Source organism: Amblyomma mixtum, chromosome 8, assembly GCF_055824585.1.
Source record: "Amblyomma mixtum isolate Tamu chromosome 8, ASM5582458v1, whole genome shotgun sequence".
In the NCBI taxonomy this organism is placed as follows: Eukaryota; Metazoa; Arthropoda; class Arachnida; order Ixodida; family Ixodidae; genus Amblyomma; species Amblyomma mixtum.
Window position 1 is genome coordinate 55,595,268 of NC_143019.1, and position 66,956 is coordinate 55,662,223.

At 46.1% G+C, this 66,956-nt stretch overlaps 3 protein-coding genes across 3 annotated transcripts; 1 reads left to right on the forward strand and 2 right to left on the reverse strand.

The window, feature by feature from the left end:
• Nucleotides 1–15,974: 15,974 nt before the first annotated feature.
• LOC149332501 (uncharacterized) lies at nt 15,975–18,897 on the forward strand. The gene has a single exon (XM_089555787.1). It carries the CDS (start codon nt 15,976–15,978, stop codon nt 16,612–16,614), a length of 639 nt encoding a protein of 212 aa, XP_089411913.1. The 5' UTR covers nt 15,975; the 3' UTR covers nt 16,615–18,897.
• Nucleotides 18,898–22,009: 3,112 nt separating this feature from the next.
• Nucleotides 22,010–43,352, reverse strand: LOC149332502 (DNA mismatch repair protein Msh3-like). Its single transcript, XM_089558098.1, has 18 exons — nt 42,814–43,352; nt 42,598–42,706; nt 41,803–42,037; nt 40,396–40,496; nt 39,524–39,690; nt 37,336–37,548; nt 36,442–36,636; nt 35,068–35,200; nt 33,763–33,950; nt 32,968–33,136; nt 30,645–30,709; nt 30,409–30,525; nt 29,020–29,127; nt 28,522–28,636; nt 27,623–27,777; nt 25,787–25,973; nt 23,697–23,808; nt 22,010–22,655 (listed from the first exon to the last, which is right to left on the reverse strand). Exons 1-18 carry the CDS (start codon nt 43,122–43,124, stop codon nt 22,456–22,458), a joined length of 2,880 nt encoding a protein of 959 aa, XP_089414224.1. The 5' UTR covers nt 43,125–43,352; the 3' UTR covers nt 22,010–22,455.
• Nucleotides 43,353–44,824: 1,472 nt separating this feature from the next.
• On the reverse strand, nt 44,825–60,740 carry LOC149332503 (uncharacterized). The gene is made up of 4 exons (XM_089555788.1): nt 60,590–60,740; nt 51,645–51,827; nt 47,518–47,689; nt 44,825–44,958 (listed from the first exon to the last, which is right to left on the reverse strand). Exons 1-4 carry the CDS (start codon nt 60,738–60,740, stop codon nt 44,919–44,921), a joined length of 546 nt encoding a protein of 181 aa, XP_089411914.1. The 3' UTR covers nt 44,825–44,918.
• Between the last annotated feature and the right edge of the window lie 6,216 nt (nt 60,741–66,956).

The window sequence follows — 66,956 nt, forward strand, 5'->3', positions numbered from 1 at the left end:
ATCGCTCCGCTTTTGAGAACGCAGACGACGACGACGCGCGGAGCTTCTCCGCTGCACGGCGCTGCTGCACCGTCACGATGGCGGAGGCAGCGTCCGAGCCGAAACAAGACGAGTCGCATTAGCGAGACAGATTGCGCGCCGGTAGGCGGGGGAGCTCGCTCGCAGTAGTGGCCGGCAAAATGAACGATACCACGCAACGTATACGCAGCGCAGTCGAGTAGGGGTTGGGCACCGGCGCCGGACCGGCGCCGGCTCGGCCGGAGGTCGACCCCAGCGCCGCCTCTCTCTCTCCTAGGCGCGCGCTCTCACCGGTGCCGAGTACTACTTGTCATGCTTTTCTTTATTTCTTTTTTTATTGCACAGCTGCTCACGGGTTCGCCTGAGAACGCGTACAGGGCGAGCGAGTCGGCGTCTCCTTTGTAGCTGCCATGCAACGCGAACTGCTGGCGTAAACATGTTTCGCTACGGATGCAACATGAGTATCATATCGTCTGCTCCAAACCATTCGTCTTCTTTTCTGAAGTCAAGCCAAGCCAGAGAGAGGGGAGGTCTGGGGAGGTGGGGGTGAGCTTTTGAGAAGCGATGTGCAGAGATGCATCATTATATAGCTTGATGAAGCGGCATTGTTGCTCCTATTATACGCGGTTGTGGAGCGGTGGGATGGGGCGAGGGGAGAGCCGGTGTGCTGAGATTTATGGCTCGAATCTACGTCGGCAAGCGCATTTTGCTGCTTGGGGAGCCCAGAAGTAAAAGCCTTCTCACATCTGTGTTTTTGAAGACCGCACGTGGAGACGGGCGAACGGCTGTGATCTCCCACAGAAGCGTACAGGAAATACCTGTGGCTCAATTTATTCGAAATTTCGTTAATGTTCCGGTAATCCTTCAGTGTTACAGTGTTTTCGACTCTGAATACGCGACGCACCTCCCTACATGTTGGATTCAAATCAAATGCATGCCAAACGAACCGGCTGAAGACGATGTCTTACCAGTAGCGCCACCTAAGCATAGTTTCGTAATCTACACGAAGAGAAATAAAACGATCTGTGGTATTTGAGTCAATAATTTCGAACTCTCTGCCGCCTGTAGAGCTAATAGAGTCGGATTTCTCGGTCGCCTGATGCTCTGTGTCCGGTAAACGTTAGACAGCGGCTGTAGATACACATAGTGCACGCATACTGTAATTTATCAACGACACTTGCATATGAACTCTCGTGCTCGCATAGCGGCGAGACTTTCTCGAGACCGACCTCCTCACCCTCTTTCAGGGTGCGACCGTGCGCAATGGAATGAGGAGGAGGAGGGCAGTGAATGCGTGTAGCCGGCTGAGTATATATATATACAAAAAAGAGAGAAACTAAAATAGGGGTACAGGCGAGACGAGATAATGCTTACGCGGCGCCGGCTCGCCGCAGCCCGCCGGTCATTACACGACGCTGATGCGATCTTGCTCCCGTGAGACGACGCCAGACTGGCGCCGAACGTCGCGTCGGGGGTATGCACTATGTGCAGCACTGTACACCGGTGGTGTAATGACACAACCGTAATCAAATTACCGAAACTTTATATATACCGTCTCATCTTTTCATTCTTGCTCAAGCCCCCCCCCCCCCCCTCTATTCCTGACATAACTTTTTTATTTTGAAGGCTGAAATGCTTAAGGACGGTGTGAACCAGATCTCAGTCGAGCTCTGGAGGATTTTTCGAGACCGCTGCGATCTGCCAGTTTATATAGCCCGGCGCCTGTCTCTTTTTCTTTATTTTTTTTTCATCACTTTCGCAGATGTAAACTTCAGGCAAGCGAGCAAAAATATTCACAGGGACACTTAATTACCGTATGTGTTACTAATGCGCTAGTAGTAGAAGCCATTGATGTCTTTACAGGAACTGACGTCACTTCCTCTCTGCTGACGTCACTCCGTGTTGGTGGCATCACTTCGCTCCAACCAGTCGGAATAAACCAGTCTGGTGATGTCATGTCCCTCCAGTCACTGCGAATTTCTCAGGATATCTGAATTGAAACTCGCTGATTCCCATCATAAAAGAAATGTCTTATATGGTGAATCCCTATCGCAGATTCAGAGCACTACCGGATGAACTTTTTCTGTTCTTTTCGGATAAATTCTATTCCAATGGCAAAGCGGGGTCGGGGATCGCTTGTTCCAATGGCAAATTAGGAGCAGTCGCTAGGCCAATATTCCATGCAGCGCAGTCCGAACTACTCCGCCGAAATCAGCGGTTTCGACCTGTCGTTTCATAGCAGACGACGCGCGCGGTAGAGAACAAGGAACTCTGGGTACTTCTGAGCGCCCCCTGCTTGCTCCTGCCGGAGCACAAGTGTTCCGAACTCAAAATTTGGGGTGGTTGCTCCATGCCGGATTCAGGTGCTCTGGAGCGAACGGAGCGCTCCGGATTTGCACTACGAATTCACCGATTCTGCCAATGCTCACCTGTGGCGCCGGAACATGGAGGCTAACGAAAAGGGTTGCAGTGAGCAGCACAGAGGAAGAAGACAGATAAGGCTGAGAATACAGCAAGAGAGGAGAGTGGATTACTGAAGAAAGTCGCGCTTTAATATAGTAGAGGGAATAACGAGGAGGAAATAGACTTGGGCGGGACGTTAGATGGTGCTAGATAACGAAGAAGATTCAGAGTGCAGAGAAACCTGGCCAATCCCCTGCTCTGGGTATGCGCCATTAAGCCTGAGGGCATCATCATCATCAAACGCGGCCGAGTTCGGCATAAAGTAAGGTGAGCAGATGAGTTGCGTAAAGGTGGTACGTGTGGCAGTGGCGGTCCCAGCGATTGGTTCTGGGGGGGGTCAACAGGTGTCATACCCTTGCCCAAAAACACAAACATTTGCGCAGTGTTTCCTCATCCGAACAGCAAAATATTTGAACGCCCTTCCCAATGCCTCTGTAATAATAGAAGGCACGCTTGCATTCAAAGAAAAGCTTACATCTTAAGACATATTTTAGGTTTTCATGTACCTTTCTAACGTTCACCTATTGCGCTTTGTTTTACTATGCGGTTTTACTGTTCTCTGATCCGTTATTTAATTCTTACTCACCGTTCAGCGCCTCTTCCTGTCTTTTATTCTTGTCTTGTTTTTTTCTTTTGTATTCAAAAGCATTTGAGCGTTTTGCATTTTGATTTTCTGAGCTGTTTGCCTGTCTAAATTGTATTCTGAGCTTTGATGTTGGCATTGTACAGATTATGTTCGTTTTTTGTTGATATTTCTGTAAAACCCACCCCTCATGTAATGCCCCTTTTTGGGGTCTTTGAGGTACTAAAATAAATAAATAAATAAACCTGTAGAACGTAGAATTGAATGAAATTAGGCAGCGGCTAACACGGTGAACGTACAAAGTAGGGGACAACTTGAGGCATCACAGACGAAAATGCTTTCCATTTCTACGTCAAAAATCACGTCTCGCCCTTTGTGAGCCCGAAAACGGACGTTCGGGAAAATGTGCAAAGCCTTTTGGGGGTGACGACGATTGAAATGAAAGCATTACTGGCTGCAGGCATAAGACAGTAGTAGATTTATTTTGGCTAAAGCTACTGCCGTGGTCATCGGTATTTTGCTTAACAAGTGACGTTAGCGTGTCCGCTGGCAGAACTCCGAGATAAGCGCCGACTCCTGCCGTTGCGTGCTCTGAATCCATTACGGCCGGCTGCGGAGTCTGAGCACTGATTGATAACACGGAATTTATTGAGTTGACTTTATGGCCAGTGAATGGGACGGGATGTGGACTGGATAGACATCGTCATTCTCAAGTCAGCGACATTAGATTTTTTTTTTTTCGAATGCCCGCTTCTTATGCGTAAGCCCGTGGTTCCAGCAGGCTTTCTTTAGACAGCCAACCTTTGAGAGCGCGAGATCCTTCGGGGTAAAACTTCCTATTTAGATGTGGATGAGACAGTTACGTCTACAATGACTCACAAGGTCGAACCGAACTTAACTGCATGGTGATATGGCCAAAGCTATGGTAGTATGACCACGTGATCATATGACTATGACCATTGGGTTCCTGACCTTGACCTTTCACATTTGATTTGAGATAGCGGGCACCGCATCGACAATGACCTTTAATGCCTCACAAGGTCAAACCGAACTGAAGAGCGTGGTGGTATGGCCCAAGCTATGGTAGTATGACCACGTGATTATATGACTATGACCATTGGGTACCTGACCTTGACCCTTGACATTTGATTTGAGACAAAGGACACCGCATCGACAATGACCTTCAATGCCTCACAAGGTCAAACCGAACCTAACTGCTTGGTGGTATGACCCAAGTTATGGTAGTATGACCACGGGATGATATGACTATGACCATTCGGCAACTGGCCTTGACCTCTGACCTTGTGTCGTGACCTTGACATTTTATTTGCGACAGTGGAGACCGTGCTTAACAGAGCTCTCGCTCGTGTAACTAGGTTCAAGCCATGTTGAACCCACGCCATCGCGTAGATCCAATCCTGGAGACATCGTATGTCTGGTGGTACGTGTTGAACAGTCCAAGGCGCATGTCACACGTGGTAGGGCACACCCACAGGAACATACAGGGCAGAAACAGGAACGTAGTTCGAACATATGGCGTCTCCCGCCATGAAAGCAGCGTTTTTTCCTCACCACTCGCCTGTCGAACAGAAAAGCCAGACGTCGGTAGTTCCTTACGAAGTATGGTGGCTCTGTAATGAGTAGTGTTTGGAATACTTTCAATGCGGAAGCATTAGCACTCCGATTACGAGAAAAGTCGGCGGTGTGTATTAGTGCGTGTACTCTGAGATGGTACAGAAAATACCAGCGATGGAAATAAAAATAGGGTGACGTCATCAAGCGGCCGTATGACACTCACAGCAAGCCGAGCCCAGCCATTTCAGACAATCATATACATATCGTTCCTTTATAAATACTTGTCACTCGCCAACCTTCATGTGGCGCCAGTTTTCGCGACTACATTCGCACCAAAATTGTGAGCAACTGTTTGTCGTACAGAGTTCCAGGTGGCGTAATACGATTTCCCGGGACATAACGCTTACAAGTGCAAGTCAAGTTTCCGCGAATTTTTCAGGGCCTCTAGTCAAAGCGGCGTCGTTCCAACGACTCTACGGCCTCTTCTTTCCAGAAGGCGCGTAGATCGTGTTCAAACGCCCGGGGAAAAATCCCCTTTTTGCCTTCTTCTAAATGTCGATTCAGGGTACTAATAAAGTTGGCTCTAACAGCTGTGCAAGCCTTTTAACTTAGCAGTGCTGCGAAGAAAGTGGGGCGATAGAGTTACTGGAAAGTTTCCAGAAATCCCGAAAGTACACCTTCTGCTGCAAACATTAAGCCACGCTGCGGTAGCCATTAGAAGGCCTCCGAGATTGGCGACGCGTGGCAAATCGTCGCGGTATGCCCTGGCTGGCGCCTGCCGATTGCCCGCTCCTTGCTATTGGAGACGGAGGGGAAAATTACACGCGCTTTTAGCGGCTCCAAGCGTGAAGTTAAAATTTCCACTTGACGCTCGGCGCCTTTGCTGAGATGGGGAGACGTCTGACTATGCGCTCCACCGTCCTGACCAGACGACAGTACTCATTCATTTGTAACGAGGAAAATGAATTTGGCGGGAGACAGCGCTGTAAAAAAAAAAGAAAAGACTGTAGAGCTAAGCTTAACGGCTTAGCACGTTAATCAGCTAAAGCTGTTGTATGTTCGCTTTCCTTGAAGTCGGCCGTGGAATGTTTGCATCGTCGGGCGTAAGTGAAAGCGTATCAGTACTCATGCGAATCGGCGAAATCTGATTGGCCACCCGTCGCATCTGACCCTCTCTCACCTCTCCCCTAAACCCCCTCAACTCTCTCTACCACCTGTGGCGGTCATTGAACTCAGTTTATTCGAATTAAACTCAAACAACTTAAATTAAATTTGTTATGTTAACCTAAACGTACGACTGGCGCAATAGATTCCATGGCAGAATGCAGGGCTGTATGAATAAACCAAAGGTTTTTTTTTTTTAAAAAAAACAAGCCCTTTTTCAAATGTTCACAGATCACTGGGGCAACATTTATTCTCACTGTGACTGTTCTTTCCCTCTCTCCAACGTGTCCTTCACAGTAAGCACCTAGAGGACGCTTATGTTTCGAACCAACCAGGCGCCACCCTCGACCACAAAATGCGATCATTAAGATTACGACGATGATGATGATAATGATACGCTCCGTCTGCCGCCAGTATGCGAGGGGCACCTCCCGAGGCTTGCTCTCAGCCCAATGCGAGCGCAGATTTACTGCGCATAGTAATAACGACAACAAAACCGCCACGCGGATTCCGTGTCTGGCAACCAACGTCGTCTGTACCCGCTCGCTTCTTGTGGTCTGCTCGGGGGGCAGACAATGAACGCAACAGAATAGCGAGCCGGGATCATGCGACACGGGGGCGCCGTCGATCTCAGCGGAATGAAAGAATGCCGCAGCACTTAAGAATAAGGATAGAAAGAAGAAGCGAAATAGAAGGAAAAAAAGGGGACGGCGGCGGCGCAGTTCAGTTCACAGCGGCAAAAGAAGGCAGCGACGCGGCGTCTCGTTCGCTTAACAAGAGCCATTGTAGTCGCCGCCACGGGTACTTCAAAAAAGGTTACGGAGGTAGAAGCCGGGGGAGGGGGGTCGAGACCTTTGGTGGGGTCATCATGGCGACAACCCCAACCACTCGCCCCCTTCCTCCCTTGCCTCGTTTCTTTTTTTGTTTACTTTTTCCACCCCCGCCCGCCCTCGTCACTTCAGGCCTCGTATGCCCCCACTTTTGTGTTGTGTGACGCAGTAGCCTTGAGACGGGTACCATGTCACCGACCGACCGAGGGTCACCGCCAGCACCACGAGCCAAGGATCGAGCCGCGTTCGAAGATTGCGGAAGGCCTCCATTTTATGCCCTGCTTTGTAGTTCTGATTTTTGTTGAAACTGTTTATTATTTACCATTTTTGTTTCATTTATTTCTTCTTTCTTGCTTTTGAAACCGGCGGCATTATTATCGGCGTATTATAATACGTTCTCTGGTGGAATCGACGTCTGTATCTATATACAGCCGGAACGGTGTATATCACCTCGAGGTCAAGTATAGAGAGCGGTGAACAGAAATGAAAGACAGACCGCCAGTCAAAAGCTTCCTGCTTATTATTTTTTTGGGGACGTAGATGTTTAACAAGGCTGTGATCCCATCGCCTTATTCTATGCGCATACTGTTCTGATTCACAGAACACGTCTCGCTTTTATATAGTATAGGAGCCAGTCGAATAAAGTGAAAAACTGGAAGGAAACGATATTGTACGTTCTGGAAACAGCCCGTCACAAAAGAAAGAAAGAAAGAAAGAGAGAAAGAAAGAAAGAAAGAAGGAAGGAAAGAAAGAAAGAAAGAAAGAAAGAAAGAAATAGCTCATTTTTAGGCTTACTAGGCCCGCAGGCCTCTTTTAAGGCAAAAAATAAAAAAAAATAAGCGGAAATGATGTTCTTGTTTGACCCTGAAGGCATTCTACACGCACCCCAAATCACGGAAAAAGGTCATGGAGAAAGGTAACAAAGAAATAACTGTTGGACATACTGCTGCGAATTCATCGGAACACAGAGTCTTTAAGAAATATATTTTCGGTTTTAATCCGTGGCGTACAGTGCAACGAATTAAGACCTACGTCTCATATTTCGGCGTTCAGATTAAATCTAGTAGTGTAGAAAGGACGATTCCGAAAGTAAAGCGATATAAAATTAACACTGCAAATAAATAATATAAAGTAAGAAGACAGAAATTCCGTGTGGAAATGCCTGTATCGCCCTTGGAGATCGCTATACGATCAGGCGTGAATTGAAGACAGAAAAAATTATGCAGCGAAAAAGGCCAAGAACCGTATACGAAAAGAAAAGTGGCAAGAACGGCAAGCTTTTTTTTTTCTGGGCTCTTATAGGAGGACTTCTGTCCCGCTGGTCCGGATTTTATGGGGTCACGAGTCGATTAACGACTCAAACAAGAGCGTCAGCATCGTATCAAGCTAGGGTTTTTCTCGATGGATACCACCTCAACTGTACTAAAATAAACTAAAAAAACAAGCTAAGCCACTTTAACAGTTGTCTATCAGATGCGAACTCGTAGCAGACGACGTGGCAGCGAGCAGACGACACAACCCCGCAACGATCGGCAGGTATGCATACGACAACACGCGGGTGGCGCTCTTAGCAGACGGTAAAGATTAAGCGCTCGCCGCGATGACACTTCGTCTTGTTTTTTTTTCGACGGTGAAGACAGGCTTATAATTCCACTGCGGTGGTCGTTCTTACTATTCCTGTCTTTCTCTCCACACTCTCTGTCGTTTAATCCATCTCCACTCGCTCCGTAATCTCATATCGTTTAGATAATGGCAGTCATGACGGAGCCATGCTAAGAAAAGCGGGACGCGCGTGCCAGGTTGTTCGTCTGCTCCCGGCCGCTGCTTGTCGTCTGCTTCGAGACGCGACGTGAGAGAGGAGTACAGAGAGAGGTAGAGGGCCGTAGTCGTGCACAAAAGAGGATCCCGTAATTACCGCTAATAACCCGCCTGGTCTCGTGCGCTCCCTTTCTTGGAGGGTTCGGACGAGGCGCCGCGGCCGCTGTGAGATCCAACGGTGTGTGCGTACGGTGGCTTCACCCGCATACGGCGTAAAAAAAAAAAGATAAAAAGATAAGAGAATAAATAACTGCGTGCGGCCAGTCGGCACGCGACAATACCCTCCCGAGTCTTGAGGCTCTTTGGCGCCCATTTTTTTCACACATGGGCGGCCGTTGAACTCACCTCTACATCCACACGGTTTTGTTGGTCGGGTTCGGGGGGGGGGGGGGGGGGGGGGGGGGGGTCGGGACTTATGTGGGCCACGCCGCGTCTCCGCGGCTGGGTAAAACAATAACAACACAAACAACAACAACGACAGTAACAGCGAGATAAAACAGCAGAGAGCCAAAAACAAGACACACAAAAGTAGCGGGATCGGTTACTTGAGGTGACGACCGCATTTTGATGGAGCCGAAGCACGAAAAGATGCGCTTGCATGCTGGCCAATCCAGTACGGTGCCGCTTTCCCTGTTTTGCACTTCCATTTAACAAACTTCAAACTGTACTTTTCATCGACAGGCTGGAAAGGTCTATAGCTTTATATTTTACTCCTTGTAACACTCCATGAGCCGTTGGTACTCTGCTCCTGCCATGTTTTTATTTTTATTATTACTTGCTCAAGAACTGTTCTTTCAGATGCAGTCCTTACGAAAATTTCTTTAGACAGTCTCTAGACTGTCGATAGACTCCTGTGAATAACATTTGTAGACTCTGTATAGACAAATTATAAAGAACAGGCCATAGTCAATAGATGGCCATACCATTTTAGTAGACTTTTTTTTCTAGCTATTGACTATGAATAGACAAATAGAAGTATATATAGGAAGGCAATAGAGTCTATAAGAAGTCTACAGACTGTCTATAGACCATTTTTATAAGTGTAGAGGGGCTTTTGGTAATTGCATATTGCTCACTACAGTTCTCGGATTACTGTCGGTACAGGTACTTGATAATGTTGTTTCAAGAAGTGTGTTTTCATTTTATATGATTTACTTTAAGTAAATAAATAAAAAGGGACACCGTGAAATCCGCGGCACACTAGAGAGATTTAGCTAAGCTCGATACGCGATCACCTACCGTGATCGTAGAAAACGTTGTCCGCTCTGTTATACGGGATGTTTCTTTTTATAGTAGACACTTTTGTGAAAGTGCCGCAAAAACTAAATCAAACTGCGATATAAGTTGGCTTATATATGGCCAAGGGAATATCTTCAAGCAAAAACGTAAATATTACTTGCCTAATTTGTTACTATAAGAAGTATCATAGGATCCGCTTTACGGGGCGTTTCTCTGCTATATTATACGCACTATTGTGGAAGTGTGTCAAGACCTAGAGATCACTTCACTACTATTAGAAGTTTTGTCATTTGGCAAGGGGCTGCTTCTTGAAGCGAGCATGTGAATATTAAATGCCTAATTTGTTTTCACGAACCTGTTATAGGCCAAATCTGTATCAAATAAAATTAACAACCCTGTATATTTTTGTACACTGGATGCAATAGTTCATCATAGCCTCACACAGGGATGAATAGACTATGTTCAGTGCAGCGGATTCTGCAATGAATGAATGCTACTTATTTTGCAAAGAGCGAAGCCCAATATAATAGACAGAATAATGTCTGGGTCAGTGGGCCATCCATTTTTTTTTGTTCAGATATATGACGTTTATTGATGGTACTCCAGCGATTAACTACGCTACAACTTTATTACTCCTATCCTTTAACCCCACTAGTAGTTCGCACTGAGCGTCTCGAGAAAGCGGCCCTCGCAGACAGGATTCGATCCCGCGACCTTCGGCGCAGAAGTCGAACGCCATAGAGACTGAGCCACTGCGGCGGGTAGAATAAGTAATTAATAGCTTTCTTGCTACGTGAGGTTGAAAGCGACTTCACTAGGAGTGACCAGGGCCTCCTCCCTTACTCCGACCGCGTTTATGTTGAGCCAGAAATGGTTCCAACGCAGTCTTTTGGTTAGAGTAGTTAGCATACAGGCTTGCCTTGGAACTGGCATAAATAGCGCTCACACAGACGTGGAGGATAGAACATCGAAAAGGCCGATCCACAACGCTTGCTAACAGGTGATTCTCCATTGCAATGCGGGCCTGTGTAAGTGCAGAAAGAAAGGGGGCGAGTATAATGAAAATAAATAAAGAACAAAGAGAAAGAATCAGAAATGTGATTACGAGACTCACGCCTTATGTTGGGCGAAAAAGGCATATCCCACTTTTAGACGCTGCCAAAGAAGGTCACGAAAGATATGACTTGTCTGGTGCGGCCATACATCCTTGTGAAAACAAGGATTGTCAGTGACTGTGTCGTGCTGTATTTTAGTCGTTTTGGAAACTCTGGTGAGCACTACAACCTTGGAAAAAATTGAGGCCGGCGAGCATGGAAGTATAAGATTGACACGCTGCCAAAGAAGGTCACGAAAGATTACGTTGACGCCTGTCTAGTAGGACCATGTCCTTGTGAAAACAAAGACTGACAGCGACTGTGTCGAACTCTTATACACTGGTTTTTCCAAACTCTGGTGAGCACCACAACCTTCGGCAGAATAGAGGCCGGCGAAGGAAGGAAGGATAAGATTCAGAGGCCGCCAAACAAGGCCTCGAAAGATGGAGATGACGTTTACGCTTGTCTGGTACGATCATCTCCTTTCAAAATCAAAGACTGACAGCGACGGCTAGTGAATGTTAATCCAGTGCCCGAGTAGAAGGTCCTGACAAAGAATCTCTGACCGACAGCGACGCTCGAACGCAAGAAAACGTCTTTCAAAAACCTGAGCAGTGCTTGGCGCCCAAATGACCAGAAACTGGATTCACGCGGCATTTTCTCATTATGAAGTGAAGTCGCGCTTTCACTGCTTAAGGCATGTCTCGGGAGAGGGAAATGCCTTTTTACAGACCTTCAAAAAGGTCCAGGTCTCGTATATACAGAGATCCCCTTGTCCGATCAGGGCAAAAAGTCTTCAGGGAAATCAGGAACACCAAGTACAGTTTTCCATCCAACTGTGGTATATTGTAAGATACTGTTATGAACATATTAATCGGAATGGTCTAACCTTTCGATGCGTTCTTGCGTTCAAAGTTTGTCCTGAGCTCGCACTGAGTAGTTAAGACTGTCATTCATAACCGACGCGGTGCATAAAATTCGCCTACTGGCTGGGGGTAAGTGACGTCACCAGATCGAAACATTCTCATTGGCTGGAGAGAACTGACGTCACCAGACCGGAAATGACGTCACATTCAATACGTTGCCAAAACATGATGAAATTATGTGTCCCTGTGATTTTTTTGTTGTTGTTAGCCATCGTAATGCAGCGATTTTTATGTTTCAGTTACTTCTATTTATGAATGCAGCGGAAAGACAATACGCTACCCCTTGACAGAAAACCAATTCATGGCAGGCAATGCGCTCGTCAACTCCTGTCAGTGACCTAAAAAGCACGATAGAGAATGTTTCGATGTTGAAATGCTATACGTTTTTCTTTGCGGCTGTCCAACGCTGTTCTTTGAAAAACCAGTTTGTTAAAATATTACGGTCCGCACACGAGGTTCCTTGCGAATTGAGGTGTTAGTTGTGCCTTACTTATTACTATGTGCTAAATGAAGGTGCTGTATGTATAGCGTCGTTGTAATTTTAACGCACGTAATTTAATTTTATAAGTTTTACAACGTATTTTAGCTGTTAATGAGTTTCTGCATGGACACATAAACAGTACAAGAAAGTAAAAATATTCTAGCAGAACTCGGGGTATAGTTTCAGTTTCATTCTCAGTTTTCTCGTACGAGCGAACGAAACTAAAGGAAGCCGAATAAAAGATGCTTTCTTGCGCCTGACTGAGTTCAGGACACCCCACAATCTGTACACGGAGGAAACTACGCCATACAGATCAAACATCGGCAATTCGTTTTCTCTGCCCAGAGGAATACACAGTAAAAGTAAAACACAACAGCAAACACTCAAAACAGAACCCTTAACCTTATCTTGCAAGAGAAAAGCAGAAAAAAGTTAACTTACTACATGGACTAAAACAAATTGCATGTCACACTCATTCACTCAAGACAAAAGCTTTCTCCCTAAAATTTTAAAAAAGAAACTGCGTTTCAGTGAGAGCATGCTCGAATGCACCAGGTGATGAGTATCTTTACACAGGATTTGCCGTTTCTATTTTATTTATTTTCTTTTCTCAATCACCCGCTTTCCCTGCCGTCTTCGTTCATTCCGTCAACTCCCGGGGCGCGGAAATATCACCTGCCGAGCTGCTCAATCATTCCACACTTTCTATACCTTTACTAGTTCAACTGGAACGTGCTTCGTGTACAGGTAATCAGCATGTAACGGCATCACTCAGCATCTGTTCTTTTTCCTCGCTTCTCAAGGAAAAATAAAAGCAGGGCAGACTACATGTAACAGTTCTCCACTCTCCTCACCGGTCGCCTAATCCACCACAACCGAACCGGCAGTAATTCTGCTCTACAAGCGCCCGTCCTGGAAGAAGCAGCTCGCCAAATGAAGCGAGAGCCAGTTGGCGCTAAAGAAAAGGAAATAGTGAAAAGGAATAGGCGGCACGAAATAGCCGCGTCACAACAAAAAGTGCCACAGAGCTACGCACAACAGAACAGCGCGTAGAGGGCAGGAAAGCAGACAGGCAGAAAATCAGCGATGGACGTTGAGGAGAGAGGTAAGAAGAAGGAGGGGTGCGAGATCTCCCGCTGTGAGGGGAGGGGGGGGCAAAACGTTTTTGATTTGCAACGGGGTTTTGAACGGCGGCGGCAACGGCCAGGGAGCGAGGAGACGCCGCCGGCCGCATCTACAGCGCAGAGTAGCTAGACGACGCCATTTCAGCGACTGGCGCCAAGAGAAGTTGAACGGCGGCGACGGTGGCGGCGACTTTGCCACGCCTTCCTGGAGAGGGCGCCACGCACCCTCCCTTCTCGGTGCTCCGAGAAGAAACACCTTCTCTCTTTCTCTTCGCTCTCTCCACTGGCCTCGGGTCATTCGTAGCTCCATGGCTGCGGAACAGACGGCGCGTCGTCTGCTGCTCGAGAGGACGTCGTCGTCTGCTTCTTTCTGTTTGTGAACCTCGACGGGCACCTTACTTTGAAAGTTGTGAACAAGAACGTGTTTTCACCGTGCTTGGATCCTCCGACTGTCGCTTTTCATCGGTGGTTTTCAAACCGTGGCATTCAGGCGAATAGCGAGGACTTGCTTGAGGAGCTTTCGGTTCCTGAGTGAAGGTTCTTGCAACACTACGACCCTGAGTTGATCATTTCAGTTTGTGCCTGGAGCCGCCCGAGCTGTCACTTGTTTGATTGGAATTGACGCGACCATGTGATTCTGCATCTCGGCAAGTTTATCTGTCGCTTCACCAGAATAATTTCGGTAAGCACTTTCTCCTCTAATTTGGATTTTTATGCTTTCTTTTTACGGAGTCATTTATCACCTGGCTGTCAATTTGTCACCCTGTGGTTAATCGCCATGCAATACAAGCAAAATGCTTACTGGAGAAGCCACGTTAGTTGATTTTATTGCAAATTTCAAGGATAACAATTCCTGTTGTTTTCTTTACTGGCTAACGATTAAAACAAGGTTCGAAAAGAAAGTCCAGACAGCAGAAAAGTCATCCACATAATTGACTTACCAGACGTCTCTATGTTGAATTGATTAATTGTAAAACATTTTATTCGCCGGAAAGAGCTTGGTAAGAGGTCGCGTTAAGTGGTCGAGAGTACGCAGCAGTCGACGACTTTGTAAGCCCACTCCACCGCCAAAACTTGCATTCTGGGGTTAGAGCTAGCCAGCACGGTCTCCCACCGCTCCAACAAGGACAGCTAGGCAATTTCAAAATGCCCACGCCAATCGTGAAAAAAAAACAAACAAAAAAACATTTACAACAGCAGAGGGATTGACAGTTCAAGAGCAGGAAGGCTCGACAGAAGACTGTCTTTTTCCCGAAGAACTGAAGTAAATAATTTGTCGGCTATTGCGTCTGTGTACACAACAATGTCCGGGAAATACTTTGTTGACTGAATGCCCATTTTACCCTGCGGCCCTCAAACCAAAAAGGAAAAAATAGTTGACATGTCTCTGTGCGTGCGTGCGTGCGCGCGCGCGCGCGCGTGTGTGTGTGTGTGTGTGTGTGTGTGTGTGTGTGTGTGTGTGTGTGTGTGTGTGTGAGGTCAATTTAATTCGTTCTTTTCGTCTCGCTTGAATCACCGTGAGTACGACGACTTGACATTTCCAAGTGGAAAAGACGTTATTTGCGCCGACTTAATTCACTCCTGAAACAGAATGCAGTGTTAAACTGTGCTGTAGTGCTCGCCGAAAAATCGCATCAGAGTAGTACAAGCGTCGATGCTCGAATGCGCAACTGTGACCTTTAAGTTCCCCTCCATTTAGACCATGCGCAACTTTTCGCGACGGGAGGTGGTTTTCCTAGCATTGCAGGATGTCTGAACCTAGCTCATGCCTAGCACGGTAGTATACGTACCCCCTTTACTAAAAGTAACCGAACAACAGGTTTTGGCTCCTTAAACGTTCTGTACAGGTTTTGGCACCCCTAAAGGCCGAAAGGCGTCAGATAGTGAGGACAGGGGTTCATCATACTTTAGACAGATTTAGAGCTTAAGGGTTGCCATAAGTGCTTCGCTACGCGGCTAAAAAACAAATCACTGTTGCCCGGTATACTTATGGCAAATACGGTACTTATATGTACACTTTACGGCTTGTTGTACTTACCGGTTATCCAATCATCTTCTTCTTGATATCCTATTAAGGCTTCGAATGTAACGTGGATACTGTTAAACCTCGGAATTAATATTTCCTGTGACTCCCCAGTGGCAGCAATTACATCCGAGGAATGCCCCTGAGAAATCTTGAAAGGACGTGCGGATATCCTGAGGATATCAGGATTTTATTACTCTCTGAATTCCCGGCTCTCGGCAGCCGGACTGCGACTAGGAGGCTTGGGAAGACCTAAATGTATGCATATACCAAAAAGTTCATGCCTTAGGAAACAGAAATAGTAGGCGTTCCAGAATTTTTACAGTTCTGAGCTTTCATTGAAAAGCATCATCAGATCCACTGTTTTGCGGCGTAATCGTCCCTCTATCCGATAGGCCGGAGTGCGTTCCGAGGTTGGCTACGAGGTCGCCGTTGTCCGCGTCCACACAACGTAATCAGAAGATAGGCAAGGCCCGCCTTCATGGTGTTGATTTGAAGCCCAGAGCTGCCTCACTGATTCTGCTCTATATAATCTGATCTTGTTGACTTTAAGCGCGTACATGTCCACTAATTAAATGCGCCCCCTATACCCTACTTCGCAGGTTCTCGACTGGCAAAGCCACTGTACCCCGGGAACATGAGGGCCGTCTTCAAAGAACTCCTGCTCCTCGTCGCCATCTTGCCTCTGATGACGTCATCGGCGCCGCACAAATCAGCGTCATCGCCAGCGCACAAGCGGCGCAGCGGCGGCAGACCGCGCCCTATCGGCAACGGGTCACCCGTCGAGCGCGTGCTCAGGTCCGACGGAGGTCCAGGACTGGTCCTGGGCCAGGCCATCCTAATGCGCGGCAACCTCCGCCGGAGCGGACCCCACCGACGCCAGCACAAGCAGCAGGACGAAGGCCAGCAGCCGCTCAGGGACTGGTGCCAAACAGCTCCGCTCATGCAGCGAGTGTGGGAACAGGGGTGCCACCCAGCGTTGTTGCGCAACCGCTACTGCTTCGGCCAGTGCAAGTCCTTCTACGTGCCGCACGGATCTACCGTGGCCATCGCTGGCACCTCCTCCTCGGACGGCAGGAACGGCACGGCGCTCAGCGTGGTCGGCGTCGGTCGAGGAGGCGCGGCCGCGTTTGTCTCGTGCGCCGCTTGCAAGCCGGTCAAGTTCCGGACCGTTCTAGTCACGTTTGTGTGTCCCGGCCAGAAGCCGCCGCTGCGTACTAGGCCATTTCAACGCGTGCATAAGTGCAGATGTCTGGCTGTGGACTCGTCGCCGTGACGCTGCGGCCGTGTCCCGGATGAGTTGTGATGAGAACAGAGTTCATGAAACTCATTCGTGTGTGTATATACGTGAGAAAGAGTTGTTTCATTACTGTTTTTTTTTTCTATGTGTGCGCTGTTCATCACGACGTCGGCACTCTTCAGTGACCTCCAATCACCCAGGAACAAGGCCTACGTGTCTTGATATCATTACGTCACTCCTTTCAGGAGTTGTGACACTGTGACAAGCCTACTGTCAGCCTCATGGTCGACTCCGTTTGCCGTGACACTATGCCGTTGAGTTGCCCTCGTCTGGAATGCTGTTAAGAAGCTGCGAGAGCAAGGTGCCAGCTTCGAAACCTTGAGTTCGTGAGAATAGTAAATTTATGTAGAAGTTGGTAGAGAATGGCAGTCTGGGCTAGTTAGTTTCTTGGCAGCAACGAAAAAAATAAAACGCGGAATAGACGAGCTAGAAGGAACGGACAACACAAGTGCTGACTGCTACCAACTGAATCGACTTATGAATACAATAGCAGTGGAGCCCCATGGGGCCAAGATGCGCCGTCATAAAATTTATCCATTGGTTGGAGGGACGTGACGTCACCAGATTGAAGCATTCCCATCGGCTGAAGGAAAAGTGACGTCATTGGACAGGAAATGACGACACTTCTGATAAAGGCAACAACAGCGGCTAATGCTACATAACATTGCCAACGCATAGTGGATTTTTTTGTCACTGCAATTTCGTATACCTACAAAAAGAAGAGAGATTAAAACACCACGAGGTCAAGAAAGTGATACCAAAAGTATTTCAACTGCTGATGTGGAGGCTGTCGCCTCGCTTTCGTATCTTCTACTGCGTAGCCGCAGGAAGTTTCGCACAGGGCGCGAGTCGATGCCCGAAGAGTCATGCGACGCTCGGAACTCCAGACAAGACAGCAATTCGTTCGGTCGCCTGAACCGACCCCACATCTCAGGAGTTTATACATTCCAAAGGTGCATCCGTGCCAAACAAAGACTAAAGCATACCTCGGACGTCATCCCTTGACGTGTGACTAATATATGCGCGCCAGCTCGAACTGGACTGACACGGCTCGCGAGTTTATTGTGTCTGTTGTCGTCCCTCCATTTCTGTGCCGGCCTTTGTGACATGAATGCCCGGTCCAAGTAGGATCGCACTTGTTGTGCCAGAAGCGAAGCGTAAACATTGGATCACAGTTTTCAAGTTATCGCGCCACCTATTGCAGAAATCGGCTTCTAGCCACTCCATAGGCGCAAGAAGCCAAACTATGGCTCGTTCAAGAACACCCTTGGCAAGAACGTCTCGTACCTAAAAAAATAAAAAAAAAATCAACCGCAGAGCAGGACTGGAGTTCTAACAGAGCTTCGCAAATGGGACATTTGAAGATCATACAGTTGTACATTGGCTTGCTTTCTACAGAACGGTGGCAGAATTGTCCGAGCAGCAATTTTTTTTTCTACGCTGTCTTTACAGTGCCCATTTTGTACTGGTTATATAGCATACGCACCCACGAACAAACCGTACAGTTACACCCATCCATGCTAGGCACCAAACAGCAGTCCAGTGTCCTCAGCGCTACGTCAATAATCCCACCGTTAGTTACGCTTCCCGTTACAGGACACACACACATACACACACACACACACACATGCGCCCAGATTAGTTTTGGCTGCAGCTAACTGCATACACGCATTGCTTAGAGGTCTCTTGATTCAAAATTTTTGGTTTCCTTTCTCGTTTCCTCCGCATAGCCCCTCCCACATCGAAATACCGCTTATATCGCAACATTCCTTCTTCATGTCACAACACGACGCTCCTTTCTTAAAAGCTACACTTCACTCTGCAAGCGCTATAACTAAACGCTGTCCGCGCTGGTCGCGGAATTTGATAAACCAAATATGTAGCGCATATACATTTCACTGTAAACTGAGCACTGACCTCACTAGAATGCGCTTGAAGCCATAATAAAGGGAGAATAAGTCGGAGATGTCTGGAGCCGAATGGCTCAAAGCAGTATAGCTGTAAATGGAATAGATTATGTTATATTATGAAGTTTATTCGTGGACACAAAGCTTCTGTTATCAAAGAACTGCAGGAATCCACGACACGCTGCCGCGAAGAGTGGAAATGAATCCGTGCCTTTGTACATAAAACGAGTGCTGTTCTAGTCCAGCGGTGGTTGCGTTGTCACGTCTTGCGTTTCGCCGTTTCTGTATCCTTCGGCGCCAGTGCGGGCATGCGCCGTACTCTCTTCCTGTACCCATTTGCGATGCAACTCAACGAGTAATAAAAGTGCCATTGCGAAAAAATACCGCTCGGTCTTGTGATTCCATTCCTGGGACTTTGACTCAGTCAGTACTTTCACTGCAGGGTGATATTGCTTTTTGAGGAAAGCAAATGGGGCAGTATCTGTCTCACATATCACGGTGGACACCTGAACCGCGCCGTAGGGAAGGGAGGAAGGTGGGATTGAAAGAAGAAAGAGGTGCCGTAGTGGAGATCTCCGGTATAATTTCGACCACCAGGGGATCTTTAACGTGCACTGACATCGCACAGCACACGCAACGCTACTAGATTGCGTTTCGTATCCATCGAAACGCGACCACCGCGGACGGGTTCGAACCCGGGAACTCCGGCTCAGTAGCCGAGCGCCCGAACTACTGAGCCACCGCGGCGGATGCGTAAAATTGGCCTCGGCGGTGCCACCACTGGCGCCTAACTCCTGCGCTCTCCGTTAGGAGCGTAACAGGTGTTGTGACGTCACGCCTAAGAGAAGGGCGACAGACTCGCGCCGTCGCAAGCCGCGGCGGTGCCACCACCGGCGCCTAGCTCCTGCGCTCTCCGCTAGGAGCGCAACAGGTGTTGTGACGTCACGCCGAAGAGAAGGGCGACCGAATCGCGCCGTCGCAAGCCGCGGCGGTGCCTAACTCCTGCGCTCTCCGCTAGGAGCGCGATTGTGGCGTTACGCTGAAGAGATTAGGCTCGACTCACGTCGCTAGAAAGCAGTAGCTGTGCCAACCACCAGCGGCTTAACATTGCTTCGCGATCTCGCGCCGTCCGTGTGCGACGGCGGCCTGACTGGACTGTACTGGACTGGAATAGATTAGATTACATTGGATTGGATTGTATAACAGATGCATCGCCACAAGTCTAACCACAAGCACCACCACCAGCTACACTACCAGCTGAACCATGGCGTCGGATATTGCTTTCGCAATTACCGGGCTTAACCAAGCTAAGCCACAGCGATTTTTTTTTATAGCCACGACGATAAGCAAAACAACTAGACGTAACCAGGGGTATACCGTACCTCTTACTGCGTATAACCTAGCATAGCTGAGCTAAGACACTGCCAATTTTTTGAGGAAAGGTAACGGCGCAGTGTCTCGCGTATCTCGGTGGACACCTGAAGCGCGCCGTAAAGGAAGGAAGGTGGGAGTGAAAAGAGAAAGAGGTGAGTAAAGATCAGGTTCTTCTTCTTCTTCTTTGCACCAGAGGTGCCCCGCCAGAGACGGTTTGTTCCAACTCGAAGACTGAAGCTTCTTTCTTCGCACCAGGGGTGCCCCGTCAGAGACGGTCTCTCGAAGAGTCGAGATGCAGGGATAAAGGCTTCAAGTTTATGTGCATATATTTACATTGCATACACAAGTTTAGGCACTAGAGACAAATTAAAGGGCAAAGAGATACACGACAACAAAAAGGTGGAACTGGCTAACACTAGGGGAGGCCCCTACTCGGCGTGGCCGAAGATGCGTAGCATCTCACCTTAGCGCAGAACCCCGCTTCCGGCTCCGGGGCCCAGTTTTAAAGCCCTAAAGGCCCGGCCCACATTCCGTAGCACCCAATCATTCTACATTCTTCATATCATTGGCTAATCGAGAGCATGGTCAGCCCTCCAACTACCGTAGGGTAACACCCTTCCCAGAAAAACAAACGCACGGTCGTGCCAGCATGTGCGGAGTAGAACGTTCTCTCCACCACAAAATAAAAATAAAAACAAACACAAATACACCTTCGTGCCAGAACGTGCGCGAATCGGTTCCGCGGGGCGGGTGGACACCCGTACTTCCCGGCGCGTTCGCGAGCGGCCGCGTTCCAAGAAAGGAGACGCTCCGCTTTGAGTGCCCCCAGCCGCGTTCCAATGACCCCCGCGAACGCTACCGATCCCTTACAAGGTGCGTAACGGTCGGCTCCGGAATCGAGTGCCTCTCGCCTCCACCGAAACACGGCAGACGCGGTGAATTGAATTGGTTTTTGTAGCGAGAGCTATACTACGCCAGCCGCTTCGCGAGGTCAGCGTGGCTGCGCGCTGAGCCGCGCACCACGGGCAAGGCGTCGCGCCGAAAGGGCGATGGCGTTCCTTCGTAAAATTGAAAATTGGTTTTTGAGGAAAGGGAATAGCAGTAACTGTCTCTCAAATCTCTATGGGCACCCGAACCACGCCATAGAGGAAGGGATGAACAGTGGGATCAAAGAAATTGTTAGAGTTGAACGTCCCAAAGGGACTCGGGCTATGAGGGACGCCATTGAGAAGGGCTCTAGAAATTTCGACCACCTGGGGTTCTTTAACATGCACTGACATCGCACAGTACACGGGCCTCTAGAATTTAGCCTCCATCGAAATTCTAGCCGCCCGCCTCTTCAGTTGTGCGCATGCGCGGAGTGTCATGCAGCGGGTATGTATATCACAATGATAGGATGGCTACAGCCAGCGCCTTCTTTCACTCTTTCTTCTCATCTTTCAACTCTCCTCTGTCTGGACGTGGCAGCGATTGTGGCTCAGCTGGAGCCAATGGGCGGGCCCGTGCACTTTCCTTTTGTAACGAAAGCTATTGTAGTGAGAGCTACATTGGTCAAGAACTTGCGATTTCGCTGTGGCGGTGCTCCGAGGAGGCACAGAGACCGGCCTTGAGTCGTTGCCTAGCAACCGCCGCAGCTGGCGGACGCCGCGTCCACAGGCAGGGCTTCATACAAATAATAGTGTTCGACATTAAAGGGCCTCCAAAACGAACCCCACCAGCGAAAGGTTGGTAGATATAGAATCACCCATCATCCTCCCGCAAAAATATATCTACCTTATGCAGAGCCCCAGATGGCACTCTTCGTTTCTTCTCCAGCCTGCCAGGTAGAAAAAAAAAATGATTACAAGCCGAGACTGTGCTCCAACCAGGAGTACGTCAACCGGCTCATTTGTTTACCTCCTCTAGGCCGCTCGTTGCCCCGCCATGGCATGACGACAGAGGAGAGACTGGAAGGTGGGAGTGATGTGCAGCTACCTATAGCTCACTAACGTGGCACTGTGTACAACTAATTTGCAAGGTCAAATGACACAATGCTGCCTAAAGTGCCAGCAACTCCTTTATGCAATAAAAACACTTTAGAAGAGGAAAAGTTCAGAGTCACTTTCTCCGTAAACAATTGTTTAATGCCTAGTTTGTATGTAATCACAATCTGAATTGCAGCGAGAAATGTTCAAGGTTATCCATTTTTATTTTTCGTTCTTTTTTTCATGTTGACAGCTTCCCAAACAAGTTGTGGAAAGGGGGGGGGGGGGGGGGAGGGGTGATCCAAGTGTTTAGTGCATTTGTTATCATCTGTGTTTGCTGGCTCCCTGAGGAAGAAATGATCACACTCTTTCATAGCTTTTCAAAGATAATAAATATGCTGCCCAGCAAGCACAGAAGATGAACATCTGTAAATGCGTACAAGAAAACAGCAGCAGGAGCCCAGCAAACCAGAAACCTCTCAGAGACGTCTAGCTAGATGTCTCTGAGAGGTTTCTTGTTTGCTGGGAGTAGTATACTTAACCACAAAATCTACAGAATCTTGCATGTCTTGTCAAAGAGCTTCCCGCAGTGTTTTGTGGCATATTTCTAGTTGCACCTGCTCCTTGCCTTTCATCACATTCTGCAGTTCTATCGCTTTTTCTCGAGCACGGTTGATGACCTCTTCTGGAACTTTTGCAAGCCTGGCAACGTTGAGTCCGTAGCTCTTTTCAGCTGCGCCAGGCTGAAGACTGTACAAAAATGTCACCGTCTCTGGAAGAAGAGACAGCGCACAAAAATTAATTCGCTGCAAGAAAACTGCTGTATGCAGCATGAGAGGTGCATCGTATTACAATGCAATTTGAAAGCAGTCTGCAACACGTTTGTATACACAAAATGTAAGATGGCGAGTTGGGAGAGTTGTACATTATTCATCTCAAAAGGGAAGCGCAAAATAGACAACCACAAAAGGGAAGGAAGGCGACGACACAAGCGCTAGTTCACAATTAAGTTGATTTCTTGAAAAAAAAAAAGACCTTTTATACCGTGTCAAAAAACATCCAACAAAGAGCAAAGCAAGAACCACAAGAAAAACCAATAAAAGCAATATCTAATCAGACCATAAACCACAAAAAGGTTACAGTGGCAAGGTAGTGAAGTTTGTTCTTATACAAAAATAACTGAAGGCTCACTCACAGAATTGGGACCTTTCTTTGCTACGTGGAAAAAAAGCCTCGATTTTTTTCGTGGGTACAGCTACCCCTATGTGCTGCCAAAATCGTAGTGTCGTTGAAAATAGGCTCGCACAATTTACACTCGAGGCAAGCTTTGGCAGATGTAGAAGCATTGAATAAATAACAGATTAAAAGAGCATGAAAGATCCTTGTCTGATTCTTAGACAGCAATTAGACAGCAACTTTGACAGAACCATCATCATCATCAGCACCAGCCTGACTACGCCCACTGCAGGGCAAAGGCCTCTCCCATGTCTCTCCAATTCACCCTGTCCTTCGCCAGTTGCGGCCACTGTATCCCCGCAAAATTCTTAATTTTCATCCGCTCACCTAACTTTCTGCCGCCCCCTGCTACACTTGCCTTCTCTTGGAATCCACTCCGTTACCCTTAAGGACCAGCGGTTATCTTGCCTTCGCATTACATGCCCTGCCCAAGCCCACTTCTTCCTCTTGATTTCAACTAGGATATCATTAACGTGCGTTTGTTCTCTCGCCCACTCCGCCCGCTTCCGCACTTTGACAGCACTTACACATTTCTGTCACCACCCACTGCTTGGAATAAAGGAGGTCGATGACTCACCTTCATGATCCACATCGAATGCTGTATGGCAGTTGACGATGTTGTCAGGATACAGGCTGTGCAGTTGCGTAACTGGCGGGTAGTGCGTGACAAACAAGGTCAGGCACTCTTTCTGCACACGGAAGAGAAGAACACAACAACAGGTAAGGAACATAAGCGTTTACTGGAGTTTCATCTCTTCATCCCAATTTAGGTAGCCTCATAACATTTTATTCCTGCAAAAATCAATTTTGAATTCTGTGTTTTCAGTGCATTCATCGCCTGCGATGAATGCACAGGCAACAATGTGTCTGTGACATTACGGACATGAACCGCACATTGACATGCACTACCAGCTTCCTGAACAGAAAATTTTAGTCCTTGCCATAGAGTTTCTTACTATTACCTAGAGGGAAAGCTGGCGGCGCTGCACTTCAGCCACCATGGACGCTCAAAGCATCATGGGCCGGTGAGCTACTTGGTACGGAACAGTCGTATTTTTTGGGGAACACGGAGTGGCACTACTAAGATGTTTCATTCCAAAAACGCTGTTCGTGTGTGCGCAGACTACTTTCGCGCAAACACAGTGTGCAAAAGCCATAGTAGTGAAACCGCAACGACACACAACGGCAATAAAAGGTTTCACTTTTCCAAAATGCCATTAAAAAATCTTTTAAAGTATTTAAGCAACAAAATTTTTTCTGAAAACATATTTCCTTTTAAAAGTGCGCCTGTTGAGCACGAAATATTAGTTTTTATGTATAGTGTTGCATACTTGGCCAATAGGAGAGCGAGTCGTCGCTTATTCTGAGAAAACTTTGCACTTAAAGGCTTTTCTGCTCGTTTGTTGCAATTTACAGACAGGATATTGAATGTTAAGACATTCGTATTTATTGAACAGCTTTATTTTTGCATTATTTTTTGGCCAAAAGTTGTAGTTCTGCAGTCGGCAGCTCACCTCACCGCCCCATGATGCTTTGAGCGCCCATGGTGGCTGAAGTGGTCTCGAGGGGCCTCCATGCAAACTCCCATAGAGGGGTTGCCAGCTTTCCCTCTAGCTAATAGTAAGAAACTCTATGGTCCTTGATTAATATCTTCAGTACAGTCTCTCTAAGTCAAGATGGACAGAGGAAAGGACAACACAAGTGCCAACTCACAACTAGTTTATTGAAAAAACAAACACCAATTTTTATTACTGCGAAATCGCGTGTGTGCCGTTAAAAATGGTCTAACACAGAGCAGGGACTTGCAGAAACCAACACATGTCAATAACTGTGCTGGCCAACGAAAGCGAACTCTCACACCCACGCATGCCAAAGTTGGACGAAGCAAAACTCATTTTAAGGCACAGAAATCAGTTAGCGAGGGAAGTTAAGAGAAAAATACCGTACTGCAAAGCATGATAATGTTTCCATCAGCTAGCCTTCTATCATTCCGCAAGAGAAGGAGCTAACGTCTTATTGAGCTAATGCACTACTTCACACCACTACATGAAGTCTAACCGGCTCACCAAGTTTGTGTGAAGCTTGACCTTGAAGATGACCTTGGTGAAACCTAGCATAGCAACAGCCCATGCAGAAATAAAATAAATATAGCTGTGACTGGGTTTTGAACCCGTGGCGGCGGGAACAGATTAGCTTTGCTGGCCACTGCACGAGGACACTACGCTATCGCCGTAGCCGATCACACCTCATGCTAAATTGCGCCACACTCTCGTGCTGTGCAACATCGTCGTCTTCACCAACTTCCATCTGCACCACGAGCATATCAGATCAGATGAACCTCGATCAGAGCTTAACCAAAGTCTAATATATTGTCCCCAGACATGCCGACGACCCAGAAAAGCAAAACCGGGAGCCAGCCAGGCTAAACACAGCTTTCACACGTCTACTCGGTTTAGTTATGTTAAAACCCTACCACTTTTTTTTTTGCATTGTATAACTTACTTTACAGTGGGCGATTCTCGCACGTTTTAGATTTTTCTTTCCTGACTTGACAAGAAAAGCAAGTGAAATGCTCTTCACATGAATTGACAGCACTCTCAAGATGACGATGGTGGTATAATAAAAAATAAACAGCTGCTACAACGCCACCAATGCCTGAAGACTTGCCTCTTCTATGATGTGCCGAAGCGTAGCCCAAGCGATGGCAGTGCCATCGTGAGTGGCTGTGCCTCGGCCAAGCTCATCCAGGATGACGAGAGAGTGGCTGGTGCACTTGTCCAGGATCTCCGTGGTCTCCAGCATCTCGCTGAAGAACGTGCTCCGCCAGCGGGTGATGTCGTCCTCAGCACCCATTCTGCTCATTTCAGACAAGGTGAAGGTGATAGCTTGAAAAAAAATGTTCCAGCTGAACCAAGTTTCTCAGACAATGTTACTGATCAAGAAATATCCTCGTAGTGGCTGGTTCAATCCCAAAATGAAACTCTGTGGGATATTTCTTGGTTGGTTTGGTTTATGGGGTTTGACGTCCCAAAGCAACTCAAGCTATGAGAGATGCCGTAGTGAAGGGCTCCGGAAATTTCGAGCACCTGGGGTTCTTTAGCGTGCACTGACATCGCACAGTACACGGGCGTCTAGAATTTTGCCTCCATCAAAATTCGACCATCCCGGCCGCGGTGGTCGAATTTCGATGGAGGCGAAATTCTAGAGGCCTGTGTACTGTACGATGTCAGTGCACGTTAGAGAACCCCAGGTGGTTGAAATTTCCGGAGCCCTTCACTACGGTGTCTCTCATAGCCTGAGTTGCTTTGGGGCGTTAAACCCCATAAACAAAACCAACCAAGAAATATCCCACAGAGTTTCATTCTGGGATTGAACCAGCCACTACGAGAGAGGTGTCCGCATCGATTTGAGGGTAGCTAGGAGTTTTCTGGAAGGAGTGTTAGTTTAATAAAGCTGAATGTAAAGTGGAATACAAGCAGGCAAAACAGATATTCATGTAAATTCTAGAAAAGAAAAAGCATAATTTGGAGAACATATCTATACATGCATAGTGCTTTTCCACACATTCAATATGACATCAAGAAATTGGTGATCTCTGAGGCCATATGTAGGGAGTGAATAGCACCAAAACTTCCCCTAACACTAGACGACTGTGCCCTTTAATGCAGTGCCAACCACTCTAGGCAATATACAAAGCTACCTCATTGCATTTAACGCAGCTTTCAAAACCATAACAAATTGCCAAAAGACCCTGACTGTGCCGTGTTATTGCACTCTTTGAATGTGCCTCCCCACAGTCAGTACTACAAGCAAGTTTTAGCTGAACCTGGTTTTTGGTGTTACATGCTACAGGCTTGGCCAACATTTTACAATGCTGCATCTTTTGGAATGCATGGTCTTGTTAAACTACACAAACCATTAAAGTTGGGACACTCTCAGCATTTTATTTTGTGGTTCCCTGCTTGGTTAAATCATTCAACAAACAGACAAGTTCCATACACTTCGTAATTCATGGGAAAAAATGCAGCACCACATGATGCAACCCAGTAATCAATGCAGCAACTTCACGTAACTTCAGTGGAAATGTATAACAGATGAATGAGCAAAAATTTTTTTATCTGCAATCTAGAGCACCGACACTACAGAGAACACTTGATCTTCACCCTTGAGATTAAAAGCCTGCGGTTACTTAGGCATTGGAGCAAGACAATGTAAAGGAAGCAGACAGAAAGATGAAACATATGAGTGCCAGAGATAGCTAAATATTTAGTGGTACCTCAGTTTGCTTGCCAGAAAGGTAAAGACAACATAACACAAACTTAAGCAAAATGACAATGAGCATGTAAACCAGAGATACTGTGTAAGAAAAAGCACTCCTCACAAGGTTCACGGCGAAATCATGTTTTCTTGTTTATGTGAACACACTGAACAGGAAGTTATTTGTCACCAAAGCTACCAACTAAGAGTCTTCAGAACCACCGCAATGCCGCTCAAGGTTCCCACCTGACGTAGACGCCATCGATCAAGCTGATTGTTGCATCTTCAGCAGGCACATACGATCCAATGTGTGCCATGATGACAATCAGAGCAACCTGTCGCATGTACGAACTCTTGCCTCCCATGTTGGGCCCGGTGATGATACAACAGCGCCGGGTCGCCTGCAATACATGTATGGCACCTAAGCAATAAAGCATGCTGGCAAAAGGTATTCGTCATGGTTCTTCATGCGAGAGGCCCTAAATCTTGTGAGCTTTGTAAAGGGATAGGGAGAATTACTACCCCCCCCCCCCCCCCATCCCAATTTTTGTTTCAGTAAAATTTGATCGGTTTCTTTGGGTATGCAGATGTTCACCCAGAAACAAAACACATATTTATTGCTGAGAAATTGGGAGTTGAAAATAGAGTATTCTCTCCCAATATTCCATTAAAACTTGTAATGATAACAATATCAAGACTATCATAGACTCTGTGATCATTCATTCCTTAGTTAGAAGTGGATGGCTGTGTGGTCTGGCCTCAGATATCAGTGTTCCAAAAAATATATATATATCGATGTCACTACAGTTTACCACCGCTATTCCTTTCCCTCTGATCCTCAACTGAAATCTTGAACAAGTCCTCATACCAAATACAAACAGCCAGTCCAGCTCCTGACAGCTAGAATTGCAAGCCAGCATGTTCACAGCCTCTGCTTTGTTGCGTGAGTGCAGGGATCACTTAGTACTACATACCACTCATGTCAATGATGTTAAGGGCGCCTTCTGGTGTGAGGCAACTGCACTTAACACAGAGCCGCAGGTCACCCTCCATCAGGAGGGCATTAATTCCACCCCATTGATCTCTGAGAGCAATAAATTTTCCAAGCCAAGTATGAAGCTGGCTGCTTGATAAAAGTCCCTTACATTTAGATCAGTGTCGTTGCTGACGTACTGGAGTTGCGCAACACCCAGCTCCAGTATCGGATGCCTTCCTTTGATGATGTGGATCGTTGCCGGATCTTTTGGCTGCATTCGAGGCCTGTAATATTGCCCACAACTGTTTACAGTCTAAACAGAGAACACTTTTTTCTGCACACAGCAGTCACTGGATTTGGACCCCTTACAGTACAGAGGCGCAAAGCAGCGCTTGTATAGATGCGATTCAAGTGACACCTGTGATTATTTATTTATTTATTTTATTTATTTTGGGTAATCTAGCATGCACAGCAGTGCATGTTGAGTTACCCATGGCTGCATTAAAGTGACTGACAAAGCTGTCATGGAACAAAGAGAGAGAGAGTGAAGTCAATTAAACCCTCGGTGTGCAATAGTACGTTCCACCAGCAGTAAATAGTCCCCTGCTGGAGGAACCCTGTTTAACCCCTCCTATTTGCTACTGGGCCAAACTGTTTGCCCTCTGACCTGCAGTATCCAGGCTGGGATGCAGTCTCAGCGAGGGACAGGAGGCAGTCCACCGTGGCTATGCTCTTCACGGCCTGCTGATAGTCAGTGTACCTCTCACCCAGTTTCCTGCAAGCAAATTTCAGGACTCTGATCGTAGTAAAGCTTTCTTAATCACCAAAGCATGCACAGCTTCTTGCTTAGCTTGCAGTCATGATGTCACATGTCACAGAAAGCAGAGGGAGAAGAGCAAAATGTATAAAATGTATAACGGAAGGAATATACTTGCACCAGTCACTGAATCTCCAAACCAAGCTAGTACAATCTATCCCGGATGTACCGAACTAATGACGTCCCCTTGAAAATTTCATGCAAAAGTAGTACGGCGGTATTGTTCGCACTTATCAAACTCCTGTTTAGTGGAACATTGATATATATGAAACCGTAAGCCATGCCCCTGCAAGCAGCGCGTCTCCTTTTGGGGCTCCCATAAAATCCCTTTCTGCACGCTGATCCTGGTCGGCAGAGCAGTTTTGAACATCTTGCAAAGCTAAGCACGCACGGATGTAATAAAACCGTGCAACGAAGGAAATGTGGGGTGCGGTTGTGGCTGGCATTTGCTGTGGCATATTCATTTTTGAAGCAAAACCACTGTCATGCGAGGATGCCGGCCTTCAGTGCACTGCTTATCATGCAGTGAAGCCAAACATGTTGACCAAAGGCTCGTAATGGCTCTCGTGTGGCCTGTTTGACTCGCCAACCTGCTCAAGGCATTGCAGGAATCAACTGCACCTTAGTTTTTATGCGAGATTATACTGTTAACAGTGTACCGGTTACAGGATTAGATCTGTTATGACAGGCAGTGGCTGAACCCAAAGGAACGTCCACTGCAACTTCGATGCAAAGTGAGCTAGGCTTAGCAAAACCCACAAGCAGCGCGCACGTCAGCATGCTGGAGGGTGGAACATTGCTGTAGGAAGTGCACCGCTTGCGTGGGTGCGCCATGATCACACTGCTAGGTTACAGATAAGCTTATCTATTGCAGTGTTCTGCATATCAGCTATCAATATATATTGAAATATTTAGTGATCCCATTCGAGTTCGATATATCTGGGATCGACTGTATTTCCATACATAAAAAAGCATGTCAGCTGCTGCACCCAAGGTACGACATTTTGAGAATAGACTTATGGCCTGGTGATCGTATTTCTCTGGAGGTTAAATGTTAAAACACCCGTGTGCTCCGTGATGTCAAAGAACCCCAGGTGGTGGAAATTATAATCCAGAGCCATCTACTATTGCATCTCTCATAGCCCATGCGCAGCTTTGGGACGTTAAGCCCCGCACACCGTACCAACGTACCACGCAAACAGAGACCGCTAAACGTTTCACAAGGTATGACATGCTTACTCTAGAAAAGAAAACCATGACTTGCGACTCTGCACCAGGACTAGTTCTTTGGCGACGCACAGATCCTTGTAGAGAGACTCAACAGCAGGTGGCCGGAATCTGTTGACTGTTTTTGTCCTGAAACGAGGTGTTGTTCAAGCACTGGTAAGCAAAATGCGAACAAATGGCTCTTCACAACATCGTGATTCTAAGTTGTCTTAGAAGTAAAAGGCATAGGTTGTTAGAACGAGACTTACGAGCTTATCTTGAACCAGTCTCGAGGCACCATAGATGACTTCTGAACAGGCACTTCAACAAGATACTGAAAAATCACCAATTCAGTTGCAATTCCATGCACACCGCATAGCAGATGGTTGAGCAAATATTTCTCCAATGAAAACGACACATAAGCCCACAGGTAGGTAGGTATGAAATGTGCAGTTTTCAAGATGAAATTCCACTAACAAACATGCTTCTGTCTCTATGCTGTATAAAGAGGGCCGCAAAGGATATAATGACACAAAATCAAGTGCAAACCTATGTCCTCGAAACGTGGCGAACTGCTATCCCACTAGGTACAACAAACTTTCGCATTTCCTTTAGTGTGGCACATTTGAGAAGTGGTGAATCTATATGTTGTGTGTTATATTGAGATTTATGGAGCATATACAGCTAAGGCTGTCATGTGCCAAACACATGGTTGAATATGCCTGCTCTCATGTTAATGAACCTAAGCATTCCAAAATCTCATAGTTTTAGATTTTCAACACGTAAGAATGTAAAACCACATGAAGAATCAATCAGTTCATTTTCTCCAAGGAGCAAGCTAAAGTGGAAAGGAAAGTGTTCCAAGGTAAAATCACAAGAAATGCTTTTTTCTTCATTTGCTAAAGAAAAAAAATTTAATGCTGCCTACTTTAACCACCTCTCCGCATACTGCATACACAGATTTCTCTAGTTCATAAAAACAAAGCTACATGTAACGTCTAAGCACCTAACGAGAAGATGGTAATAAACCAGTTGCATAAACCTTTCTTGGAGTCTGCATGACTCCCATTTCCCCGAGAAGTGACCTGACACCTCAAAGCAGGGACTGTAAATCTCTTTAGCCCTAGGGAAGCACAGTGGCTTTCAAAAGAAGCTAAGGAACCCCAGCTATCTTGGCTTCCATCTACTCCTGCCTAACATGCTTGAAAAGAAAAGGAAAAACTATGCAGATTCATAACCCCTCAAAAAATGCCCACGTTCATTAATAATGTCTGGCTATATTGTGAAACAGCCTGCCATTATCAAAGCATGATAGGTCTCACAATAAAGTGGGTAGAGGTAACATAGGGGGTTGAGGCATGCATGGATATAGGTGTCTGGGGAATCGAAACAATTGGCAAGTGATTTGGCATTCCTAAGCACGAAATGCTGTGTGAAAGCACAGTTTTTTGCAGATGGTCACCACCGCCATGTACCTGAAAGCGCAGTTGAGGTGTCCACTGACCCAGGCAGCAAGTTATGCACGCCTTCAACTTTTTCAATGTCAATGCCAATTTACCCAATGTACGCCGCCGGCCTATGCTCCAGTGGTCATTTTCTGCAGAAATGCTGTCAGTGCCAACACGTATGGTTCTAGTGCCGTTTTTATGCTCAAAGCGCGAATATTAGTTGAATAGTAGTATTAGTTGATGAAGAAGGCAACATGCAATGCACAGCGCGAGAGTGTGTTGCAGTTTAACACGAGGCGGGATCGGCTGCGGCAGTAACATAGTGCTCTCGTGCAGTGGCCAGTTAAGCTGATCTGCTCACGCCACCACAGGTTTGAGTCCCAGTCGTGGATATTTATTTTCCTTATTCATTTATGGTCTGCTCAAGGTCACACTCAAGGTCAAGCTTCACACAAACCGGTGAGCTGGTGTGACCTCAGAAGTAGTGGTTTCGCACTAAAAGCACACGAACTCGAGGGCCCCTGCAATCTAGTTTGAAAATGTTAATAAATGTTAAAGTTAGACGTTTCACGTGCAGAACATTTATCTATGCGCATTCATTCTTACCACGCACAATATCTGACTGGAACACTCTGCCTTCACATATCGCAACCACCACTGATCCTGATAAATATTTTAAACTTATATCATCAATAACTACTGCTTAAATCTTCGCATACATTGTTATTTTATTTGTTCATGGCTTCCTTTTTTGCAGGGTTTGTTACTAAAAAGATTCATTGTATTTTGTTCTGTTTGTATAATTTTAATACTGCAGTAATCTTCGTTCTTTGCCGCGCTGCCATTCTTTTGATTCTTTTGCTTACTTATGTCATCCAAAGTGTCTTATTTGTGCTTTTGTTGTTTGTTTTATACTTGTGGTTTTGTTTTATTCTGTTCAATTGCCTGTGCCCCCTCCCCCTATGTAATACCCTCTCGAGGGCCTTTAGGGGTATTCTGTATAAATAAATAAATTAATTAATATAGTAGCTACAACAGACAGATCAGAGCTGCATGCGCTGGAAACCAGTTTCAAATGCACAATGTAGCACCTGAGCAAATGATAACAAGTAGTATATAGCAATGAATGGGGGTATGAAGTTACCGGCAATCCGCTGACTGTCTTGTAGTCAAACTTGGGGACACTAAGTTGGACAGCGATATCTCTTCGGAGCAAGACAAGCTTTTGCTCAATGTTGAAAACTTCCTCGTGGCATTTGCTAAGGCTGGGGTAGTGAGAGAAGTCCTTGAAGAGTGCAGCCATGTCATCCCGCCTGTAAAAATGCAGTCAGCGTCATTTCTTTGCACAGCTTTCACTACACGATTATTTACTTGATCCTTTCCTAGCTTTATGTAATTATTCAAGATTTTTTATGAGGAGCCATCGAGAAAGGAAAGCCATGAAAACTCTTGCTCAATAAACCATAAGCAGGCAGGTGAAGTCCTGCAATCGAGTCCTTGTTTTTGGCCCCTGGTAGGCCAATATTGGTCACTATTTCGGGAAACATCAAATTATGGTGGAAATCATGACATGGACGCAGACAAACAACAAAATGGCAGTACAGCTGAATCTTGTTATAACGAAGTTGAAGGAGCCTGGCGATTACTACTTCGTTATAGCCCGTGCTGACCAAGCTTCTAGAGGAAATCGTTATTCCTTTGCTATATCCGTTATTTCGTGATAAACCGTTTCATTATAATGAGGTTCGACTGTAACAAGTGCTTTGTCCAGTGAACTAATTTCTTTGCCCGCTTGTCATGCTTTTCGTCAGAACTTAGTTCCTTCTAAAACGATAATTTAAATTAAGTCCAATTCATTTCTTTTTTCCAACAAGGCAGCATGACTGATCAGTTATATTAGAAGACAATTATGCCAATACTGGACAGTGTACTCACGCACCTTGCTGAATTCAAGTCGATGCACTCAAGATGGCTTTCAACATCTTGCAGGAGCTTTGCAACATTCACAAAGCATTTCTTCAGCGCTGTGCTTGTGATGCCAAGAGACAAGTCTGCGCTGAGCGCTTCAAAGAGCCGCTGTGCCCTGGACAGTGCAGACAGTATTTCCACCAAATCAGACGGCTTCACCTGAAAAAATTTTATGCTAGACGTGACCACAAATAATCTGGGAAAAGCACAAGTGTTTATGAGTGTTACCTTTTGCACAAAGCTCTTGGACTGAATAGAGAAGCTTTCTGTGAGCACTACCAATACTGTGCTATGGTATTCAACACAAATGTCGGCTCAATTCCAGTCTTCCTACTCGAGTGTAAAAAAAAAATCGACTTTTTTTCGTACGTGCTGCAACAAATAGTCTATAATTTTGCGCATGCTCAAACACTCACTATCCATGATGGCAACTGGCAAAAGATGTAAAAATAATATCAAGACTGCACATACAGCCCCATTAGTTAGAGAGCAGTGAAAACGGGACTCACTATCAGTTTTTACTGGGCAGCCAATTAGTACATAACTTGTACCCTCCTAAACAAATTGATGTGACCTACTCCAGCAGTCACAAATCTGTAGTCACAAAAATCAGACTGCTTTCTGAAAGTCCCCTTCCATCTCAAAACAGTTGGCCTCACCTGTATGTGCAGCTAGATAAAAATGCTTGCAACATCGAATTATTCAACTTCCACTTTAAAAAAAAATTTAAAAATACTAACACTAATAAAAAAAATGTCAAAAGAAACCTTTGTCCAACTAGAGCTCACTGAACAGTCCAAATCAAGTCACGCTACAGCCCCATTTCTCATCACAGGCACAATCAGAAACAATGTAATTTGTAAGCACATTTCCCAAGAGTGAGAAAGTGATGAAGAACACAGAAGTGGACAATGTACAAACTTAAGTTCTCTCTCGATGCAGGTCCACCACCACAGCAAACGCCTGTTAATACAGTTCAACAAAACTGACCGTACACCCCGACCTGACTCCTAGTCACACGTGATGCCAACAGAAGCCTGTTATGACAGTATAACAAGAGAAGAGTCTTCCACAGTGCAACGGGATGATACAGAACAGAGTAGACAACAGGCAAGGGCTCCTAACAAAACAAAACAAACACTCCTGGTGTCTGCTCTGCTCTTTGTTGTCCCGTTGCACTATGAATATGAACCAACAAGCTCCGCATGAAGATCTGTTAGTGCATTGACAGTTTAGGTGGCTAGGTTACAAATTACTGGGTGACTTTTGCGCTTGCCTTTTTGTGCAGGACTGCACAGAGGCCACGCTGGACATCAGGCAGTCTCGAAAGAAACTTGCGCAGCTCAGGAAAACTCTTGGCACCCATGGAAAGTATATCTGCGACAGCATCCTGGCGCTCCTTGATCAACCTGCAGGAATCAGATGTCATGTGCTTTTCTATGGAGCAGCGTTTATGAACACCTTACGCTAAAACCAAATGTATGTGACTTGGGGCCATATTCTGGAAATGCTCAGTAACTGGCTATGTCCAAATAGGTGTGGCCTAACACTTGGATGCATTCATCTCCTCCACAATGAAAAGTGTTACGACATGCATCTCAGAACCCGTTAGTTGCATAGAAGCTCTCACCGCTTTTAAATCAAGCATACCCGCCCGTTACTGCTTTTGAACGAATTAATACAAATCCCAAGTACTTAATGCAATTGTGGAAACTGTTACTGCAATGTTCACTTCTGCACTAAAGTCACTGATGTAATTGCAAGTGCAGCTTCAGCCACGGTGATGTAACAATAAAGATGAATCATCTGCTATCATGTAGGCATCACTTCCACAATTGGGGCTGAAATCAAATGGCGTAGATCTAAGCGCCCACATCCAGAATGCAGGCCGTGTGTGACATTCGTGTGCTGACAGGCTGAACATAAATGCTTTTCAGTACTAAGCAATGAAAAATCTTTCGTAGTTTAATAATTTCAGATTAAACGCAGCAAGGCTTGCTATGGTTAAGAACCCCTGCAGCAACCTACAAACAGTCTTAGTGCTCGAAGTTCAGAGCTGGGGTGCTCATGATGGTAGGCATATTATGATTTTAAAAATTTAGAAACATGTAACACAAACACTTTAACAGACTGTTTTTTTTTTCAGCACTCGCAATTTTTCAGTTCTTCGCGTGTCCATAATAAAACCTGCCATGAGCCACCGCTGGGAAATGAGCTTTCTTTAACATTATCCTCCAGAACTGCACAATCCTTGAGTAAATAGAGAACAGCTCTATAAACACCCAAAATTACTTTCTAGGAGTTGCAATCTTGTGTTCCTGAACAAAGGATATGGCACAGTTGCCATAACCTCACTTTCCTACATTTATTTACTTACCATCATACAGCTATAAATCTGTACTCTTCCTCAATGCATTTAATATTGAATATATTTAAGGAACCGCGGAGGAAAACATGGACAGGAGGGTGAAGAAAACATATGAGACACGATTAGGGACCAGGTGTGTCCACATTTTTTCTACACAGATCTTGAAACGCCTTTTGTGTTGAATCAGAAACCAGCCCGCTTATATCTGTTCACAATGCCACATCAATGCTTCCAGCTTTAAAAATACAGAAAAAAAGTTAGCCGATGTGCTGTGCAACTCACTCCAAATCAGCCAATGGCTGTCCTATCCATGAAAAAAGCATACGGCGGCCAAAAGCCGTAAGTGTGCGGTCCAGGACCCCAAACAGGCTGCCCTTCGTGGTTCCGTCGGTTGAATTCCGGAACACCTCCAACCTCCGCAATGTGGCCGCTGTGAATTCCATCTTGCGACAGCCGCTGGACATTGCTGTGAAATTGCTAATAAAATGAAAGAAGCAACAGAATCAAGTCACAAAAGCAGAACTTCCAAGCATACAGTATGCATGGGTGAGGCTAGAAGCCAGTCACAGGCAAAGCTACTATTTCGATAAAATGTGCAGTACAGCGGAATCTTGTTTATTCAAACTCGTTCAAATTTTGGGTCCCCTTCAAATTCGAATGGTCAAGAGCGGAGAGTAAGCCACATGATTATAAAAATCAAAATCAGTTATAATTCAATCTTAACATCACTGCTCCCTTCATTGCTAAGTATAATTACAGAACTATGGGTAAGTATTGTTAAAACTTATTCAGAAAGGCACTTAAACAGCTAAATAATGACCATTATTTTGTTTCATCCACAGCAAATAACAGTATTTTATGCTTCAAGGCAAATTAATGTATATGTTAAGCTGTCAAAAACAGTTTTGCTTTAAACATGCTTAACTATGCACTAAGAGATAGTAAAGGCTTCAACCAGTGCCTTTGTCCAAGGAATTTTTTAAAGCAATGATGAGTCATGTCAAGTGCCTCACACTGGGCTGACACATCACAAAGTAAATAACTGCAAAGTAACACAAAGCACTGAAAAAGTTGACTGAAAAAGTTGACTGAAAAAGTAAATATTTCTTAACAACTACAGACAAACTGAGCACTTTGATAAAGTGCCCTGTGACAAAAGCTCCACCAAATACTTGCCTCATATCTCTTAGAATTTCCTCGAGCTTGAATGCCTTCAGGTATTCAAGCAGTGAACCCATGCAGCAAACTATGACAGGAGGCAAGGCTGCTAGCTGGGCAAAGCTAGACGAATTCTTGTCACTGCCAGAGTAGAAAGCAGTCAGTGCATCCAAGCTAGGCGACAGCTTGAAGTGGTCCGGTGGAAGTAGTTCCAAACGGACTCCTTCACGACTGCGAAGAGGAATAGCAAGGTTCCATACACATTTTACACAGAGGGATAGTCTCGAGAGTGGAACAACACACACACACACACACACAAAAAAGAAGAAAGCATACCCTCCAACCCTAACTTAATATGCACTGTGCTTTAATGACTGCCTTCATTATCAGCCTCACCCTCTTTTGAAGAGTAGAGAGAGAGAGAGAGAGAGAAATGGATGGAAAGGCAGGGAGGTTAACCAGGCGATGCCCAGTTGGCTACCCTACACTTGGGGAGGGGAACAAAGGGGAAAAAAGGAAAAAGAGCGGCAATGAAATGAGTTTTCCAAGTGTCCAGCGACCACTATGTCACAGGGACAGAGGGCGCGCACTGAAAACTTAAATATTATAGACGGGAATACAGCCCCGAGTCCCTTAAGAATCTCAGGAGTGCTTTCACCGCTCTCCTTTGTGAGGAAGGTTGTGTCCAAGGCCACAGAACGTTGGACTCTGTTAGAGGACGTGACAGTAGCACTCAATGTGCTTTCTAATCACTGCTTTTTTTTTTATCACCCTCAATATATTTTGAACAGCACTGTCATTGGTATAAACATCAACCAAACACTCAAATTAAGCACACCGCACAAGCTACAAGTCCAAATCCTTGGTACGATTCATGTTTTACACCATCAGCAGAGTTTGCAACAATACAGCAAAAAATAAATAAAGTGAATAAACTGCAAGGCCTACTGATCACTTTGCACATTCAGGAAACACAGAAAATGAAACATCAATGACAGAGCATAACAACGCTTTCTTGGACAATTGTAACATCTTTGCATGAAATGCAGGTCACCTTCCACACAGCACTATACACAGTCGTACACAACTCAAGAACGCAGAGGCAAATATTCCTCAAGGCAGGCCCTCCAGCCAATGCGGTCGATGAGTTGTCATGAAATTGTGGTTAACCACATTTCACGGCTGCACCTGTCAGCCATCGCTGATTTCACACTAGGGGATTAACTATAACTTCACGAGAACTGGTTGATGACAGTGCCTGGAGGGCCTCTTTCGAGGGACATTACTGACTTGTATCTGACTATAAAATTAAACATGGGGGCAGCTTTGACCTATAGCTAGGCTAGCCATATTTAAAGTTTATTTCTAGGTTCGCAACAACCCTGTTGAAGGCTACTTGTGTGTAGAAGTGGGTGTAGAAGGAAGTGCAAAAGGCAAACAATGCGCAGAACAAAATATTTCGACCTTAAAATACTCTACGCATAATTCAGCTTAATTGACTTTGAGGACTTATAGCGAGCCACACCAGCATGATGTATGAAGTAGAGTTCAGAAACATACCTTTTCCAGCCTATGCAAATGTGATTTGTATGCTGGGTACTTACGGTGGAAGGACACCACTTCTGTGTTTTTCTGGCAGCGACATGTAGCTCACATGCTGAATCTTAGTAATCGAGACCAAAACTACTGTGCAGACATTACCTGATATCAGATTCTACAAAGCGCATTGTTCACTGTGCCCCAGAACTACTGATGCCATACAAAACATTTATAGTGAAATACATGCAGCCCATAAATTTTATGTCTGAACTCCTTTAACAGAAAGAACACTTCCATTTTGCTGAACAAGCTTACAATACTGCTAATACATCATAGTTTACAGTATTCACTCACACGTGTACAGTACGGTCTGGTGTTAAAGGAAACATGCGATCGCGTGGCCTCCGCGCTTCGCGGAACGATGCTTCCAAGAACTTGTGGGGACTGTCGGTACAAGGCGCATATACATTAAACATGGCGGCTGGTCTTTCCACGCATGCTCCTGATGCTGCGCATTCTTACCGCATCTGGGCAGCACGGCTTCATGAAGCGCGGAGACCACACGATCGCATGTTCCCTTTAGGAGTGGACCGTACTGTACATTATAGAGCTGCTCAAAAGCATTCCGACATGTGTTTCAGCATTCCAGTTCTGATCAGGAGCGCACCTCATGCTCACAAAGCTGTTGACCGTCTTCAAGAGCATTGGGTGGCACTTCTCGGACATAATAATCTCAACTGGCTGGAGACTCTCAAGCCTTTGCTCCAGCTCACAAGACGATGTGCTTTCTTCAAATGTGTCGTAGAGAACCTCTCCTGTAGTGGGCTGGGCTGCCTGCAAGAGTTTTCAACCATAGCACATCATGATTAAAAGAAAACTTCAATTTTTTCATGCCACAGAGAAGAAAGGTTAGTGAAAGTTAACGCCATGCAGTTGCAAAGATTTTGGACAAACTTATCATATTTGGTAACAGTCAATGTGCATACTGATGTGCCCAAATATATTCAACTGATACCGAGCCTCTAACTCGTGCACCCACAATTGTAGCAAAATTTGTTGTAGAACTGACTTAGAAAGCTAGGCCCACACCACTAGTGTACTGAATGGGACCCATAAATGTGACTCCACACTGGAACACTGTAGGAACACTGCAAACAGAATGCAACTGAACAAAACAATAAAGAGCAATGCCCCATTCAAATTCAGGTTCCTCAATTTAAGCTCTCATATCTTCAACCTTTTATTAAAACCTTCTCTTCAACCTCCAGTCCAGTGTTTCTTTCTATTCAGCCTTCTATTCAACGCACTTCCATAGAAAAACATCTACGAAAATACCCCCTTCACCCCTGATTGCTCCTAAGACATGCACATAAGTGTAATAAGTGTAAGACATGTGCTAGATCCTGTGAGACATCACACACACATGAAGTCTGACACCACTTTCTCCTTGAAAACCTATCACACAACAGCTTCTGCCATCAAAGAACACACATAAAAGCTGGCAACAAAATAAACAACAATAAAAGCTTGTACACGTACCACAATTCCAACAAGTTTGTGATCAGGTGTAGAGCATTCTGCTTCACTAATGGACACCAAATATCCCCCCTTAGTGGGATCTTCACTTCCTGTGGACAGTTCTGTAGGCAAGAAAGAAATCTAAGCACATTCGCCACTGTTACTAAGTGCTTCACAATTGCTTGCCTAATTCTGTGCAGGACTTATGTCTAAGTTAAAATCTTATAACCTCCGTCATCACAAACAGAATTTTCTTTTATGTTGCACTTTCATGAGCACATACTAAAACTGACCCATTAAGGCTAACAAGCGACAAACTTAAAGACAACAAAGAGCTTATGCTTGTTATACAAGGTAACCCTCTCACTGCCTGAATACAAAATCTCTTCCTGCAACAATTTCCTTAAATATATAAAAATTTGTCAATTTTTATTAACACTGTCTGCAAGAATTCAAAACTACCATCGTTTCACCAATGACTTAGCATTAATAAGTTTATTTTTTGTTCCTAAATATAAGACAGTCACTCGCATGAAAATTGCTGAGAGCCCAACTAGTGTCTTAAAAGATAAAAGCTGTAATGACAAGAATGCCAACAACTTAATATCATCAAGTCTTCCCCAACAAAATTACTTAAGCAATTGACAAGCTGCGTTTTCCAACAATAATGCTAGTTATTTCTTAATACATGAGATTTACGCATGCTACAAAAATTAATGAATATGTAAGTGAGTTGGGTGTTGCCAGTGGCTTGACGCAAGAAGTCCTCATCTGCTGGGATATGCAGCTACACTGAGCTGACCGTTTGTTTATTTATTATATGTCACAGTTCAAAGTCCCTATTTACTTGAGTACTCAAACATCTCACACAAAGCCCAAAGCTGTCCACAGCAGAGACGATCGTTAAAGTTAAGTCTACAAGAGGACACTGTGGACAAACTGAAGTTGGCCTGTGTCGACGGATCATTGCATTTTAATGAGATAAAGGGTACTTTCAGTGTCAATAGAGCTTTCATAAGCTAGAAAGAATGAAATAAAGATACTGCAACAATTCGCCGTTTTTACGAACAAACTGCAATGACATCAAGGCAGTTTTTTGTGTACACATATATATAATGCTAGGTGACACCGCTGTTCAGTTCCGAATGAAGATCACAGAGTACTTTTCAATGATAAAGTCATGAATTTTAACTAAGTGGTGAAAACAAATTATAACATTTCTATATCCAACTTTCTCAGCAATAAATGCAGCTTGTGCTACTGAAAAGACATCAACAAAGCCAGAAAGGGTCACAAATTCTCTGTTTACTAATTACAAAAATTGGAAGGACTAGTCCACAGTGTCCTTTTAAACGAAATGTGATTAATCCACAGTGTCCTTTTAAAAAATAACAACTCAGCGTTAGATTTCAAAAGAATCATAGGCACCTTCCCCAATCAAGGTTGACTTTGTAAACAGAGCTGTCAGTTCACGAGTGAACACGGTGGACTTTGAAGCTCCAACGGACTTGAGTGCTGCTGACTCGGTCTGCCGGACTATTCCAACTCTGTGACCGCGAGAAACGAGGCGCTCCACATGGAAGCCCACACGGTGGACAGGTATGCTGGCCGTCATGAAATTGTGGTCCCGGCTGCACATGATGCAGAGTTCTCGAGAAGCCAACTGTGCCCAAAAAAATCATGCGGGATCAGTTAAAGCAGGCAGTCATGGTTCGTTAAGGTACCCTCCTTCATCAAAACAAGGTGCTACCCTGGAGCTTAAATATGACATGCCAAATGGAATGCGTTTGTCTTCTTCTCCTTTGACGAAATTCTCCAGCTTCGAAAGCAGGCTGCCAGCATAAATGTAAGGTATATTCACTACCAACACTAGAAGCAGATCACATGTGGGCTTTCAGCCTGTGTATTTAAACACTGGGGTCTTGAAACTGCTACACCTTTTACATGTGGTCTCTTCAGGTGTACTGCGAAGTTAATAATTTTTTTAACATGCGAAGAGACAGTGACTACAGCTAGTACTACAAAAGGTTAGTAATGAGATGAACTAAACGGGCAGGTAGAAACAGAGCACAAAGAATTATATAAACATGTTTGTGACAGTTCAGTTGCTGCTGAAAACTAACCAAGCATTGGCTACGCCTGGACCTGCTAGGCGATCGTTGCTAGTTTCGCATGCTGCACAGCTCGTGTCAGCTAGTTATAGCGATAAGGGAGGAAAATCACCTCTGCATCTTCTCCAAAAAAGCGAAAACGATACCCGCATTCCACTAACAGCACAGTGTTAGGGTGCCTCTGTTTGATCGCTACGACTTGACTCTCAAGTGGTGTGTAGCTGCAGAGAAGAAAAAAAAAAATCAGAAAAACTTTCCCAGCAAGAACATCACGCTGCTAATCACTGAAGCAGGCGCATGCCTCAAGTGATACGGCACAAGAACAGACCTCGGAAGTTTCGAGGTTTCCGGACCATCTTCTTCCCCTGGTGCATTAAGGCTGCCATCAACCACTGGGGTGTCCAGTTGCCGCGACGCCGCTCCAAAGCGCGCGCACAACCTGCTTTTGATGTTAGTGAAGTCCGTACTTGTCAAACCCTTTTTTCTTCTCTTGCTCGAGCTGTCCGTTACCGAAGATGATGACTCACTAGCGGACTCTCTGCAATTCTTTTTTCGTGCCTTGCCACCACTATTGTCTTTCTGCGATTTCGACGCTGCCCGGCGCCTAATGATAGCGCGAAGTTGCGCCGGAGGAACCATGCTTTCGATGGGTGCGCACAATGAGTGATGCCCTTATTTGACACTCATGGATCACCTGTCGCTCGTTTTTGCCAAAAAATGGTTACGAGAACAGTGCACGCTACACATCCTTTGTCTAAATGTATTTTGCAGTCACCCTAGCTCAACTTGAATGACTTCATTGAGTAAATCAGCGTCAGCGGCACAGTAAACGAACCGCGGAAGAACGACGTTTCTCAGAACATGGACGCCGCCATTACAGCGTAGAAACGAAACTGAAACTGTTTTGTCGATTGTTTGCGAGCCAGTTTTGGGGGAAGGGCAAAGCATTTGCTGGTATGTTGTATAAAATGTTTCCTTTGGGTATTTTAAACTTGTACAAACCCATAAGTTTAAATCTACTAAACCAGCTTTTTACAGAAACATTATTTTGTGCTTTAACTGCTTTTAGATTTCTACTGTGGTGCAGATGCTGGTGCAGAACCATGCACAGTTAATGGGTCGACACAATTAAAGTCGTTAAATTACACTAGAAATAAACCAGTGGCCCGCGCCGCAGGCAGTTAAAGACCGGCCGCTCTCGAGGGGAGTGCGCGCGGCCGAGGCCGGCAAGGCCGACCGTGCCTGAGTAATGCATGGCCCCCGAGAGCCTTGACTCCGCGCGTAATTTAAACTTGTAATATGGGTAAGCGGCGTCTTGATGACAGAACAGACATGTCATCAAGACACCGCTTACCCGTCGGTGGGCTGATCTGACAAAAATGTGCAGTATTAGACTTCCATTTCCCTTTGCTTGACAAGACACATCATAGAAATTTCTTTGCATCCACATTTATTGCACACCTAGTCTTCTTGGTGCGTCTTTACTGGTGTTTATATTTGAATCCCTCGCACACTTGGTCTTCTAGTATATGTATGATCTCCTTATATAACACACACACACACACACGCACGCACGCACGCACGCACGCACGCACGCGCGCGCGCACACACACACACACGCACGCACGCACACACACACACACACACACACACACACACACACACACACACACACACACACACACACACGTTCTCGTTATAGATTTTCCATTTGTCAACTGTGGCAGGTGGAGGCTTCAGGGAACGAGTGGGTTCTAATGATATTGCATTAAAAGCTCCAACATTTTCAATGAGCCTCTCCATCTTGCGAGGAGAGTGTACTTTCATACGCGATGTACTCGAAAATTTTCATTATCGGCTTGGAGTTGATCTTGCTAGGTGGCCGTCAGTGGAGACTGGCAGCGACCTCTTGGGCTCTTGTCACGACCTGTAATTGTGTTTCCAGGTCGGAGCTGAGCAGCAATTATTCCGACGTGCCCGGGTGCGCGATAAAGTTTGTATCTCATACATTGTCTTTTATATAGACATTCTTTCCTCCTTGTGCTTCACTGGGTGCGAAATTATCGCCAGTTCTTAGCAATGCGTTTGTTGTATAGAAAAAATTTCAAGCTAACGCTCTTTGCGCAAGCTTCTAAGACCTGTATGGCAAATGAAAGGAGGCATTTAGGGTGTCTGTTTCTACAGTAAACGCGGCCGTTTACTCAAGGCGGCTCCGTCTGTGCTTTTGTGGATAGTCGGCTTTTCACCCAGTGTTTTCTTCAGAGGTGATCAATGCTCCGCGTCCACATTTCGAATTTTATTGATAAGGACCACTATTTCTTATTCGGACAATTAAGGCAGTGCTTGTGACGGTAACATGCATGTTGCATGGCCAGTCTCCATGTGATGTCAGATCCAATGCATGACGCACTCTGGTCCGGCAGTGGTCGTCTTTCACCGTTGTGGTGATGGAGCTGGAATCGTGACATCTGAGCTGCAATGGAAAGACGTAATTTTGTTTTTAAAGGCTGTGGGATAAGCAGGCTTAGCTGCAGCAGTATAGAAAACTCCCGAGTTTAGCATAGAATTAAGAACTCTGCATAATAATGGCTAACTACGCTGCTATTATAAACGATTATTACTGTGCACTATGCACTGCCATTTATGACAAAGTATATTAACCATGCACAAGTGTGACATTTTAGTGTTGATTACTTTATCGTGAATGAAATTAATTATCTTCGTGCAGCATCTGAGCAACTTGGTAAAAAGCTATAATGTGTGTGCGAGAAGCACACTGAGGTGCAGCGGCACTGTGCAGTTAAAAAAATCTCACCGAGATTAAATGATTTTTGTTTTCATTTCTTTTAGAGTTCTTGCAGGCACTAAGGGGTCCATGAAACAGTTTTGAGAGTGTCTATCAAATGCGTGTACAATTTAGAGCAAATGCCATTGAGCGTTAGCCTCGCGTAAAAGCCCTCAAAAGCAACTCGATAATTCACAAATATATATTTTTTAAATTCCCAATCTCGTGCCTCGCGATAACGTCCAGTGCTGGTGTAGTTCTCCTTTTCAACTTTGTGGAGTACGCACGTGACGTCGGCAGTGAAGGCCTGTCATTGGCTCGCCAAAAAATGCTACAAAGTTCATAGACGAATGAGCGAAGAGAGCAGGGGTACGGCCGCTCGAATCGTGCCAACTGTGGCCTCTCCTCCCCGCAGCGGCACGACCTCCTCCCCTCCTTAGCAACCGGCGCGCCGGCGGGGCGCAGCTGTGCATAGCAACCGTGACGTCACACAGTAGCGGTAGAACGAGTGCGCGCGCGTCGGCGGTGGCAGCTGCACCGCCGCTTCTTCGCCAGACGTCTCGTTGCAGTCGAGTGAGTCGCATGGCTCCGAAGCGCCCAGTGATTCCGCGCCAAGCGGTTCGGGGAGTCGGCAGTGGATCGACCACAAGGCTTTCGCCAAGCACACTTTAGAATTTCGAAAGTGTCTTCGGTAATTTTTTCAGGCTGGCTAGAGAGAAAACTAACAGTGTCATCTCGGGTGCTGCATGGGATATAAAATTTCTGCGGGAGGATGATGAATGATTCAATATCTACCAATCTTTCGCTCGTGGGATCCGTATTGGGGGCCCTTTAATGTCGAACACTATGATTGGTATGAAGGCCGGCCTGCGGGCTAAGTGAAAGTATAATCTTCATGTAAGGCTGCACGGAGGCAGTTCTCTAATCATACGGCGTGTGCGGATCTCAGTTTCAAAATGTATTGACTAAAAGCGCCGGTTTCAAATATTGGTTACCAACTGAAACTTCAGTTTCTGAATACTTTGTTTTGCCCTGAGCAGTTCATTTGCTTGCCACATATTGTGCAACAATTTGCAACACCTGTCACTGTGTGGCGCCTAGAGTGATTTTCACAACCGAAGTCAACGAAAAATAGCGTTGCACACAGGGCATGAATGGGAGGAAGCAACAGCTGTGGACCTTTTCTGCACTCCTTGCAAGTTAATATATTTAAATATTGGAGATCTTGAACTAAAACAGCCCAACGTGTTAAGACAGAGAAGAAAACAGCTGCACATATGGCTAGTAACAGTAAATATGCATCGCAGTTCTCTGAGATACCTCTTTTTCACTGAGAATGGTATGCTGATAGCCAAACTTTGACCTCTATATGAATTCCTTTGCGACCAAACGTATCTCCATAATCCTGTGTGTCATATCCAAACGCACACCCTCCTTGCGTGGTTGAAGAAAATGGTAACTGCGACTTGGGGCCATGTACCCTTATGTTCTTAGCATTTCATTTATTTCGCGGAGTTGGACAGCTGGACCGCTATGTTTTTCAACAAGGAGCACACCGAGAGCCAGCACTTCACAGTTATCCGCTCGTCACCGCCTGCCCCGACCCTGTGCAATGGAGCCTATGCTTGGTTAACCATCGTGGTGTCCGTGACATCACGTCAAAGCCATCTATACTCCTTGAAAGGCACACTGAGGATGACTCTGTTCAATTTTAGTTACAGGTAAAACTCGATTCTACGGTTCTTTCTGGCTCTTCTGGTGCTTATTCGGCAGTAAAAGAGGCATTTATAGCTGTCAAGGCTGGATTTAAAAATCCTCCCCCCCCCCCCCCCCCCGCTCAACTCAAACTCCTGGCGCCAAGATCGACAAGGGCTCCGTGATCACCGTGTAGAAGTGAGTGCCTGTGTAGCCTAGCCTCAGGGATCTCTGCTACAACCACTCTGACGCACCGTTGTTTGCTTTCGAAATCGACCGGTGGTGGCGACACTTGTATTCCATTTTTTTGTAGCGAGAGCTACATTACGCGCAAGTCTCGCCATTTCGCCGTGGCCGCACTGTGACCTTGAGCCGTCGCCTAGCAACAGCCGCCTCTTTAATGACAGCGACCTCTTTAATGTAATTTGAATGCAGTGATTGACTTCGTCATCAATGTCCCCTTTTTTGAAATAGTCTGGATGCTTGATGTATGCGACTCAATTATTTGAGGGTTTTTCTGATCATTGAGCCCCAGAAGGCCTCACTACTGACCCGCGGCATTTTCTGTCGCACTCGTCGATGCTCGTGAAGTTGAGTGGCAGCGGGCAGAGGGCGTTGAACTTCACACAGCTGCCTCGATAGTAGGCCGCCTTGTAGATGTGCGAGGACAGCTCGCAAAAACTAGGGGTGGTCGACTCGCACGGATTCGCGTCGGCTTGCTTCCCTGCGCAGACGCAAAAAAAATATAAAAAATTAGAGATTATTATTTTATTTATTTACTCTTTTTATTTCAGAATACTGCAGGCCACTGCTTGGCCCAAGCAGGGGTGAATTTACATTGTTACATAACCAAAAGAATAAAATGATACAATATTAGCAGCACACGGATACAAAACATACATGTAAACAATATTAGCCGGTAAGTAGACGATTTAACGCATCAGAAAAATTTTGCGAGGATAATACAGATGCCGGTAACGAATTCCAATCTTTCACTGTTCTAGGGAAAAAACTGTATTTAAAACTATTAGTTTTAGTGAAAAGGGGAGCAAGTGAATGCTCATGAACGCTCCTTCTCACTAGAGGACGCTTAATGCACTCGGGAAGCTTGGGTTTATTTTTTCCTGTTCTGTTTTCCTGTTGAGTTTATTTTTTCTTCTGATATGTAGCAAAAACTTTCTTTTAAAGTGCTTCCGTGGATCGCATTTTACAGTTAAAACTGTCATAGAAAAGCAATGGGGAACGTTTTTGACGATAGCAAAACCGTTAACAGAAGAAAAATATATGCAGGACTGCCGTCGGGTGATCTGAGGATATACTGATTGCTACAGTGAAATCATGAAATGGAAAAAGTGCATTCATAAATGGTTTCCCGCTGAAAAATTCAGAAGGCACTTTGACGACCTAATGTGCGCGAGACGAAAGCCTTTCTGCGCCACTTTGGCTGCTTCTGTTGGTGATTTCTGAAATGTTAGCGCCACACGACGGTGGCGCAACCAAGGCGTCAAGCGCGTGCGCAGAGCAAGGAGCGACGCGAGCGCCACCAACCATGTGGGGATCCAATTACCAATTAATGACTGATCGCTAATTAATCCCTCATAACCACACCCTAATTAATTAGTACACACTAATCACTAATTGTCAGATGTTAAGTAATTGCTAATTATCGATGTATACCTAATTACTAATCAATTAATAAGTTGGCAATCAATCACTAGATCAAATTACTGATTACTAATTAATGGTTAAGACATAATATGCCACAATGAATTCAGTATTTCTGGTTACGGCGTATTACACCAGTGTTGACGTCATCGGGATGATTGATAGCTATAGTGTGACTGACGGACGGACGGAATGATGAGCCATTAAGGCTTTCGCCTTAAAATTGCTTTTGTCCATAATTGTTGGGTATTCTAAAAGACTACTCAATAAATCACGCGTTTCACTTGTGACCAATGTGTGGTTGCCGGCATTGCTTGTACCCTTGAAATTACGGGACTATCCCAGCCACTTCATGCATAACTGCCGCGCGTTCTACTTACTGGATGGACGGGCAACGCACTAATTTATTTATTTATTTATTTATTTATTTATTTATTTATTTCAAGATACCCCTAAGGCCCTCTTCACGAGGGTATTACATAGGGGGTGGTAAAAATTTCAACTTGAATACATAGAAGGAACATTAACATGAGTACCAGGGCAAAAAAAAAGAAGCAAGAAAAGAGCAATAACTGGTAGTCAGCAAGAATCGAAATGTGGCGGAACAACAAGACACAAAATAAACAAAATAGAAAAAAAAAACAAGAAAAGAAAACACAAAGATAAAAACAACGGAATAAACAGAACGAAAAGCAAAACTCGAACACGTTGCGGTGAGCAGAACAGAACTAGAAGAAAACTACACATGGCTTTGGTTTTTTAAAAGTTCATGAAATGATGTCGCATTCGTTTCAGTTGCGATTGTGTAAGGCAGCCGGTTCCAATCAATAATGGTTTTGGGTATGAATGATTTAGCATAACTTGAAGTGCGAAATGTGATGCGTTTGATTTTGAAAGGATGGTCACGGCGTGGAAACACTGCTGAGAGTAAGTGCAAGAAATCGTCGTGAAGCAACGGATGATGGTAAATTTTGTGAAACAGAGTTAAGCGAGCCAGTTTACGACGATGGGAAAGGCTGTCAAGTCCAGCACGAGCTTTTAAAGCCGTGACGCTAGTAAAACGTGAGTAGTCAGAATAAATGAAACGAGCAGCACGGTTTTGCAGGGTTTCTATGTTATCTTTGATGTAGGCTTGATCTGGGTCCCATATGGCTGAAGCGTACTCAATTTTAGGTCGAATTAATCTAATATAAGCAAGTTTACGCACATGCGCAGGAGCATGTCGAAGGTTACGTTTTAAAAGGCCAAGAGAACGGTTAGCAGCTGCTAGAATCAAGTTAATATGATAGTTCCAGGTTAAGTCTGATTGAAGGTGAACTCCTAGATACTTGTAAGTGGAAGTTGTCTCAACTGTTATGTCATTAAGAGAGTATGCGGTTGGTATGCGATAAGAATTTCTGGTAAAGGAGACGAGCTTTGTCTACAAGGCAGGCTGAATAAAGGCCAGCGTTGATTACGCACGAACAGACTGCAAAGCACAACGCAAACCCACACGTGCTAAAGTCAGTACTAGAGATCGGATACACACCGCAGAAGTGTGAGGCATCTTAAGCTCCCTAAAGACGAATCTGAACTCGCCTTTTTCCTGCGGGAATTCGATCTACACGTTCCAAGCATCCAAGTCCGTATTATTGTCCTGTGCGGCTGATTTGCCTAATTTAAATCGGATTAAACGTCCCAACTCCCGCTTTTTTTTTAACTAACCGCTGAAGGTAGAGTCAACTCGTGGAGTGCCTTTCAGGCAGTTGCGTGGCCACTTCGCTCTCGCTTTTATTTTGTTTTTTAGGTTTCCGTGTGTTAATAGATCAGTCAGAGAATACACAGCTGCAAATTAGGCTCACAGAAATAAAAATACGCATGGACTCTTTGCTTTCAGCGATCACTACGTCTCACTCCGCCGATGGCAGAGCGGCAAGCCGGCAAGGGACTGGCTGAATGATTGGTCGACTCCTACTACTTTCAGCGTAAAGTTGATAATAAGGCGTGAGCCGGGACATTTCATCCGATTTAAATTAGGGAAATCGGCCGCAAAGGACAACAATTCGAAGTTTCTAAGAATGCTCGGAACAAAGTCACTGTTCTTTGTTCATATTCAATTATCGCAGTTATCACATCAAAATTTCCACATGCTTGTTTTTGAACCTTTCCACACTGCAGTTTATGCACATTAGTACGTTTACGTCTACGGGGCCTTAACGTCCCAAAGCGGCTCAGGCTATGAGGGACGCCGTAGTGAAGGAGTCCGGAAATTTCGACCACCTGGGGTTCCTTAAAGGCCGATTCACACGACGGTCCGTTCGCCCGCGGCCCGCGTACTACGTGGTCATGCGTCAGCACATTGAGAGGCGCGCTGACCAGGCCGCGGCGTGGTCAGGGCGCCTCTCAATGTGGTGACGCATGAACACGTGATTCTCGGGCCGCGGGCGAACGGACCGTCGTGTGAATCGGCCTTAACGTGCACTGACGCGGGCCTCTCGAATTTCGCCTCCATCGAAATTCGACTCACTAATTAGCGCGTCTTAAGTTCACTCCACTAATTGCTACATTACTAGGCTTGGAATTAAGGCAGTACCATATGCACAGGCGTATCACGAGTAGAATATACAGCCTTCGCCAAAAGTACACAGGTCTATATGTTTGCCCCTAAGCCAAGTAGTGGAGACCCTGTTGTGTGGTTAGACGCGCCAACTTTCGTAAGAGTGAATAGTTCTCATCGAGATTTGGAACGCTGGAGACGCAAAGCTTTGCTCGTGTTTTGTTTGTTTGTCACTTCACACCGTGTCTCAGTTTAAAATGGCGAAAGCTCAGCAGTTAAGAATTTTGTTAACACCGCTACTAGTCGACACTTAACGAGAGAGATTACCGACAGCAAATTACGATCAGGCTATGCGAGATGCGTTGCGACAAATTTGTCCGCATAGCCCACTAATGGTCTCCGAGATCATTCGTGAGTGATCGCGGAGGCCACGGCCCACTGCGCGTGAGTCACAGAACGGAGGACAGGTGGCGCGCACCATCGCAGCGCTCCCAGCATTCCTCTACGGACTTAAAACCCGGTGTCTTGAGGCAGTGGCCCCTCTTCACGGCGAAGCACCACCCATTGTTGTAGTAGTAGGGCGACGAGTTGGTGTCCTTGCCTGGTATGCAGCTGCGCACGCTCAAAAGCGCAAAGCAGCGGGCCCTGGGCCTCGCACCACCTGCGAACACGGATCGTCATCAGCATCATCATGATCATCGTCATCATCAGCCTGACTAGCCCACTGCAGGCACAGAGGAAAAAAAACTGAGGAGGGAGCATCCGGCGGTAACCTTGAAGCCTTGTCTTAACAAGTAAAAATATAGTAAAAAAAAGAGTGTGTCCCCCGTAATCAAGCCACGTGATAGCGTGCGGTAAAATCTAGCCTTGCTGCGCGAGCGCATGAGCGTATTATCGCGGCGAACTGACTGTAGATCAACCTCCTTGCTGTAGACGCCCGCGCTGTACCCGCGCCACAAGCCGCGCATATGCGCACACTAAAACATACCAAAACCAAAACATGAAGGACTGACTCGGAGAGCGAAACTGAGGGAGAAAACGGCTTGCGGCTTGCGAACGCTGGCCGCGTGACGTCACTCTCCCGCCTCAGTTTTTTTTTCCATGACTGCAGGGCAGAGGCCTCTCCCATATCTCGCCAATTAACGCTGTCTTTTGCCACTTACGGCCAGCGTGGTTCACCGGAAAGAAAATGCTTTAAAGGGAAACTGCATATGTTTTAGAAATCAACGAGCTTAAGAGGGTCGAATGTGTGAAACTTGCAGGTAAAGCATGCGAAGTCTTTTTTGCCTAGCACTTGAAATAGTGAAGTAATCGCCAATTAAAATCCGGACACCCTTCAAGCTTCTCCGCAGCGCACAGCGCCAAGTGGGGGGGGGGGGGGGGGCGCATGATGACGTCATCGAAGGTATCGGTACATTTCCAATGCACAAACGCCTGCTTTGGAGGAAAAAAACTAACGCCACCGATGGCAAACCCTGACGAGAGTTATTTAGCAGCGTCTAACGAGTCCGGGCAGGGTGTGGCTGATGACAGCGGCAATTTGAAATTATACCTTCCGTGACGTCACGCTGAATTTTCCTGCACTCCTCCGGTGCATTGAGGAGAAGCGCAAAAATCAATCGTCGTTTACGTCACTACTTTAAATGCTAGTGCAATAACACTTGTCATGCTTTACCTACAGCCTATATAGATTTTAATCTTTGAATATCGCGAAATTTTCAAAGAAGTGCTGCAGTTGCCCTTTAAGCTACGTAGCTTAATAGGCACATCGTACACGGTCTCGTAGCTTGTTGAATAAATGAGTCTAATTTTGCACCTGTTTGTGTGTAAACATTGTTAAATAATGCCTCGTTGGCCAAACCTTTCCTGGATCATCGTAATGACACCATGAAACTGGAATATGAAAATTAGTTTTTAGAAAATGAAAGGCGCAGTGACTGTCTCACTTCTTATTAATATGGACAACGATCGCTACAAAAGCTTGACTAACCGAACTAGATGGACCCTTTGCTGCGTTGTGAGTGCAGGACGCCATCGAAAGGTGGCGCGAAGGTGCAAATGCCTTAATGTTTCTTTTTTTCCCCCGAAAAGGGAGGGGGGATGAGAAGTAAAACATGGATTACGGTTGGGAAAGTGCCTGGTCGATGCACCTGTCCGTTTGCCATGAGCAGCTGTGAAGAAAGCTCTCTCAGCAGCTACTGCGATGTTGACGAAAGACGCGTGCAGTAGCTGTCAGTCGACCGGGGGCAGTCGTGTACTACCGGTTCACGGGATGTGAACACTCGTATAGGAGAGAGACCAGCAAACCATGAACCATAATTATGCACCTCACGGACTGAGAAACGATTGTAGTGAAGATTTTTTTGAAGCGAAAAGCTTCACTAGTCTAGTCAACATCGGGTCTGGCGTGCTCCGTGATCAATTTTAGCCACATCTGCGCGTGCGCGAGCTCGTCACGTCACTGGAGAGGCGCACGTGGTCGGCGGCGGCTCCGCCGGTCGACCTTCGCCGTCGTTCGCGCGCTCTGCGAGTGTGCATCGGCGCGCGCTCGGCTTCCTCGTATGAGGCTACTGCGCATGCGCCACCTTCTCGCCCTCGTTTCGCCCTTCGTTGCGGCGCATCTGATAACGCTGCGAGGCTCGTAGAAGAAACAAGGTCTATTGAAATAGGTCGCGAAGCCGGAGCCCGAATGCGGTCCAGAACCAAGTGCTAGCGACATCAAATTAGGGGTGGAACTAAAGCGCCAAAATGAAATGAGTGGACAAACACGACTAGAAGAGGAAAATAATTAGGACATATTTTGTGTTTCAAAAGCATTTCAAAACAATTGCAGTGATTCCTTTTTAAAGTGTTTTAGTTGTGTGCATTTTGTTAGAAAGTATAGCGCTTGCTTTGTAAAAAGTTTTTATGACAGCGTTCGCTCAGAGCAGCGGCAATGGCAGCGGGACGATGCCAAGGTTATAGTGAACTAGAATACTCATCTAGTGGCGCGAACGGAGGCGCGCGGCAGCGTAGCGGCTGAAGCAAAACGCCGCTCTTCGCCGCAAGGGGCGCCACTGCGCCTTTTACTAGCCCTGCGCCAGCCTGCACGGCCGCTGCCGTCCTGCTTCTCACGTTCAGAACCGCTCTCCGGGCGCTGAACCGAGTGTTTTGTGTGCGTTCTACGCTTCGGCGTGACTCCTCGAGATGTGAGTGATCCGGAGAAAATCGTATTGCGTGTGTGAAGTTGGTGCTATATACTACAGAGAGGCACGATGCCGAAAAGGAAGACGGACTCCCATTGCTTTGCTCCGGGCTGTCGGAGCGGTTATCCGGAGGGCTCCTAAGGCGTCTTTGTTCGCCGCGCAGTATTTTTACCAGGAAGAGAACATCTGTGTAATATATTTTCTACATTTCAGGTGTAACTGAAAATTGTCCGCAGAGCCATTGCTCTATATGGCAAAAACGTTGCATTACAAGCCCTGTACGGGATCACATCTAGCCGCACCAACCCAAACAGTTTTGAGTTTTAGAGGGTGTCACCTGCACTGTGGCATCAAGTGACAGCCGGCTAATATTTTACATAGCTGGTTATGTCGCCAGAAAATGTGTCCTGAGGACGGGCTGTGAAAGCTGCCTGAATTTGCTTTTGCTGACCAAAGAGGCGGCTGGGAACTAAAACCTAGCCCCGTTCACTCGCATGAATGACAACGGTGGTCTTCTGTATCCCGCTGCTCCCCTCTACAAATTTGTAGCTGACCTAAAAAATGCCTTCACGACATATTTTAGCCTCCTAGAACTACATGCAGACAGTATCGTTGATATTGTACAGGTGGTTAAGGCAAAAACAGAGCTTCGGCTTGGCTGTCCTGACCACTGTGAGAATGTGGCAGCAGAGCTTACTGCTTTTTATATAACAACCCGCCTTCAATTTCCGGAGCCCTCCACTACGGCGTCTCTCATAGCCTTAGTCGCTTTGGTACGTTAAACCCCATAAACCAACCAAACCAACCAACTTTTTTATGAAAAGCATCAATAGCAGCAACAACCGGAAGCGCCAAGCTTCTAAGTACCCGAAAATGAGTTGTTGCACTTAGATCTCCGAAGCACCTTGCTAGGAAAGCTACAAGCCCAGCCTTGATTCCGCGGATGACATTGCTATGTAACCTAATTTCGGCTGATTACGCCAATAATGTGCCTCCCATCAATCCAATATTCGCTTCAATTTTTCTTTCACATGTCTGCGCTTGCCAATAAAGGTATAATGCTCGCCTCCCGTGTCTTCTCAACTTGGCATATGTCATGCATACATTGCAAGACTTGCCGAAAATTGGGGTGGAAATATTTTCAATCGTGAGTAACATTCAGTGAACAAAATATGTTTCTGAGGCCGCTTAACCGCCTCAGAAAAAAACTGATTTCGGTAAACTAGATGACACGTAGGCGCGCGGACAGATGAATGACGAATGTAGTTTTCTATAACTGTAAGCCGCCGCGATGGCTCAGTGGTTATGGTTCTCGGCTGCTGACCCGAAAGACGCCGGTTCGATCCCGGCCGCGGCGATCGAATTTCTTCGGAGGCGATATGCTAGAGGCCCGTGTGCTGTGCGATGTCAGCGCACTTTAAAGAACCCCAGGTGGTCGGAATTATCCGGAGCCCTCGACTACGGCGTCCCTAATAGCCTGAGTTTCTTTAGGACATTAAACCCCATAGTACCAAACCATAATCACAGGTAAATAAAATGAGCCTAGTAAGAGATGCATCTAGACAACTAACACCCACCGGCAAAACCGTGAGCCTCTCTCATTGCCCGTTCTCGGTAGCATACGGCATGCAACGACGAGGTTTTTAATCATCGCCGAACTGCTCAAAGGGGCACGGCGGGGAAAAAAAAGTGCCTATCAGGTTACTTTGAAGCTAGTTGAAGCAAATGGCATTAATGTTTATTAACTACAGGCGTATTAGAGCACCACACCGACACAACGACGTGGAGAAACATACACAAGCTCCAACCGGAGCCGCGACGACGCCGCTGGAAAAAGTTGCAGTGGCGCCACCTGGTGGCTTCTACGCCAAAGAGCACGCCCGCGCCGTTCCGTTCGCGCCACTAGGATAGTATTCTAGTTCACTATAGCCAAGGTTGACGGTGCTCTGATGTCATACCCTTGTCATATCTTTTGACCATTCTGCTAGCCCTACTTTTTCCTCGTTGCTCATGGAGGAAAGATCGTTGCTTGTTGCTCGAGTTCTTGGTGTGCATCGTTCGTGTACAGTTTCCGCTTTTCCCTTTTGCCAGCGCTTCTGTTTAGTTTCGTTCCGTTGGGTGCGGTTCTGTCGCTTTTGCCCCCAAAGGGCATCGTCTGTGGCCATGGCGCCCCCGTACGCAAAAAAGAGGTGTGCGGTTGCACAATGTGCGAGCGATAACCTGTCTGGCGGCGTCACATTTCATCGCTTCAGCGCGACACCTGCGACATTCAGCGCGACACCTGAGGTGAGGACGAAGGAAAAAGGCACAACGAGAACTGACTACCTAAAGGTAGCGTTGGTGGTCGGCACTCGTCGTGTCTTCTTTCTTCGTTCTCGTGTCGGGTGTCGCGCTGAAGCGTCGCGGCGTTCAGCAGTTTATTATTCCCGCCAAGCAGCACCTGACGCTGACGTCACGTATATGACGTCACTAAAACACGTGACTTTGACGTCGCGTTTTTGTTTTAATTATGACGTCACTTTTTAGTTGTCCACGCATTTCGAAGACGGCGCTGGCTGCGCACCACAAGCCGCCATGTTTTGAACGTATGGGCTTCTATGGAGCCTACGCTACCATAGTACATCTACCTTGGAAGAAATGCACACGCCTCGCCATGAACTAAGATCCCGAAGTGGTGGCTTGCGAGTTGGCCCAGAGGCAGCGGTTATACGGGAAGCGCAAGGCCGAACGAGTTGCTGAAACGCCAGAAGAACATATAATGTGTGCCTATATGATTCACATCAGTCAATGACACACTGCCAGGAGTAACCGTGGTATATCTACGGAACCACAAGTACACAACCATGGCCTAACCTAACCACAAGCATCAACGAAGCTTTTCGCTGATATCCAGGCTTAACCTAGGCTAAGCCATAGCCAATTTTTTTCTTAAAATAGTAGTGACCGGGATAACATACACGTTTGTCTGATATTAAAGGAAACAGTCAATTTGCACACAAAAACGAATTCTGTTGTTCTTTTTTCGCTGAAGACCATTATGTCTCATCGACATCGACCATCCAGAATACATGCATGACTATGCAGGCCCGAGGAAAAGCTGTCTTTTTCAACCATACACTTACGAAGTAATCGGTGTTTGTATGGAGACAACGTGATTTCACTTTCGCATTGGAACTATCTGCATAGATGTAACTATCAAACATAGAGTAACCAGCAACGAAAACACAAGCAGTACACATGCCAGGGCTATTGTGGAACGAACAGCAATATTGATCCGCACCAACTAGCCCGCACGGTTACCCTGTTTCTGCACTTGGAGCTGCAAAGATGCTTTTCATATTTCTCGTTCATTACACACTGGAGGCACACGTTAATAGCAGTTTTTTCAAGCCGAAAGCCTTTAATGGCACATACTGTCGTCCATTAAAAAACCGTGTCACACGCGTTTAACTGGGGAACTAAAAAAAAAAAAAACCAATGGCTGCTTCAGACAGAGGAAGAAAAAATGAACCTAAAAGTCAAGTTTGATGACTGTAGAAAAATTAGTTAATTAATTATAGGAAAAACGGTCGAAATTGCGTCAAAATAGCGCGGTTGTCGATATAGTCACGAGAACGGTGTGACACCACATCCACCGAAAGTCGTCACGGCATAGTGAAAATTGTCACAGAATGGTCGGAAAAACGTAGGATTTGTGTCAAATTAGATGGAAAAATGTGTAATTAAGCATAATTCACCCTTAAGGTCCACGAAAGATGTATAATTTGGGTATCGATATACCCAACTTAAGCATAATTCACCCTTAAGATCCACGAAAGATGTATAATTTGGGTATCGCTATAGCCAAATTAAGCATAATCCACCCTTAAGATCCACGAAAGATGTATAATTTGGGTATCGATATACCCAACTTCAGCATAATTCACCCTTAAGATCTACGAAAGATGGATAATTTGGGTATCGATATAGCCACAGGAACGATGTGACGTCACATCCACCAGAAGTCGTCACGGCATAGTGTCCTCGGCTTCCGCCTCTCACCACTTTAGTTGTCAAAGTGTCCTCGCAATTTTTATTCATTCTTTCATGATTTGTTATTGCGGGCGGCTCGCTTTGTGGACAGTTACGCTGTGAATCCAAAAGGTCCCCATTGACTAGGTACGACTTAAAGGGGCTGCGAAACACTGCTTGGGGGGATACCGGCTATACTTCAGGTGGGTTCTTTATGTCACACAGATGCTGACTTAAAAAGAATAACAGGAATCGATGCACAGGAACGGGAGTTATTCAGTGGAGAAATTTCAAAATACAAGCAAACAAAACGCTGCCCTCAATCAAAACAGCCAGCCAGAGCACGTCGCGGAAGTTTGTACTCCATGGTTGCCTGCTCCCTGTAACTCTTTTTTGCTGAGACTGGCAGCGTCGTTTCCATGCCAGAGAGCCCCTGGTGGTGTATTTTTATTTTACTTGCTTTGCAGGGCTTTTATCTAAGACAAACAAGTTGTTTTTGTTGATCTAATATAAAACGCAGACAGGTGCAAAATGTGTCTATTTATTCACACAATTTGCAGTATATTTACTCTTTGTCCGATCATCAAGCTCGCGCCAGGTGATGTCATATCCGCTGCTAAAAACCCGCCACATTGTGGCGACACCATCAGAGCCATGAAGTTGTTTTTGGGAGGACATTAAAATATTAAAAAACGGAATATAAGTGGCATTACCGACGCTAATAGCACCATTATAACTCACTGTATGCAATCAACAGGCAAAACAGTTAACTAAGATTGTGTTTCTGGGCCCCTTTAAACACTAAAGGAGTAAAAAGGGATCAAGCACTCCTCTAGAGCACTCCTTTTGCAGAGCACGAAATGCTGCCCTCCAAGCGCCGGGGTAATTACCATCACTAAAAATGCGGAATGCGTATGATGGCAACGGAAACAAATTCCCTCTCCAAAACATGCGGAGTTCTAGCAGTCACGAAGATTTTAACCGAGGTTTCATTCTCCTTTATTAGCTAACCTCAAGACCTCCGGTGCCGCGTTTAAAAGTCTCCTCCCATTGCTAACTGCATCAAGTTAGTATTCACTAGAGTGGTAATACACCTCCATTGCCGAGAACAAGCTTTCCGAATATTTAGTGAAGGAAACCTACTCCGTAACTATGTGCACTCGATGCACTAATACACCTATATGGGAACAAAAATGAAGTACAGTACCCTTTTTATTCTCATATATCTGTTTATTCCCTTTTTATTCCTGTATCTTAAAAAGGGAGAGGGGGAGGACAGATATATATATATATATATATATATATATATATATATATATATATATATATATATATATACCGGGTGTTTTTTAGATGGTCCAAAATTTTTCAAGGTAAATTCCTTTAGATTTATTTTAACCCTGGGGCTATACTGAGGGCTACGGCGGACGCCAGGTAAGAGGCAAACTACTTTAATTAGTTCGCTGATTAACTGAATACGTTAATTAACTTTTATAATTTTTATTTTAGGGGATATGTTGTATTAGCAGAATTGGAGATCGTCTTCCAAGCAGTCCAGCCAAGGAAAAAAAATTCTTGAAAAAATTTTTTGCGCGCGTTACGAAGCGAGAAAAAGTCACCTTGGTAGGCAGCTTCACACTGTAACACAGCGTCTGTGAGCGCCTGTGACGTAGCTCGCTCCGCCCTGCACTTTGTGTCAGTGCGTTTTTGTTCCAACGCGGCATTCCGTGAGGCCGCGGAGCGAAGCGAAACAAGCAGCGATAGCGCAGGCTGCTCGTCCTGGCTTCAGGTGATATCAGCCGTGTGACGCAAAGCGCAGGGCGGAGCGAACTACGTCAGAGGCGCTCCCCGCCGCTGAGTTGCGGTGTGAAGATGCCTACCAGGGTGACTTTTTCGCGCCTCGTACGGTGCGTGAAAATTTTTTAATTGAAATTGTTTTTTCTCGGTTGAACTGTATGGAGGACGATCTCCAATTCTGCGAATACAACATAACCCCTAAAATAAAAATTAGAAAAGTTCATTAACATATTTAGTTAATCAGCGCACTAATTAAAGCAGTTTTCCTCTTGCCTGGCGCCCGCCGTAGCCTCCAGTATAGCCCCAGTGCTAAAATAAATCTAAAGCAATTTACCTTTTTTAAAAATTTTGGACCTTCTACAAAAAACACCCGGTATATAAGCTTATTCGTATTTAGACCTCGGAACCCAGCGACTGCAGCAGAACTCACCGCACGCGTCGAAGCAGCGGGCCTCGTCTCGGAAGCGATTGGAGCCGAGCAGGCAGTTCAAGTTGGGCCTCCACGCACGGCACTGTCCCGCGTCCCGGTCGAAATATATCACGCCTTTCCCAAAGCCCTTCAGTTCCCGGCAGGAGCCCATTGTGGGGTAGTCACAGAACACTGCAGACGACGCGCGCTTAGAATGGCGGCGGATCCGGCTTATTTGGTGCACATGCGTCAGTTTCGCAAGCGCTGCAAACAACACTGACGCAGAGAGACAGACAAAGAAGTAGCGCTACTACCAAATGATGGTTTTGGTTTTGGTTTTATGGGGTTTAACGTCCCAAAGCGACTAAGGCTATGAGAGACGCCGTAGTGGAGGGCTCCGGAAATTTCGACCACCTGGGGTTCTTTAACGTGCACTGACATCGCACAGTACACGGGCCTCTAGAATTTCTCCTCCAAAGAATTCAACCAAATGACTTTTTCATTGAAAACCGCGCGCGCTTGAAGCAAAGTCTACACCCCTGTAATGTCAGCAATAGCAAGGTTGGTTGGTTTATGGGGTTTAACGTCCCAAAGCGACTAAGGCTATGAGAGACGCCGTAGTGGAGGGCTCCGGAAATTTCGACCACCTGGGGTTCTTTAACGTGCACTGACATCGCACAGTACACGGGCCTCGAATTTCTCCTCCAAAGAAATTCAGCCGCCGCGGCCGGGATCGAACCCGCGTCTTTCGGGCCAGCAGCCGAGCACCATAGCCACTGAGCCACCGCGGCGGCAGCAATAGCAAGAGTACATCTGAAATATTACCGAGTAAGTCATGCCGAGTAAGGCAACCTCCTTTCTTGATAACGAAATGGACGGCCAGCTAACGCCGTCACTTCCAAGTGATGCTATTTTTCGCGCTTCTAGTTTTCGGTTTGGTTTATTGGGGTTTAACATCCCAAGAAGACTCAGGCTATGAGGGACTCCGTAGTGAAGGGATCCGGAAATTTCGACCACCTGGGGTTCTTTAACGTGCACTGACATCGCACAGTACACGGGCCTCTAGAATTTCTCCTCCAAAGAAATTCAACCGCCGCGGCCGGAATCGAACCCGCGTCTTCCGGGTCAGCAGCCGAGCGCCATAACCACTGAGCCACCGCGGCGGGGCCCAGTGAGCTTTCGGGTTAGTTGATTGATCTCGACTTCTTCCAGTGATGCGACACTGATTCAGGAACAGAACACAGTGAGATCACTTTCTGTAATGAATGGCCAGGAAGCCTCCGGACAAATTTCTTACATTGTGGTTGTGTTCGCGCAGCCGGTTTTAAAAATGTTGCAGCAAAATGTTCCCACCACTGCGTGCTGCAAACTTTTTCTAACAAAGTAAAACGATTGTCCGAAGCAGTCTACTCTGTTTCAGTACCGGTTTCGGTTGAAGAACGCATTCTCAGGAATCTTTGCGCTCATAAAAGAAAAAAAATGCCCGGACAATCAGTGTAAAGATGGTTCAGGGGGATTTAACGTCCCGAAGCGACCAAGGCTATGAGGTACGCCGTAGTGAAGGGATCCGGAAATTTCGTGAACCTGGGGTTCTTTAACGTGCAGTGACATCGCGCAGTAAACGGGCCTCTAGAATTTCGCCTCCATCGAAATTCGACCGCCGCGGCCGGGATCGAACCCGCGTCTTTCAGGTCAGCAGCCGAGCGCCATAGCCACTATAGCCACTGCGGAGGATTAAACAGCGTAAAGAAAATAATGGCTGCCCTCCCTTATGTTCACCGTTTCGCACAACCTAAAGAAAACTGCGAAAAGAAAAGCCGATGCGAAAGTTGTGTTCACTGCTTACATTTGTGTTATACTGTTTTGTTATTTAGGAAAATAATACTTTGTTAATACTGTCTTGTTAGCTAGGAAAAAAAATCGCGAAGTCGGCTTCTTGAAACCGAGGCTATAACTAATACAACGGTGCACAAATGGTCTCTGGAAATCTCTTCCAGCCTTCCGACCTATGGCGACGCCCATCAGGTTTTAAAGAACCGTAAAGGAGTGATGATCACTGGCAAAGATAAAAATTCAGGGGGCACTTCGGCTCTCTAAAGTGTTGCAAGGCGAAAGCCTTTCCTGGCGCACTGTTTGGCATTGACTGCGAGGCTCTTTGTGCTGTACTAGTGCTTTATTTGACTAACACTTTGACTACACATTACTACTAAACGCGTTGACTACCGACTTTAAATGCTTCTTTAGCACGACTCCCTCTCTGCTTCGATGAGTTCAGTTGTATCCATGGGTCTGTTCGCAGTAATGAAGTAATGTGGTCACCCACGGACGCCTTACGCCCCCTGTCGGAGCGGGCTAGAACTATTTTATTAGTTCTCGTCTGCTCCAAAAGGGAGCGTCAGGCATCCGTGGGTGACCTTATTACTGCGAATCCGCGCACTCTGACGTCATAACCATTTCGACCAACCGAAAAGCGTGACACCTGTGCTAACAACCTTCTGTCGACAACCTTGTGTCGACAACGATGAAGCATTAAAGGCTTTCGCCTTAAAATAATGCAACGCTAAAGGCACCCTCACGAAACGCGGTCTCTGCAGCTCTGCGTTTTTGCGCTGTCCGCGCCCGAGACGCGATAAAAGAAGCATTCGTTGCAATTACCGGGGGATTCCGTGGTTGGGGTTTCCGCAGGTGCTTCTGCGAATAAAATGGGAACAAAGTGCTGTGGTGTTAGTACTGTCGAAGAAGGGAAAAGGCGCTGTAACTCATAAGCGATGAAGATAAGAAATGAATCGAGCTCTTCCCTAACAAAAATCTCTTTAGGCAGTCTATAGACTGCCATATACTTTTTGAATAAATCTTTAAATTTATGGCCGTACACTTTTGTCTATAGACCATGAAGATATATGAAAGGAAATATCTATAGGACGGCAATAGAGTTTATAATAAGTCTATAGAAATTCCACAGACAATCTTTATAAGGGGTGGCTGCGGTAGGCTAGTCGAGACACAAAACAGCAACAAGACAAAAAAACAGTTGCGGAGGTTCACCGGAAACTGGCTTGTTGTACAGCACGTCTATTTTACCGCTCCGGAGCGTCGCTGTTGTTTCTCTCTTTTTTGTAGCGAGAGCTACACTACGCCAGCTCTTGGAGCCTTCAGCGTGGCACCCCTTGAGCTCCGTGGCGGCGCCGTTGGTCACGTGGTTGGTCACGTGGTACGGAGCAACTGCTGCTGCCGGCGGTGCGGCGCGCCGGCGAAACTGAGCTGCAACAGCTGTGCGCATGCGCAGTGTCGAGGGGTGGGGGGAGTGTAGAGGGGGAGAGGGAACCACTCCAGCTCTTGCGTCACTCCAGGTTTAACCAGAGCTAAACCACAGCCAATTTTTTTCTGATAAGTTTTTGTCGCCTATTTTTTCCCTTGACGACAGCTTTGGCAAACACCCTGCGGAAAGTTCTGGGACTGCCTTCCACATTGGTGGTTTATGGGGCACCTCGATGGCGCTTCGAAACGATGCAGCTATCTCGAGCGCCCTGCAAAGAGACGAAGAAAAAAAATGCGTTCATGGCCAGGAGACTCGACACTGAGTACAGTCAGTGGTAAAAGATTCCGGGACGTATGATTAAAGGATTGAATTTATTGCAGCGTTATCCTGTGACCCAGCTGTCTGAAATAAATGCAAAAAGGCGGAGCGTTTATAAATGTCTCCGACCACTTGCACACTTTTCAGGCTTTTAGCTGGCTTTCGTGACAGCACCGGGATAAATCTTTTCCCGCGCATAGACATCAGGCGAACTTTTGCCGCCGACTGAACGCGAGAGCTTAGTTTGGACACAGTGGGCTTTGTGTCTAGCCTATATATGTGTACTGTCGATTATTGAGGGCCTTTTGGAGGAATACTTTGGCCGTTTCGCACCTATGCCCTTCCCACGTACGCTGATTGGCTAGTCAGACACAACTAAGCAAATGGACTTCAAAACAAGTATAGGGAACAAGTATAGTTTAGAGCGCACTACATACCAGTGCTGCACGTAACTTAAGATAAGCTTAGCACCAGGCGAGGGGAGAGCTCGCGCCCATTAGAAAACCGGTTGGTACCTGGCGTCATTGGGGACCGAACTCCCCACCTCCCGCATTCAAGACGGATGCTCAGATCACAGGGGGTTAAGGGAGGTTTGGTGGCACCCATTTGGAGACATTTTTTTCCCTACTTCGAAAATGGGGACGTTTTTTTTCCAGGGGCATATTTTCCCGGGGAAATTTTTTTCCGGCGACGTTTCTTCCGGAACCCGTATGAAACGGAGTAAGGTGGTACGTTCCTGCTATAGGATAGTATTACTCTAATATACGGTATGGCTCTTTCACAGTGCAGATATCTGAGCATGAGAAGGAAAAGTAAAGACTTACCAGTACAAGACTGCCGTCATCCTCCGTAACCTCTATGACGACCCATTCGATTTCGCTGGTAGTATACATATCCTGACGTAATCTTCCAAGTTGAAGTGAAAGAGAAACGGAATTGCAGAGCTGAGCGCACGCCGAGACGTATGCCGTGCTTCTGCTTGTGGTTGAAAACAAACCCTGCTGACGCGGCTGAAAACTTGGCGTGCTTATACTCTTGGCGCTAGAAAGTTTGTCATAAATCTCTGCTGTGTCTTCAAAAACCCAAGCGTGAGGATCTCTCCTCGTTAGCAGCACTAATCAATGAGACGTGATGCGTGTTCACGACAAGCACGTCATGTTGTGGCTGAGAGGGTGTGACGTCACGTGCCACGTGACGTCACCAAATCGGAAGTGTTCCGACAACGCTTCGACGGGTTCGCGTTATCGCAACCCAGGCTGGGCATCGGGTACCCGCTATTATTTTTTTCCACTGCCGCTTTTCTGCAAAGAACTGTGCTTGGGAAAGTAGAAACAAGAATGAGAGGGGTGCAGAAGAAAATAAAGTAAGCAAATAGTTTTACACTGATACCCGAAGTATGCAGTGTATATACGAAACGATGAGGCTCAGCTTGTCGCTTTACACTTGTAAAGCGAAAGCGGCCACATTACGGCGACAGAGTAACATGCGGTTGACCGCATGTTAGCGTATGTTAGACGAAGGTATCTCACGCGTGATGAGTCGGTGGAGAATTTCAGTCTCCGTTGACAGAGGTGTGTGCACGTGTAGTACATATATGTGTATAACTGTTTTAGCCAAACTAATATGTTCTGCCGAGCCACCTTTCAACGCGCGCTTCGCTAATCAGTGGAACGTATACATACGACTACATGTTAACACGAACTTGAGAGGCATTCCTCACTGTTGCATCATACTTACGGTAGGATTTGCTGGAAGTAATTCATAAAAAAGAAAGAAAGCTCAGAATCAGGCTGCCCACAGCGAGCAGGATAAGAGAAATGTCAGATACTTACGTTGGATAGTCTTCTGTCTACACCCTCCTAGCCGCTCTCGCACTGTTATTCGGAACTGCTTTAATCCGTCATTGACGAGGCTAAACGTAAGGTCATTTTGGCTGTTTTGAAATGGGCCGCGAATACATCGTGCGCAAAAGCGATGCGAGTACCCGACTATGAGTCAAGTGCTCAAGATATTTCGTTAATAGAGCTGCTCCTCCTCGAAACAATGCGTCATGGACACTGCAATCACTGCGTTTGTGTAATAACCCTATGGATGTCAAACAGAGGCGCACGAAAGAGCAGGACGACGGAACATGAATTCGAACGCCTTGATCAACTTACTGCGCGACATTTTGCCTGAATCCTAAGAGCGGAAGAGGTCAAAGGTGAAAATAACACTCAGGCACACGAATTGGAAAGACAGCGAATCCGTGTCAACGGGTCCACGCATGCAGACGACATTGTTGGTACACCCAGTTTCATTCGACCGCGCCGGTAACACCTACTGACTAACAGATAGAGTTGTTAGTAGGTCGACGCGGACATAATATAAGGCTCGTACCTTTCGGAGACGCTTGCAGGAGTCGCGCCCTGTGGTCCCAGCTGGCCTTCATCGTTCGATCCTCGAGCCAGGCTCGAGCTATGATGGTTTTCATGATGATGATGATGATGTCCTGAGGCTTAATGGCACACACCCACGGCGGGGGATTGGCCAGGGTGCATAGCGGATACAAACGCACTCATGTACAAGGAGTGGAGTATTTGGATAATTTTGGGACTTTTAAATCTAGAGTTTGTACAAAATAAAAAATACGGAAAAGAAAAAGCAGCGACCGTTGCGAAGCGCGCGTGCTTCTGAAAGCGCAAATGCATCGTCTTCGAATCGCACATTTGCACTCTATAGCTGCCTGCAGATGCTGAGTGCAAATTGCGTAGTTTGGTTTTGGGTAATTCGTTGTAAAGTGATAAGGAGCATCCCTTAAAAAAAAAAAAG

Excerpts from the sequence above, each read along its gene's own strand:
- LOC149332502 (XM_089558098.1), bottom strand. The coding sequence starts at position 43,124 with ATGGTTCCTCCGGCGCAACTTCGCGCTATCATTAGGCGCCGGGCAGCG. Across the intron at positions 30,526-30,644 it reads GACTGGTTCAAGATAAGCTC|GACAAAAACAGTCAACAGAT; the intron begins GTAAGTCTCGTT and ends ACCTCGTTTCAG. Across the intron at positions 27,778-28,521 it reads GCAACGACACTGATCTAAAT|GCGACCCGGCGCTGTTGTAT; the intron begins GTAAGGGACTTT and ends CATGTATTGCAG.
- LOC149332501 (XM_089555787.1), top strand. The coding sequence starts at position 15,976 with ATGAGGGCCGTCTTCAAAGAACTCCTGCTCCTCGTCGCCATCTTGCCT.
- LOC149332503 (XM_089555788.1), bottom strand. The coding sequence starts at position 60,740 with ATGGGCTCCTGCCGGGAACTGAAGGGCTTTGGGAAAGGCGTGATATAT. Across the intron at positions 51,828-60,589 it reads CCGCTGCTTCGACGCGTGCG|GTGGTGCGAGGCCCAGGGCC; the intron begins GTGAGTTCTGCT and ends CCGTGTTCGCAG. Across the intron at positions 44,959-47,517 it reads TGCGACAGAAAATGCCGCGG|CTCAGATGTCACGATTCCAG; the intron begins GTCAGTAGTGAG and ends TTTCCATTGCAG.